Genomic DNA, 72,089 nt, shown 5'->3' with positions numbered 1-72,089 from the left:
AGAAGGGCTTCAAGAAAAACTAGATTGCCCGTATGGTACTGGTGCCCTCTTAGATGGTACCGATACCTCCCTTGATGGTACTGATACCCGTAGTCCATAACGGTCGAAATATTTGAATTTTACACTGCATGTACTGATACCCTATTGATAGGTATCGATACCCCCACACTCCTCAACTATTTTATTAATTGTTTTCACACAATAATGGCTCTATTGACTTCATCAATGATCCCCAACGTTCAGAAGAGATTCAAGGTGCATTTAAACAAGCTTATGAGCCATTGATCAAAAACAATCAACAAGAATTGAGAGAGAATCAAAGAGAAAGCATCAAACCTCAAGTTTGAGCATTTTCAAGTATATTTCATTTAATATTCATTTTCCTTTCAAGATTGTGCTCAATTATATTATTCTTGAGTGTTATTTCTTTGTTCTAGAAATTTGAAAACATCTCACCTTGTGAGGTTTTTCTGTAAGTTTACAAAATTTGTATTGTTCTCTTTGGGAGAGAGTGTTCTCAAGAATTTGGGGTATAATTCTTGAGGGATTTGTAAGATTACTCTTTGTCCTCAAAAGAAAGACAAATTAGTGAATTTGTGGAAAACCCTTAGTGTAGATAGCTAAGGTAGTAGAAGTAAACTTTGGTTAAGAAAGTCGAACCACTCTAAATCGCTGTGCAAATATTTTCTATTTTCTGCAAAAGCTTCCACCAAACTTTTTATTGCCAATTCACCCCCCTTTTGGTTGTTTCGTCGATCGATTAACTCAACAGTACTATATGTACCTTGTGTGCAAATCCACGAAATTCATCATGAGTATATGAATCACAGTACAGGCACTTCGTGTGCATATCCACAGAATTCATCATGAGTTGATGAATCACCGTACAGGCACTTCATGTACATATCCACAGAATTCATCATGAGTTGATGACTCACCGTACAGACACTTCGTGTGCATATTCACGGAATTCATCATGAGTTGATGAATCATTGTACAAGCACTATGTGCGCAGCCCTCGAAATTCATCATGGGTTAATGAATTCCCGCACTAATTGTGAATTCTAATAAATGAACATGAATAGAAATGGGGTAAAGGACCATAATAGCACTAATGGTGTAAAGTTATAAGGTTTACAATAAATTGTAAAGAATTACTAGATATTAGAATTGTTACCCTATATTATGTTTATAAGTTGCTTATGATTATGTATGCCTTACTAAGTAATACTTAACATGTGTTTATTTCACGCGTAGGTTGAATACCAACTGAGTAAAGAGTTCATCAGACATCAAGTCAGAGTCGTCTGATCAGTAACAGTATGGCATACCTGTCTACTTTTGATATATTTTAGTTTGCATGTAGTAGGTTTAGTAAAAACGCTTTGTAAAACCTTTTAATTGAACTATTGTAAAACGATAAAATGTGGAATATCTCTCTTTTTATGTGGATATGTAAGTTAATGCATGTTTTAATTATAAATAAATTCTAATGGTTTTATAAAATGAAACAAAAATTATACGAATTTTTAAATGGGAAACTGTTTTAAAAATAATGTGACATATGTAACTCTCGTATACGTAAAGGTATACGGGAGATGGGTGTTACATTTATTGGTATCAGAGCTATAGGTTTAGCCGATTCTCGGCCAAATCGAGTGTAAATTTTAAAGGTAAAAAGAGTTTGCATGCCACTAAGATGTCAAGGTTACTGATAGGGTATAGAATACATTTGATAAGATGTCTCTCCTTACTAACTTAAGTATTATCTTTATGAATGTTATGATAGATATTGGATTCTACAAATTCGAGAAGAGCGGCTGGTCGAGAGAGTAGAGATGAATCGAGTAGTGAAAGCTATGAAGTGAAACGAACATCCGATTCCATCTAAGAACGCCAGCGCACCGGCACCTCTGAGTATGCATGTTCTGGAGTTTGGAGTTTTTATGCAAGCTCTCGACGCTATTCTGACAATATTCCAACCTTCTTCGCCTCCCTCTGCTCCTCCAGTACTGCGAATGCTAATTCCAAAGGAGTTGAGAAGTTTGGAAGCTCCTAAGTTCAGAGGAGAAGAAGGTGAAGGTCTTATAGATACAGACTTATGGTTGAACGATGTGATGATGATGTTGGAAAGCCTTTAGTGCTTCGATCATGAGAAATTGGGAGGAGTTGTATCGTTACTCATAGGTTCGGCTCGGGTATAGTGGACAAACACGACAATGTATGCGGCGCCTAAGTAAGTGAACTGGCACTTCTTTCAAGAGGAGTTTAAAAACAAGTATATCGGGGAACAGTTCATGAGATCAATGTTGTTGAAGTTTCTCAACCTAAAACAAGGCGACCGAGCGATGTATGAATATGAAGTTGAATACAACAAGCTTAGCCCGTTACGTTACTGAGGTGGACCCTAATGAAAAATCTCGACGGGATTTGGTTTATTGAGGGACTGAGGCCAAATTTAAAAGAAATGGTGTTGGCCTTGAGTTTGCCTAGTTTACAGGAAGTGATAAATAGAGCTAAGGCGATTGAAAGAGCTCAAGAGGAGACATTGGCAGCAGAACAAAGTGTACAGTCAGGAAAAAGAATTGGGATGTCATCATCTACGTATCATGCTAAGAGAGACAAAGGCTCAGGTTCCCGATTTACTGATAGAGCAGATGCTGCTATAGCTGCACAGAAGTCTAAGCAGTCTCATTCTTCTGCTGCGAGCTCGGGTAGAGCTTTTGGAGAAAGAAATAATCAATGTCAGATATGTGGTAGATTCCATCGAGGAGCATGTAGAATTCTTTCTAGCGCTTGTTTTGTTTGTGGAGAAGCCAATCACTATGCTCGGAACTGTCCGCAAAAGTCTGAGGACAGATCAACACAAACCGAGAGATCAATAGCCGCATCAAGTAGAAGCAGAGGGAGAGAAAGATCAGGGGGTCAATATAGGTCTAGTTAGACACAAGAGACTTGAGGAGTGGCTCGAGTTTATAATATAAAGACTAATGAAGATAGGGATGATCCGAAAATCATAACAGGTACATTTTACCTTTTTGATGAGCTTGTTTTTGTTCTAGTTGACCTTGGTTCTTCACATTCATATATTAGTACCAAGCTAATTAGAAATAGAGGAATTCCTTTAGAATCAATTTCTAGTGAAATGATAGCGATAAATCCTATGGGTCAAAGTGCAAGGGTGACTAGGGTGTGTAGAAAATAACCAATTAAAATTCAATGAGTAATATTCTTAGCAAACTTGTTGAAGTTATCCTTTGATGAGTTTGAAATTATTTTGGGCATGGATTGGTTGTCTCCACATCATGGATGAGTAGATTTTCATCGGAAATGATTATTCCTAAAGGATGCTGAAGGCTCCAAAATTGTGGTAGTAGGTGAGAAGGCAAAATCTCTGTTCAATGTGAAATCGGCTTTGATCGCCAAGAGAATGATGTCAAAAGGATATGTAGCTTTTCTAGCTAATGTGATAGACTCTCGAAAGCAGGAAGCGAGATTACAGGATACCCCCACAGTAAGGGAGTTTCCAGAGGTTTTTCCTGAAGAGTTATCGGGTTTACCTCGAGATTGTGAACTAGAATTTAGAATTGAGGTTTACCCGGGTACTGAACATGTTTTTATGGCTCCGTATAGAATGGCTCCAACGAAGTTAAGGGAACTAAAAGCATAATTACAATAGCTGCTTGATAAAGGATTCATCCGACCCAGTGTTTCTCCTTGGGGAACACCTGTGTTATTAGTGAAAAAGAAGGATGGGTCTATGTGTTTATGTATTGACTATCGTCAATTAAACAAGGTAACGATAAAGAACATGTAACACCCCTAACCCGTATCCGACTCGAATATTAGTTTGAGGTGTCACATTGACTTTTCAAACTTTGACACTTAAAGAAAAATAGGGAAATTTTAAACTTTCATTAAAACAAAATATGTTATTTTACTTAAGAGAGACCACGAAATACAAAATCGATCAGAGCATTCATAATTAACAACTTATTACATGCCAACACTCTATGCATAACCCAAAATACCTACTTTGTGAATTACTTCTGATCTGATCTTTTAGTAGTGATGATGTTCTTGTCACTTCTAGTACTGCTCTTCTTGTTTCTTGGTACCTACGTGTAAATCACTTACACGCTAAGTCATAGACATAGTGAGGCAATAAATAAACATGTAACAATAGATTCATGAATATGCATTTTTACCATTTGATCATGACATTTCAATATGCATGTATATATTTCACTATAACATATATAATCATGTCATGCACATATGAAACTTACCTCTTGTATCACTTTCACTTTAATTTATCTTTCAATTGCCCATGTACATTATTGAGAACAAAGGTATGTGAGTACATTGAGGTTGTGCACTAACACTGTCACCACAGCTCGATAAATTACCCCTAGGGGCAGTGAATATTTGTCCCGAAGGACCATTACGTCCCTAAAGACCACTGGATATGTCCCGAAGGACCATTACGTCCCTAAAGACCCACTATATATATCCCGAATAACCACTGGATACGTCCCGAAAGACCATTGAATATGTCCCGAAGGACCATTATAAACCCTCGACTCTTGGCATGCCAGCTATACCTATAGCTCTCATATCATATAACATGGGCTTAAACATGAATACATTTCTCATTTCATATCTCTTTCATCACTTTTCATATAAACACATATAATCATTTCCATTATTCCACATACCTGTATTGTTTCTCTTGTAATGGCGTTCGTTCACATAATATCATATTAAAGTATAATAAATTATGCATGATATCACTATAACAATAATATATGTATGCATGTACATTAGTATAAAATCATAAATTCAACTATCTGAGATAGACTTACCACAAGTCTTGTCTCTATACACTTTAACTATAAAATACACTCATCTTAGCCTTGTTTTGATTCGATTCTAATCATTTGATTGTTCCGGAACAAGATTATGTTCTATATCTATATAATAATACATTGATACATATCATAATACTAATTGATATATTCTAAACTATTACTTCTTAGGCTAAAAAGGAAGTTATTTTCATATTTTAATGAAGGTATGCATCGATGCACTCTGCAGTGTATCGATGCATCCCTTAACGGGTGCATCGATGCACTACCTGTGCATCGATACCCAAATCCGATTCGATGTTTGAATATTAAGGGGTGCATCGATGCACTACTTGTGCATTGATACACTGATGGCATTCGATGTTTTTATTTTAAAGGAGTGCATCAATACAATTCATGTGCATCGATGCACCTTCAACAATTTCTGGAACTTTATCCTTAATGCATCGGTACACAATGGATGTGTATCGATGCACTCTGCCCAGAATTCACTTCTTGAACCCGAAAACTTATCCATTTTAGCTTAAATCCTTCATCTTTTATTCCCTTTTATATTCTTAATTCTAGTGCACATACTTAAACAATCCATACTCATTTATTTCATCTTAAACTTCAAATTCTTATCCTCCTCATGAAATTCAAGAATTATACCAACTTTGCAACATGATTTAATTCCACTTCTAACACTTAATATGTCTTAACTAGATTGATGACAAGTCAAATTTAACTTCCAATTCTAGATATGAACTATATTCCAAGATTTCATTCAAGAACCTCTAATCTTTAATCTCTTCTAACTTTATAATCATTTGATTTTAAGATAAATTAAGCTTTCCTTAAGCTTAGTTATCATCCAATAATCAAAACCCAATCTTAAATTTAACAAGAAACGCAATATTCAGAAAACTCACCTTTGTTTTGCTTTACTCTTACAGGGAAAAAAGAAGAAGAAAAGAACTCTGGAAGCCTTTGTGTTCTCCCCTTTTCAACCCACGTGGATTAATATATAACCCTTTCCTTTCTTATTTCCTTGTAAATAACCTCTTTGCCCTTCCATTCATTCTTCCTTTCAATTCAATTCTATACAATAATTTACAAATAAATCTTTATACTATTCAATCATTCTATTTTAATCACCAAATTATAAGACTTTAAAATTTAGTCACTAACCCGATATTGAGGATGTTACAAATCTTCCCCCCTTAAGAAAATTCATCCGCAAATTTTCATTACGCAAAGAGGTGGGGGTACTTAATCCTCACGTCCTCTTCACGCTCCCATGTTGCTTCCTCTACTTTGTGATTCCTCCACAAGACTTTAACTAATAGAATCTTCTTGTTCCTTAGTTGTTTAACCTCATGAGCTAAGATTTTAACTGGTTCCTCTTAATAAGTCAGATCTGGTTGAATATCTTTCTCTTATGGAGTCACAATGTGGGAAGGATCAGATCGATACTTCCGAAGCATTGAAACATGAAAGACATTGTGAATTTTCTCCATTTCAGATGGCAAAGCTAACTGATATGCTATTGGTCCTACTCTCTTAATAATCTCGTAGGGTCCAATGAACTGAGGACTCTATTTTCCTTTACGTCTAAACCTCATACCTTCTTCCAAGGAGAATCTTTAAGAAACACTTTGTATCCAACTTGATATTCTATTTCCTTTCTCTTTAAATCTGCATATGATCTCTGTCTATCAGCTGCTGTTTTGATGTTACTCTGAATCACTTGAACCTTTTCTTCCATTTCCTGAATCAACTCGGGATCAATAACTTCTCTATCATTAAGCTTAAACCAATTTAAGGGCATACGACATCTTCTCCCGTATAAAGCTTAATTGGGAGCCATTTTGATGCTTGATTGATAACTATTGTTATATGCAAATTCAGCAAGTGGCAAATACCTTTCCCACGATCCTTTGAATTCAATTACACAAGCTCTAAGCATATCCTCCAGAATTTTGATAGTTCGCTCGGATTGTGCATCGGTCTGAGGATGAAATGTTGTACTAAAGTTCAACCGATTTCCCAATGCTCCATGTAATGATTTCCAAAATCGCGATGTGAATCTAGGATCCCGATCAGAAATTATAGAAATAGGTATACCAAGCAAGCATATAATTTCTCTAACATATAGCTCGGCATACTTATCCATGGAGAAATCAGTTCACACCGGGATAAAATGGGCTGATTTAGTCAATTTATCTACAATCACCCAGATTGAATCCCTTTTGTTCGGAATTCAAGGCAACCCAGTCACAAAATCCATTGTTACATTCTCCCATTTCCACTGAGGAATTGATACTGATTGTAACAATCCCGACGGAACCTGATGCTCAGCTTTGACTTGTTGACAAGTCAAACACTTTGATACAAATACCGTAATGTCTTTCTTCATTCCAGGCCACCAATATCGACTTTTGAGGTTCATATACATTTTGTTTCCTCCTGGGTGCATCGTTAATGGACTACAATGAGCTTCCATTAATAAATCATTCTTTAACTCATCATCATTTGGAATCACCAATCTCCCTTGATAATATAAGTTCCCATCCAACTTGATTTCATAATCATTTAGCTCTTCATTCTTATATTGTTGAAATTTCTTCAAACACATTTCATCTTTTCTTTGTAATTCTTTAATTCAATCCAACCATGATGGCTTGATAGTCAATTCCGCACAAATTGCACCGTCTCCGCCAAATGATAGTTTGGCATCCAAAGCTCGTAAGGCTACAAACGTCTTTCTATTTAAGGCATCCGCTACCACATTTGCTTTTCCGGGATGGAAATCAATCACAACATCATTATCCCTGAGAAATTCCACCCATCTTCTCTGTCTTAAATTCAACTCTTTCTGAGTCATCAAGTACTTTAAACTCTTATGATATGTATACAAGTAGCACTTTTCACCATACAAATAGTGACGCCAAATCTTAAGAGCAAACACTACGGCCGCCATCTCCAGATCGTGTGTAGGATAATTCTTTTCGTCTGGTTTTAGTTGCCTCGAAGCATAGGACACTACTTTGCCCTCTTGCATTAATACGTATCCTAAACCGTTATGAGACGAATCACTGCACACTTCAAAGTTCTTGCCAGACTCAGGTTGGACTAACACTGAAGCTTCTGTCAAAATCTTCTTTAATTTTTCTAAACTCTGTTGGCATTCCTGGGTCCAAGCAAATTTTACTTCTTTTCTCAATAACTTAGTTAGAGGTAAATCTATTATCGAAAAGTTTTTAACGAACCTTCAATAATAACCAGCTAACCACAGAAAACTTTGAACTTCTGACACATTCTTTGGAACTTCCCACTCCAGAATAGCTTTAATCTTTTGAGGATCTACTTTAATTCCATATGCAGAAATTACATGTCCAAGGAATGCCACTTCATTCAACCAAAATTCACATTTAGAGAATTTAGCATAAAGCCTTTTGTCTCGTAAAATTTGCAAAACGATCTTTAAGTGTGAACTATGCTCTTCTTCTGACTTTGAATACCCTAAAATATCATCAATGAACACCACCACGAACTGATCCAAATAAGATTAGAATATTCTATTCATTAAATCCATGAAAACAGCTGGTGCATTCGTAACTCCAAATGACTTCACGATAAATTCATAGTGACCATACCTCGTTCTAAACGCCATCTTTGGAATGTCTTTATCTTGAATCTTCAATTGATGGTAACCCGAACGCAAATCAATCTTCGAGAAAATTGAAGCTCCCTTTAATTGATCAAATAAATTGTCAATTTGGGGGAGAGGATACTTGTTCTTGATGGTCACTTTATTGAGTTGTCTGAAGTCGATGTAGAAACGCATTGAACCATCTTTCTTCTTAACAAACAGAACTGGAGTTACCCAAGGTGATACATTTGGTCTAATAAACCCTTTGTCCAATAGCTCCTATAATTGAATCTTTAATTATTGCAACTCTTTTGGAGCCATTTTGTATGGTGCCATTGCAATGGGTGTTGTTCCCGGCATTATCTCAATCTAGAATTCTACCTCTCTGTCATGAGGTAAACCTGGCAACTCTGCAGGAAAAACATCGAAGAACTCTCTCACTATAGGAATTTCTTCAATCTCTTTGTCTTTGGCTCTTATATCCAGCTCATTAGTAATGAATCCTTGACATCCTTGTAGCAGTAACTTATTTGCAGTCATTACTGATATTACATTCACCAAAGGATTCCATCTTTCACTAAATACAATGACTTCTACTCATTCTGAACTTATTAACGTTACTCTTTTTAGTCTACAATCGACATTAGCATAATAATGATATAACCAATCCATTCCCAGTATCACTTCAAATTCGTCGAAGGGTAACTCTATCAGATTAGCAGGGAATTCAATTCACTGGATTCGTATGGGACACCCTCGACTCACCATATTTACCCGAGCACTGTGCCCTAACAGATTCGTCACTATCACCTCATTGCTAGTAGTTTCTAACTGAATATTCAATTCTCTCACTAACTTACTAGTAATGTATGAATATGTAGGCCCCGTATCAATCAATAACATAACTTATTTATCAAATAAAAAAAAGGTACATGTTATAATCTCTGGATTATCCCGATCCTCATTGGTCTTGTGATTGTACACTCGAGCAGTGGAACGTATCTCTTGTTGAGCAGAGGACTATGACTGATTTCTTCTTCTACCTCTACCCCTTTGACCTGTAGAAATAGACCTCTCCGGTAGTGCAGATTCACCGGCTCCCCTGGGACAATCCTGAACAAAATATCCGGTCTCCCCACATCTAAAACAAGCTCCGAAAATCATCCTACATATCCCTGAATGATTCTTTCCACACTATGGGCATTATCTGACTTGACTCTGATTAGATCTCCTAGCTCCATATTCCACTGACTGAGTTTTTTTACCTCTCATCGGATTTGATCCTCTTGCGGAGGATGCCGCTGACTCTGATCTAGCTTGAGCTTGAGAACCAACATCTTTGCTCCTTTTTTATGGTGCAGAACTCGAAGAAGCACCCGTTCTTTTGACTGTCTGAGCTCTTGAATTTTCAAATCTCTCATTTTGAGCTCTTTCCAAAGCTTTAGCACAATTGACTACCTCTTGAAACGAGGATAGATTCAATACAATCAGTATTTCCTTCAATCGAGGATGTAATCCTTCTACAAACCACTCACAAGCATCTTTCTCTGTAGGAACAAGCTCGACAGTAAAGCAGCTCAAGTTATTGAATTCACACTCGTACTCATATACAGTGTGATTCCATTGCTTCAAATTCATGAACTCTTGTTTCATCTGTCAAACAAATTGATCTCCGATGTACTTATGCTTGAATTCTTCTAAAAACAATGACCAAGTTACTTGATTACTAGACATCCTCAATGTAACATTGGTCCACCAAATCCTTGCTTGCCCTCTTAACAAGGAAATTACTCCATCTAGCTTCTCAGCATCGGAACAATGAAGTCCCTCAAGCTTAACTTTCACGTCATTAATCCAAAGGTCCGCAGTAACTGGACCTTCCTCAGCTTCCCCTCTAAACTCGGGAGATCCTAAACCTTTCAACTCTTTCGCAACATTTATTTTCGAAGTTGAAGTAGTATGAGGTTGGAAACGTGTCAATACCGCGTCTAACATTCTAAAGAATATATTTTGATCATTCACAGGCACTCCAGAGGGTATCTGATCTTCACTCTACCTGGCCAGGGCAGGTGAATTGCTACTTTCAGTGGGTCTATCATCTCCCGCTTCATTTCTAGAACTACCATGTGCGGACATCTATTAAAACATGATAATATCATTCTATTAGCAAAACAACATACTTAATATTCTATCATATCAGAAGTTTTCACTATTTTGTTGGCATGTATACATTATAAGACACTCTAGACTTCAGTTTATGCCGAGAATCGACTAAACCGTAGCTCTGATACCATTAAATGTAACACCCCTAACCCGTATCCAACCCGAATATGAGTCCGAGGTGTCACATTGACTTTTCAAACTTTGACACTTAAAGAAAAACAGGGAAATTTTAAACTTTCATTAAAACAAAATATGTTAATTTACATAAAAGAGGCCACGAAATACAAAATCAATCAGAGCATTCGTAATTAACAACTTATTACATGCCAATACTCTATGCATAACCCAAAAATATCTACTTTGTCAATTACTTCTGATCTGATCTTTTAGTAGTGATGTTGTTCTTGTCACTTCTAGTACTGCTCTTCTTGTTTCTTGGTACCTACATGTAAATCACTTACACGCTAAGTCATAGACTTAGTGAGGCAAAAATTAAACATGTAACAATAGATTCATGAATATGTATTTTTACCATTTGATCATAACATTTCAATATGCATTTATATATATTTCACTATAACATATATAATCATGTCATACACATATGAAACTTTCCTCTTGTATCACTTTCACTTTAATTTATCTTTCAATTGACCATGTACATTATTGAGAACAAATGTACGTAAGTACATTGAGGTTGTGCACTAACGCTGTCACCACAACTCGATAAATTCCCACTAGGGGCGGTGAATATTTTTCCCAAAGGACCATTACGTCTTTAAGGACCACTGATATATCCCGAAGGACCACTGGATACGTCCCGAATGACCACTAGATAAGTCCCGAATGACCACTAGATACGTCCCGAAGGACCACTGGATATGTCCCGAATGACCACTATAAATCCTCGACTCTTGGCATGCCAACTATACCTATAGCTCTCATATCATATAATATGGGCTTAAACATGAATACATTTCTCATTTCATATCTCTTTCACCACTTTTCATATAAAAACATATAATTATTTCCATTAATCCACATACCTGGATTGTTTCTCTTGTAATGACGTTCGTTCACATAATATCATATTAAAGCATAATAAATTATGCATTATATAACTATAACAATAATATATGTATGCATGTACATGAGTATAAAATCATGAATTCAACTATCTCAGATAGACTTATCACAAGTCTTGTCTCTATACACTTTAACTATAAAACACACTCACCTTAGCCTTGTTTTGATTCGATTCTAGTCCTTTGATTGTTCCAGAACAAGATTATGTTCTATATCTACATAGTAATACATTGATACATATCAGAATACTAATTGATATATTCTAAACTATTACTCCTTAGGCTAAAAAGGAAGTTATTTTCATCTTTTAATGAAGGTATGCATCGATGCACTCTACAGTGTATCGATGCATCCCTTAATGGGTGCATCGATACACTACCTGTGCATCGGTACACAAGTTCCATTCGATGTTTGAATATTAAGGGGTGCATCGATGCACTACTTGTGCATCGATCCACTGATGGCATTTGATGTTTTTATTTTAAAGGAGTGAATCGATGCACCTTCAACAATTTCTGGAATTTTATCATTGATCCATCAGTACACAATGGATGTGTATCGATGCACTCTGACCAGAATTCACTTCTTGAACCTGAAAACTTATCCATTTTAGCTTAAATCCTTTATCTTTCATTCCCTTTTATATTCTTAACTCCAGTACACATACTTAAACCAATCTATACTCATTTATTTATCTTAAACCTCAAAATCTTATCCTCCTCGTGAAATTCAAGAATTATACCAACTTTGCAACATGATTTAATTCCACTTCTAACACTTAATATGTCTTAACTAGATTGATGACAAGTCAAATTTAACTTCCAATTCTAGATATGAACTATATTCCAAGATTTCATTCAAGAACCTCTAATCTTTAATATCTTCTAACTTTATCATCCTTTGATTTTAAGATAACTTAAGGTTTCCTTAAGCTTAGTTATCATCTAATAATCAAAACCCAATCTTAAATTTAACAAGAAACTCAATAATCAGATAACTCATCTTTGTTTTGCTTTTTCTCGTACAAGGAAGAAAGAAGAAGAAAAGAACTCTGGAAGCCTTTGTGTTCTCCCCTCTTCAACCCACGTGGATTAATATATAACCCTTCCTTTCTTATTTCCTTATAAATGACCTCTTTGCCCTTCCATTCCTTATTCCTTTCAATTCAATTCTATACAATAATTTACAAATAAATCTTTATACTATTCAATCATTCTATTTTAATCACCAAATTATAAGACTTTACAATTTAGTCACTAACTCGGTATTGAGGACGTTACAGAACAAGTATCCTCTTCCGAGGATTGATGACCTGTTTGATCAGTTCAAAGGTGCAGTAGTATTCTTCTCTAAGATAGATCTGAGGTTAAGGTACCATCAGTTAAGGATTGATAAGGAGGATATTTCCAAGACGGCTTTTCGGACTCGATACGAACATTATGAATTTGTGGTAATGCCATTTGGATTAACAAATGCTCCTGCATCATTTATGGATTTGATGAATAGAGTATTTCAACTGTACTTGGATCAGTTTGTGGTAGTGTTTATAGATGATATTCTGGTATATTCTAAGTCAATGGAGAAACATGATGCTCATCTTCGGGTGGTGCTTCAGATACTTCGTGAAAAGAAGTTATACGCGAAACTGTCCAAATACGAATTTTGGTTAGCAGAGATTGCTTTCCTCGGTTTTATAGTCTCTACATAAGGCATAAGAGTGGATCCTAAAAAGATTCAAGCTATAGTGGATTGGCAACCCCCAAAGAATATTTCTTAAGTTCAAAGTTTCTTGGGGCTCGCTAGTTATTATAGGCATTTTGTGAAAAAAAATCGATGTTAGCTCTGTCACAAACTCAGTTGTTGCGGAAAGATATGTCTTTTATTTGGACAAAAAGATGCCAGGAAAGTTTTGAGATGCTCAAAAGAATAGTAATTGAAGCTCCAGTGCTCGTGCAACCTAAGTCGGGTAAAGAACATGTTGTTTACAGTGATGCATCTCATAACGGATTGGGATGTGTACTGATGAAAGAGGGTAAAGTCGTGGCCTATGCTTCAAGACAGCTAAAGAATCATGAGAGAAATTACCAAACTCATGATTTGGAATTAGCGACAGTAATGTTTGCTTTAAAAATCTAACGTCATTATCTATACGGTGAACGTTGTCATGATTACACGGACCATAAAAGTCTAAAGTATTTGTTGACTCATAAAGATCTGAAGTTAAGACAGAGAAGATGGATTGACTCCTAAAGGATTATGATTTGGTCATTTATTATCATCCGAGAAAGGCTAATGTGGTAGCCGGTGCGCTCAGTCGAAAGACTTTTGTAACCTTAAGGGCTTTAGATGCACGTATGTATTTAAAAGAAGATGGTGCTTTGATTGCCGAATTAAAGTTAAGGCCGATGTTTTCGGATCAGGTTATAGAGCAGCAAAATAAAGATAAGAAGTGTTTAATGAGATTGGCGCAAGTGGAAAAAAAAAGAGGCCAGGGATTTCGAAATTAGGGATAATGGATGTTTATATTATCGAGGAAGACTTTGCATTCCTGATGATGATGTACTGAGGAAAGATATTCTTGGTGAAGAACATTATAGACCTTTGACGATGCACCCAGGTGGAAATAAGATGTATCAAGATTTGAAAAGTCGTTACTGGAGGCCCGGCATGAAAAGAGCTATTATAGAGTTTGTTGCAAAATGTTTGACATGTCAGCAAGTGAAAGCTGAACATTAAGTGTCATCCGGATTACTGCTGCCAATATCCATTCCTGAGTGGAAGTATTGACCAAGATGGCTCATTTCATTCCAGTTCGAGTAGACTACCCAATGAATAAGTATGCAGAGCTGTATATAAAAGAGATAGTCAGACTGCACGGAGTTTCGATATCGATAGTGTCCGATCGAGACCTCAGGTTTACTTCAAGATTTTGGAAGTCTTTCCATGAGGCATTGGGTACTCAATTGAACTTTAGTACAACTTTTCATCCCCAGACAGATGGGCAGCCAGAGCGAGCTATTCAGATTCTGAATTATATGCTTAGGGCATGTGTGATTAAATTTATGGGATCGTGGGAAAGGTATTTTCCTTTAGCAGAATTTGTGTATAATAATAGTTATCAATCCAGTATTAAGATGGACCCTTATGAAGCTCTATATGGGAGAAAATGCATAACACCATTAAATTGGTTTGAATTTAAATATCGGGAATCGGTTGGTCCATATTTGATAAAAGATATGGAGAATAAAGTAAAGATTATTCAGAGCAATCTAAAGATAGCCTTAGATCGACAGAAGTCCTATACGGATTTGAAAAGAAAAGAAATAGAATAGCAGGAGAGAGACAAAGTATTTTTTGAGAGTATCATATTGGAAAAATGTGTTACGATTTGGGCGAAAAGGAAAGTTGAGTTTGAGGTTCATTAGACTGTATGAGATTTTAAAAAGGGTTGACTCGTAGCCTATCAGTTAGCTTTGCCTCCAGACATGGACAAGATCCACAATGTTTTTCATATATCGATGCTTATGAGGTACATATCAGATCCCTCGCATGTTATCACTCCTGAAGAAATAGAGATCCGACTAGATTTGACTTATGAGGAAGAACCAATATGGATTTTGGCTAAGGAAACCAAAGAATTGCGTAACAAACGGATTCCATTAGATAAAGTGTTTTGGCAGAATCATAAGGTTGAAGAGGCTACTTGGGAAAGAGAGAATGATATGATAAAGTACTTTCCACATCTCTTTGCTTCAGGTACTTCTTTAAATTCGAGGACGACTTTTATTAAGGGGGAGAATTGTAATACCCCACTTATTGAATTAAGGACTTTATTGAAAAGATTTAAGATTTGAGAATTTATTTGATTAATTTATAAAAGATAAGAATAAATTTGGAAGAATAATTTAAAACTAAATTGTAGTAATGGAGGATTAAAAGGATATTTTAGTCAATTGGATTTAGATGAATTTAATATTCATTTCTTTTAAGGTATTAAAGTATAGAGTAAGGGAAAAGGGGAGTAAAATTTGGTCAACTCCTTTCCTTCTTCTTTTTCTCGTGCATATTCTCCTTCATAGCTCAAAAGTGATTTTTCAATTTAGTAGTTTATTCCTTTGTTTTTGTTGAGTTTTGAAGCATTGAGTATGTTAGAATATTAAGGAAGGATTTAATGGATTAAAACTAAGTTATGGATGAGATATTATAGATTGAAGAAAATGGGATTTTGAGTGATATGTTAAAATATGAGTGTTTATGGATGTTTGTTAGTAGATTTGACTTGCCAAAGAGATGTATAAGATATTAGAATCCTTGGATTGGATTAAGAACAAATTAGAAAAAGTAGTTTGATTCTTAGAATCGAATGTTCTTGAATGATTTTAGATGTTCTAAGAGGCTAAATGAAGGAATGTTAGTATGAATATTTAAGGAAGAGTTTAATAATATTGTATGGGGTAAATATAACTAGAATTGAGCACATTGGGATGAAAATCGAGTTGAAAACTGGAAATTCTGGGCAAGGGTATCGGTACTGCTAAGAATAGTATCGTACTATAGGCTAAAATGAGATAAATTAGATGGGTAGTATCAATACTGATTCAATCAGTATTGATACCGATGAGGTAGTATCGATACCATGATAAGGGGTATCGATACCAAGTAACTTCAAATCTAATTTTGGTATTGATACCGGTCGGGGATATCGATAACATAGTAGGGTAGTATCGATACCATGGTAAGGGTATCGATACCAGACAACATCGAACCTATTTTTGGTATCGATACCCAAAGGGGGTATCGATACCAGGGTAGTAGTATATCGATACAATATAGATAGAAATATTAAAAATAGGCTGATATTGGTATAGAAAATTAATGATATGTTCTTTTGAGTATTGTTTAAGTATAATGGTTAGAAAATATTCTAACATTGGGTATGGTATATGTTTTTATGGATGCTTGAGTAGATCAGAACCAAGCTCACGAAACAAGCAAAACTAAGGGTCAAAACAAAGTACCAGAGTAATCAACCTTAGCTTTTGGATACATAGCAAGGATAGTCAGGTGACTGCATTTATTTTGTACAGTAAGTGTTATAGTGATATGTTGTTAAAATATATATTGCATCGATATATCATTACTATGTGTACTACAGGCACCTTGTGTGTAAATTCACGGAATTCATCATGAGTTGATGAATCACCATACAGGCACTTCGTGTGCAAATTCACGGAATTCATCATGAGTTGATGAATCACCGTACATGCACTTAGTGTGCATATCCAGGAATTCATCATGAGTTGATGAATCACCGTACAGGCACTTCGTGTGCATATCCACGGAATTCATCATGAGTTGATAAATCACTGTACAGGCACTTCGTGTGCATATTCACGGAATTCATCATGAGTTGATGAATCACTGTACATGCACTATGTGTGCAGCCCACGGAATTCATCATGGGTTGATGAATTCCTGTATAGGCACTAATTGTGCATTCTAATAAATGAACATGAATAGAAAAAGTGTAAAGGACCATAATAGCACCAATGGTGCAAAGTTATAAGGTTTACAATAAATTGTAAAGAATTACTAGATATTAGAATTGTTACCCTATTTTATGTTTATAAGTTGCTTATGATTATGTATGCCTCACTAAGTAATACTTAAAGTGTGTTCATTTCACGTGTAGGTTGAATACTAGCTGAGTAAGGAGATCATCAGATATCAAGTCAGAGTCACTTGATCAGTAACAGTATGACATAACTGTCTACTTTTGATATATTTTAGTTGGCATGTAGTAGGTTTAATAAAAACGCTTTGTAAAACCTTTGAATTGAACTACTGTAAAACGGTAAAATGTGAAATATCTCTTTTTATGTGGATATGTAAGTTAATGCATGTTTTAATTATAAATAAATTCTAATGGTTTTATAAAATAAAACAAAAATTGTACAGATTTTCAAATGGGAAACTGTTTTAAAAATGATGTGATATATGTAACTCGTTTACGTAAAGGTATACGGGAGATGGGTGTTACACGAACACAAATGAACAAATGTAAACGAACAAAATTTCTTGTCCCTGTTCGTTCATTAAGAAATTTAGCTTGTTTATGTTCGGTCAGGTTCGTTCGCTTAAATGGTAAACGAACACAAACGAACGAACATAAAATTAATTGAGTTTATATTTGAAAAGAGTTTTTATATTTTCAAATAATTTTAGGATTTATATTTTCTTTAATTGATTTGAGTATTTTTTATTTGGGTTTAAAATAAATTGAATTTAAAAATATTAATGAGTTTAAGATTAAAATTTATTAAGTCTTTATATTTCAAACGAGTCTGGAGAACATAAACGAACATAAACGAATGAACATAAACGAACAAGCATGAACGAACGGTTTATCGAATGTTCACGAACTTAAATGAATGAACGAGCCTTTTATTCGCGTTCGTTCATTTAATTAAACGAACATTAAATCTTGTTCATTATCGTTCGTTTAATAAATAAACAAACATAAATGAACTTCTCGCCAAACAGTTTACGAATGATTCGCTTAACGTTTGATTCATATACAGATAATCTCATTAAACTGCTTGTCCGGTGTTTTGTTTTGTTTTTTATGTGTAATGGATCAGTAAATGTCTCTTTATGGTATTTTGATGTTGCTGGTGTTGTGGTGATTTAATCGAGTAAATGAACATGTTATACGTACATACATAAGTGTACTGACTCCGAGTCCTAATATTTACACATCCTTCACAATTGGGACAGAAGGGAGATGGGCATTAGAACGTTCAAAACCAAACCTGCAGGCTTTAATTCGTCCCCCCTCAAATTATCTGTTTAAAGATAATCCTTAACAATTTTAAAGATAATCCTTAATAATTTTATATTAAATGCTCACATCTTGATATTCATGGCTTTTGGACCTAGATCCTAAAATAATAACAATAATTCCTTTACCAGGAAAGTATTATAAATATAATCAGTTTTCAGCTTAACAATCTGGGTTGTATACGTACAAAGCCAAAAACTCATAATCTACTTATTATCTCAAATAGACAGCTGCTGTTCTTGTTCCGTTATGGGCATCAGTTTATTTTTGACTTTAGAGCCTTGTCAAATTATACTTATTTTATACGACGTATTTAATCCTATGGACGAATTGATGATTAAAATATATTTAAATAAATTATACATGATAAAATGTATAAATAAAAATAAAAAATTTTACATACGGTATTTTAAATCTTAAAGTTTTTATAACCTCAACTTTATCAACAATGAAGGTCTCATTGATTAATTTTAGATAATTTTTAATAATATAAACGAGTCAAACCAGAATTCAAAGAAAACTCATCTGAGTTGTTTGTTGTGAGATGTGTTGCATTTTTCATTTGTTGATAAATCCTTTAAAATAAGGTTAGGTGGGAAAGAGGAGCAGGAAACACCCATTAGTTAATTACCTGTCATGAGACATCTCCCCCACCAGTAGTACCAAGCCTTTAATATGATTCAATACCTCTTACAATTCTTTTATAAAATAAATCTAACTCTAAAATATATCTAGGGTAAATTACGAATTTTTTCATTTTAATTCATCGTCGTTAAAAATTAACGGGTGATTTACATATGGAACCTTTCTATGGTTAAATTGCACCATTCATCATTCAACTTTATTCTCACTCCTATTTTGGTCACTAGAGTTTATTTTTTTAATTTAATTACTTAATTTTCAAATTACTCTTAATTTAATCACTTTGACTTTCAAATTTATTTATTCATTATATATTAATAAAATAATAATAAAAATGTCATGTCACAAAAATTATTAATAAAATAAATTAGAGTGATTAAAATAGGAACAATTTGAAAGTTTAGTCAAATTGAATTTTTTAAACTTTAGTACCAAAATAAGAGTGAGAAGATAGTTGAGTGATGAGTGATGTAATTTACTCATAAAAATGTAGTTTTTTTAACGGCGGATACTAAAATGAAATAAAAACTAAACATTAGGATTGAAAGTTTAAATATTAAACGAAACAAAAACTGATAGTTTAGGTAAACGTAATTACCCAAATATCTATTTATTCCTTCTGTTTAAAGAAAATGTTATATATCCCTTCAAATTTATTTATTAGGTATTTTTTAATAAAAATATAATTAAATTATTATTATTTAATATGATTCTTTATTTATTTTATTCATTTACTTTGTTTTTATTTGAAAATAAGAAAAACTTTTAGTTAGTTTAACATTATATGAAAATACTATAAAATTAAATTTTAATTAATTGGATTTTACTTTAAGTGAAGATTAAGTATTTCAAACTTATGTTGAATTTTATTATATATTCAATTTAAAATGAATTTATTTAATTATTTTCATTCGATTTGAAAAATTAAAAGATTTTGTTTCATCTTTTTGCAAGTACATATGGAAGATAGGGGATAATTTGGTACTATCGACAACGCTAAAGGAATTGTATAGTAACGCTGGAGAGCAGTGATGAGAGAAGCAAGCATTTAAGAAGGGTAATAAAAACGATCAACAGTGGCATCAAGGAATAAAGAAAGAAGCCATCTTCTTCTAAACCAGCAATGGAAAGATATCCTTTGTATTTACCAACTTGTTTCCATGGAGTGTTAAGGGCTGTTCTCAGGTGCTTGGGACTGGGAAGTACTGAAGTCCACCGAGACCCTATTTCATGCCCCAATAAACAAGACCACCACCAGCAAGCGGAAGGTTCAACAACAGATGACTATTCAGATCCACCACCTCGTCCTCCTTCCACCACCGTAAGACTTTTAACGGAGACCTTATTTGAGTGGTGTCCTTAATTAAGACGCATAGTTGAGTCAGGTCTTGTTTTTTTGTTGTATGCAGGGAGACGACGGCGTTCCGGTGATTTCTTTCTCTACTCCTAAAAGGCCAGGGTCAGGCGGCGGCGGAGGACCACAGATTAATTAACTTCAGCTTTCCAGATCAGAAACAAGCTTTGACAATGGAAATGATGTTGAAGAGGAGTTGCTAAGATCGAGGGTGCTTGATTCATTTATGGAGGTAAAGCCAATAGAAATGTTTCTGAAACTGTTGCAAGTTCATCCATCGTCTTTGTTACTAATTGGAACTACCAAAAGTTGCTTGTAAGGTTCCATTTGTCCATAGCTCTTCACCTTTTCTACTTAACGCTTTCACCTTGTCATGTCCTCTTCTACTTGTTCCAATATCAGTCCTTGAACAAAATAATAATAAGAAGAAGAAGGGTTCGTAGACTCGGTTAATACAGGTTTTGGACAACGTCTTTCTTAATTCCAACCTGCTCTGCTAATTTCCATAATGTTAGTTTTTACCTTTTTACAATAATCGGTATAAATAGAGTTATATTATAAAATTTATGAAACCTTGACATTTTTGTCTTTTGTACAAAAAAATAAAATTTTAAAGAATTTCTAGAATGGATGTAGCACGAAACAGGCCACTAATGTAACACTTTGATGCACATAACTAATTAAAATATTTTTATTAAATAAATATAAAAAAATAATATAATCACCTGTTTACAAGTAGGGATGACCAAAAAACCCGAATCCGACAGAGAAAATCGAAAACTGAATTAAATAGGTTGTGTTCGGGGATGATAAACGGGGACAGGGACGGGGAAAAACTATTTATGCTAAATGGGGATGGGGACGGGGACGGTAATCCCCGGTCTGATACACAGCCCGATAAATATTAAAAATAATTATTTTATATATATATAATATTAATAAATTTAATTTAAATTAATATATATTATATTTATATTTAATATAAATATATATATCCGACCCGATAACCGTTTAAATAACCGTTTATGCTAAACAGGGATACATGTTTCCCCATGGTTTTTCTCGATTACCCGATGGGGATCCCCGTTTAAATCCCTGCGGTTTTTTAAGCGGGGACGGGTACGGATTTTTTAAACGGGGACGGGGGACAATACCCGGCCCGTTGCCATCCCTATTCACAAAAAACCATTTATTATTATTTAGTTTAGATTATATTTTTTTATTAAAATTATAATTATTTTAGAAACTTTTATTTGTTTAGGATTGGAACAATTAACTTGTTTAAATTTACAAAATCATCCTAGAGCAACCAGCAAAACCACCACCGGCCACCATATCAATCACCGGAAAATTGTATTCTTCAATCTACAATGCCACCATCAAGAGAAACTAGTCTTTATCTTCATCAAACGTCGCAAACATGCAGGTGAAGTTCCGACGTAGTTGGGGAAATCGGAATCATTGGTCAAGTGAATATCTCTCACAATCATTTAACCGACGCTTTGCCTTCAATCGGAGCCTTTCTAGTCATAAAAGAAAGTGCAGTTATCTGCAATGATCTTTGCAACGGCGGTTTGCCGCCATGCAAGAAGCTTAAGAACTGAGCTTGGTGGGTTCTTATTGCTTGCCCTTTCGCTGCTTTATTGTTCCTTGTCGTTGTTGTGTTTGGGTTTTTTTTCATCAATGGAAGAAACTATCTGGGGCTGAAAAGAATCGAAAATGAAGATGGATCAATCTGGGAATTGCAGTTCTTTGATTCCATGGCTTCGAAATCAATAACAATCCATCATATTACACTTTCTGCAAAAGATTAAGTCATTTCATTCAAAGCGAAGTCATCGGTTTCAAATGATTTTCAATTCGTTGTCAACTCAATTCCGTCGAGTTTTTGGCTTGAAATCACCGAAATCGACAAGCTTCGAAACCCAATTATCGTTAAATTGATCAGAAAATATTGGTCGAAGAAGAGTGCGTATTTGATTTAGAGTACATAAAAGGGAAACTTTTAAGTGAAATCCTTCACAATTTAAGCTGGGAGAGATTAAATAATTGCTATCGGAATCGCGAAAGCTCTACTGTTTCAGCATTCTTATTGTTCGTTGGGCATACTCGTCAGAGACATGTTTCCGGAGAGAATTATCGTCGATGCAAAACATGAACCTTGGCTACAATTTACCTATAATTTTAATATAAAAAAACATAATCTAATCATATATCTATTAAAATTTAAACTAAAATAATAATAAAAGATTAATTATAAATAAATTATTATATTTTTTCCATATATATTTAATAATAATAATTTAATTATTAGTGTCAATCTATGTATCACATTAATGATAAAGTTAAAAGTGATACGTTTATGCCTTTAACACCTCACTCGAGAATCGAGATACATTAAAGTGTGTTTGGTTCACATAATGTAAAATTATCAATCAAAATAAAATATTAACAGAGAATATGATTACTGAGAATGTTGTATTTTGTGTTTGGTTGATTTAGCAGGAATGTAAGATTACCGTATTTGTTAAAGGAATAAAAGATTATTAGAATGTATATTTAACCAAATTGTCCTTATTATATATTTATTTTTTAACAAGTTGGAAAATATTTATATATTTTCTTTAAAAAAATTAAATTCATAAAATTTATATAATTTTTTTACAAAATTGAAAATATAAAAAGGTTTAATGCAATGTTAAAATTTTATTTTAACCGTTGAACTTCATATAAAATTTTAATTATAGACTTTTTTGTAAATCTAAAATAGTTTAAGGATAAATTTGTAATTTAACCTTCGTAGAATTTTTATTATTCAATGACAGAAGAAATATATTTTTGGAAAAAAAATTAAGGGTGTTTTAGTCCAAAACACCGGTAATCCAACAATACCTAAGGGAATGGGGTAATGACATTTTCGGGTAATATACCCAAAATATCTACTATTGGTAATAAAACATTACCGCCAATGATGTAAGGCTAACCAGGCTTCTTCAATAATGGAGAAGTTGGCAACCTTGTTGTTTCCCGATCTAGGAGAGACACCAAATGCTACACTTTGAATTGATAAGTATTCTGCAAAAAATTAAAAGAAAGAAATTGATAAGTATGCTACACTTCGACCTCCAATGGTGGTAATTAAGTATGCCTTGTTAATGAATGAAGGATGATTTAATGATGAAGGGATGGTAATGGAAGGATGATGATATGGGCGTGAATTGTGATGGAGGATTGTGATGGAAAGATGGTGATGGAAATAGTATCTTATAAAACTAAGAAGGAACCAATGTTATAAAGAACAAAGACCCGTTTCTTATAAGTCTTATAAGGGATTGTAGCAAGGACTTTGACCCACTAGTTATATGAACTAGGAACCAGAAGTATCAAGGGGAAGGAATGACGCCACAAACTTAAGAAATAAGCTTGCTTAATCGATATAGTTCTAAAAGGAACTTGAAGAGAGAATAATCTCACAAGGATTTTATATTATCAAAGGGTTGTCTTACAATGTAAATAGCCTAGCCTGTTTATAGTTTTCAAAGGGTTTAGGTCGAATAAACCCTTGATGGTTCGGCCAAGGTTCAATCCCCTTTTAAAATACATGATTTAAATGAAGATACATGCTCTTGGTCGAATGGTTATGTGTTGGTTCGGACCTAAGGATGATTTGAATGCATTTGGAAGTTATTTGGGCGCCAAAATGAAGAGGAAAGAGTCTTTGGCCGAATAGGAAGCATCCCTTGGTGTTTTGGCGCCAATTTGATGTCACATGGAGTGCACATGCTTGAATGATGCACATAGCAGCCTACTTGAATGCACATGGGTCTTCTTGCAATGATTTGGTGAGGTAACAACCATATGATGATGTCTTGAAGTCCATGGAATGGAGATAGGAAGCAACTAGGATTGACTTGGCATCTAGGTGACATGGCATCAATGGGGCAGCAACTAATTATGAAATGGCACATTTGTGTGAAGCAACCTTTCATCATTTGAGCTACTTCCCATGGGTTTTGAGCTAAAGATGAGCTGGTCATAGATGATGTATATGAAGATGAGTCTTTGGTCAGCTCCTTGTGAAAGGCACCTCTTGGAATGGCAACTCTTCGCGAAAAGGTACGAATCCACAAAAATTAACCTAGACCATATTTGTAATGCTCTTTGTGGTGGTGATGATGGTGCAACTCTCCACTTGAAATGAGACCTCTAGCTAGCTCAAAAGTCCAGATCAAGTTAGCTATGAGCTCGGGGGTCAGCTGGCAACTTTGTCCAAAAATGATCATGAGCAGTCCCTAAGTTATCCTAGTAAAGTTTCCATAGCTCTTGGACTCCAATGCTAGCTTTAAGTTAGCTCCCATCATGTGGCTGCCTATGTACCTACAAAAGAAAGCATAATATAAGCTAAGTATTTAAATTAAATAACTTATAATATAAAGATGTAGACTATAGGTTATAATAATAACTCATGCATCATATGTTAATGAATGAATATTATTATTATAACTATAGATTATATTCTTGAATATCAATCAATGATACAAATCATATAACGAATGAATGCACATGTTATGATAATTCAAGTATAGTCTAGTCTGTAAATGTATGCTTATAATAATATATAGTGCATAAATAAGTAAATATAAGATAAAGTAAGGTAGAACTCCCTTAGAACCAGATTTAAATAACATCCATGGTGTGATCAAGTCATGGAGAAAATTGGAGCTAGACATGATCACATCACCCTCCCCTTCTTTTGGGAGATTTGTCCTCAAATCGAATGGTGACTTCTCCTTAGTGTCCTCCCATCCGATAGATGCAACAGGGATCTTTATGAAAAGATTCTTTTCATAAGTCATGTCCTTTGAATAAGTGCTTTGAATGTACATGACCTGAAAAGAAAGATAACTCTCATAAGTAAAGACACGATTGAATACAAATAAAGGAAAATTGTACTTCTTGTTGGTGTTTGATGGTTGGTTAAAAATCATGTATGTTGAAGACATGTTGCTTTGAATGATCATGTCCCTTGGCATCCCAAAAGTCATGTCCATTGGATCATGAAAATTCACAATTTTATGCTCTTGAAGGGTCACGTCTGTTAAGCCTTTATGATTCACGTCTCTTGGCTCTTTCCCTTGACAAATTATATCCTTTAAATCGTCATTTCCATCACAAATTGATAAAATAATGCCACATACATGAATCGAATTGCTGCAAAATAAATCAAAATAAGTAAATGAAAAACTATTGACAAGATGAATAGACATATCAAACCAGGGTGGATGTTTAATGGGAGTTGGTTGTTGAATTCTTTTCATAATTGACAATGCACTTAGAATGGCAACGGACACAACTCTTGGCACTTCAAGTGACGTTTCTCTTGGAACTTCAAATGACATTATGTTTGAAACATCAAGAGATATGTTTCGTTGATCATCAAAAGTAACAACTATTTGTTCTTCAAAAGTCACATATTTTAGTCCTCCAAAAGCCATGATTCTTGAATCATCACCTTGAAAAGATACGTCTCTGAAATTGCCCTGCAAAACATAAGGAAGGATAGGAGAAGAAATGTTAGATAAAATTTGTTCTTCACTCTCCTCTTTTTCTCCAAATTCATCTTTCTTATTTTCAACTCCAACGTTTTCTTCATCTACACTTTGATTCTCATTATTTTCAACGTTTTAACGTTTTTGAATGATTCCATTATTTTCTTCAAATGGTGGTGGTCTTCATTTACTTTACTAGGAGAAAGTGGTGTCAAAGTGAATTTCTTGTCATTACAGGTTATAGAAAATCTGTTTGTAAACCCATCATGAATTGCTCGTCTGTCGAATTGTCACGGTCTTCCCAAAAGTATATGTCCAGCATCCATTGGTACAACATCACAAAGAACTTCATCTTGATATTTTCCAATTGAAAACGGGATGACAACTTGCTTTGTGACTTCTAACTCTTCATTTAATCCTTGCAAAACATATGGGCTGGGATGTTTGAATGTTGTATGTCTCAACTTCGTGACCATGGATGTGCTTGCAAGATTTGCACAACTTCCTCCGTCAATAGCTACAAGACACACTTTACTATCTACAAGGCAACGAGTGTGAAATGCATTCATTCTTTGTTGTTCATACTTCATTGAAAAGATGAAAAATTGTCAGTGAAATAAAGAATGAAAATGTGTAAAAGGACCTTACCAAGAACACTCCTATAAAACCTCACAGTAACACTCCAAAGAAATTAAAATGTCACTCCACTCACACTCGTGTTTGTACTCGGGGATATGTTCTTGGCTTTTTCTGATCCCCCTTTTGATCTCACCCTCTCGTTTGCCTTTTACCGCTCAATTCTCTCTTGTGTGTCCTTTTTAAGAACTAACTCAAGATTGAGCAAGTCTCTTTAGTTTGTGCGTCGACTTATAAATGGATAGAAATGGTTATTATATAGGGTATGATAGAAAAAGGGTTAAGAAAATGATAAGGTAATGGAATAAGAATAGATGAAAGAAAATGAAATGAAATAAAGAGAAAATGAAGATAACTTACAACTCAAGTTGCAACAATTACTATCTTCCTTCACAAGAAACAACAAGGATACCTCATTCTAGTTTGTTGTTGGGGCATATTGTAATGTGCTTATCTTTGAGTGTGTTTCGCAACTTTTTCTTCTCTTCTCTTTTGCTTTTGATTCTTCTTTTTCTTTTCTTTCTTTTGCACTCCAAATTTGTTGTAGGAGTCTTTTTATTTCTTTTTTTTTCTTTCTTTTTCTTCTTGTTGCTTTTGTTGCAACACTTGATTGTCAATCCAACAAAGCTCTGATTACCGCTAGATGTAAGGCTAACCAGGCTTCTTCAGTAATGGAGAAGTTGGCAACCTTGTTATTTCCCGATCTAGGAGAGACACCAAATGCTACACTTTGAATTGATAAGTATTCTGCAAAAAAATTAAAAGAAAGAAATGATTAAAATGGAAATATAGAAGAAGAAATGAAATGATAAGAAAGGAAATGGCAAGAAATGATATCAAAGTAGGCTGCGAAAATGTTGAATAAATCTCCTTCAAGTGATGTTGACTTCGGCCTTCAATGGTGGTAATGAAGTATGCCTTGTTGATGAATGAAGGATGATTTAATGATGAAGAGATTGTAATGGAAGGATGATGATATGGGCGTGAATGGTGATGGAGGATGGTGATGGAAAGATGGTGATGGAAATAGTATCTTATAAAACTAAGAAGGAACCAATGCTATAAAAAACAAAGACCTGTTTCTTATAAGTCTTATAAGGGATGGTAGCAAGGACTTTGACCCACTAGTTATATGAACTAGGAACCAGAAGTATCAAGGGGAAGGAATGACGCCACAAACTTAAGAAATAAGCTTGCTTAATCGATATAGTTCTAAAAAGAACTTGAAGAGAGAATAATCTCACAAGGATTTTATATTATCAAAGGGTTGTCTTAATATGTAAATAGCCTAGCCTAATTATAGTTTTCAAAGGGTTTAGGCCGAATAAACACTTAATGGTTCGACCAAGGTTCCAACCCCTTTGAAAAATACATGATTTTTGATTAAAATACATGATTTAAATGAAGATACATGCTCTTGGCCGAATGGTTATGTGTTGGTTCGGCCCTAAGGATGATTTGAATGCATTTGGAAGTTATTTGGGAGCCAAAATGAAGAGGAAAGAGTCTTTGGCCGAATAAGAAGCATCCCTTGGTGTTTTGGCGCCAATTTGATGTCACATGGAGTGCACATGCTTGAATGATGCACATGGCAGCCTACTTGAATGCACATGGGTCTTCTTGCAATGCTTTGGTGAGGTTGCAACCATAGGATGATGTCTTGAAGTCCATGGAATGGAGATAGGCAGCAACTAGGCGTGACTTGGCATCCAACTTGCATCTAGGTGACATGGCATCAATGGGGCAGCAACTAATTATGAAATGGCACATTTGTGTGAAGCAACCTTCATCATTTGAGCTACTTCCCATGGGTTTGAGCTGAAAATGAGCTGGCCATAGATGAAGTACATGAAGATGAGTTTTTGGTCAGCTCCTTATGAAAAGACACCTCTTAGAATGGCAACTCTTCGCGAAAAGGTACGAATCCACAAAAATTGACCTAGACCATATTTGTAGTGCTCTTTGTGGTGGTGGTGATGGTGTAACTCTCCAGCTGAAATGAGACCTCTAGCTAGCTCAAAAGTCCAGCTCAAGTTAGCTATGAGCTCGGGGGTCAGCTGACAACTTTGTCCAAAAATGATCATGAGCAGTCCCTGAGTTGTCCTAGTAAAGTTTCCATAGCTCTTGGACTCCAATGCTAGCTTTAAGTTAGCTCCCATCATGTGGCCGCCTATGTATGTATAAAAGAAAGCATAATATAAGCTAAGTAATTAAATTAAATAACTTATAATATAAAGATGTGACTATAGGTTATAATAATAAATTATGCATCATATGTTAATGAATGAATATTTATTATTATAACTATAGATTATATGCTTGAATATCAATCAATGATGCAAACCTTATAATGAATGAATACACATATTATGATAATTCAAGTATAGTCTAGTCTGCAAATGTATGCTTATAATGATATATAGTGCATAAATAAGTAAATATAATATAAAGTAAGGTAGAACTCCCTTAGAACCAGATTTGAATAACATCCATGGTGTGATCAAGTCATGGAGAAAATTGGAGCTAGACAGGATCATATCAGCCAACCAAACGTGGGAATGTGGATTCCATTCCCATGGAAATCCCACATTCCCTCAACCAAACAGACCCTAATAGTAAAGTTTTTTTTCTTTTGAAAAACAATGTCATTTCACCATTATATTACAGTAGATTAAGATAGTTTGTGAGGAAAAAAATGTATTACATCTGTTGAGTTAATTGATTGACTGAATCGGCCAAGAGGGGGGTGAATTGGCAATAAAAAATTTGGTGGAAGCTTTTGCAGAAAATTGAAAGAAATTGCACAGCGATTTAGAGTGGTTCAACTTTATCAACCAAAGTCTACGTCCACTACCTTAGCTATCCAAACTAAGGATTTTCCAACAAATTCACTAATTTGTTCTTTCTTTTGAGGCCAAAGAGATAACCTTACAACTCTCTCAAGAATATACCCCAATTCTTGAGAACACTCTTTTGTCAAAGAGAAATACAAATTTGCAAACTTACAAGAAAAACCTAACAAGGCAAATATGTTTGCACAATTCTAGAACAAAGAAAGAACACTCAAGAATAAATACAATTGAGCACAATAAGTGTTCTTGAAAGCAAAATGAATATTGAATGAAAAATAGGCTTGAAATGCTCAAACTTGAGGTTTGATGCTTTCTCTTTGATTCTCTCTCTTGATTCTAATTGCTTGATGTTTCTTGTTGTTGATCAATGGCTTCTAAACTTGTTTAAATACTCCTTGAATCAATTCTGAACGTTGGTGATAATTAGTAGAGTCAATAGAGCCGTTATTGTGTGAAAACAATTAATTTTCTAGGTGGGAGCGTCTCATGCATCGATGCATGACCATTATGCATCGGTGCATTAGTGTAAAATTTCAAATATTTTGACCGTTGGACTCCTAGTGCATCGATGCACTAAGAGTGCACGATGCATGAAGTGCATTCAATGTTTGAAAAATAGCCTGGTGCATCGATGCATGGATTGTGCATTGGTGCATCAAATGCATTCGATGTTTTAATTAAATCAGAGTGCATCGATGCATGGAGAGTGCATCGGTGCATGGAATGCATTCGATGTTTCAATTTATTCATTGATGCATCGATGCATGGTATTGATGCATCGGTGCATGCCTTTGAAAAATTGATTTAAGGCTTGATTTTGGTTTAAAATACTTTGAAAAATTGTTTCAAAAATAGTTTAAGTACAAATCACAATTTTACACATTTAGTAAGGATTAAAATTGATCTTCAAAGACTTGGAGTAATAATTTGATATTTGATAAATTGAATCGAATATAAATTGTAAAATCATTTGTAAAAATCTTAAAATTCATTTAACTTAATTTGTTATATCGAAATATCAAAATGTTTTTAACAATCTCCCCCTTTTTGATATAACAAAACACTTGGGAAATTTTAAGATTTAGAAAATTATTTTTGAAATCAGCTTTTGAAAAATTACTCCCCCTTACTATGACACACATCTTCTCCCCCTTTTTGTTAAATCAAAAAGACTCTATAAAACGTTTTATACAAGAATGTTTTGAAAAACTTAAGCCAATTGATTTATTAATTATAAGCTGCTAAGATCACAATCAAAAGAGAGGTTAGCCATTAGTTCATAAATCAATATTCATATACATGCAATGGATAATTGGTCATATATGTCTAATGATGCAAAAATAAGAAAATTTAACCAAACCAATATATATTAAGTTCAAGCATCCATAAATATAAAATAAGTCCAAACATTCAACAACCAATCAAAGTAAAAGTATCCAAAAACAAACAAACCAGAAATATCAAAATCAATCCAAGTTTTAAATTTAAGAAAGCATGACAAGAAATACAAATCTACTCCATCAGAGGATCGTGAAGAGAAGGATAATGAGCTCGAACTTCAAGAGTCAGAGCATCCATACGATCACGCATCTCCCTCTGAAACTCAGTAATCTGAGACTCCATGGAAGCAAATCGTAGATCAAATGCCTTTAAAAAAGATCAGAAACAAGGTGGTGTTTGATCTTCTTGCCGAGCGGGTTTCGGTGCATTAGCTGGATCGTCAATATCTTGAAATATCCCTTGAAGCTCGGGATCAACATTCGCAGCCGGAGGAGGAGGAGGAGCACGAGAAGAACTAGCTCCCAGAGTTTGTTTATTTGGTCGGAAGACCCAAAAACCGGTGCGTTCATCTTGAACCCAATCCGCTTTCTTTAAAGAAGTGAGATTGATTTGATTTTGGAGAGGAATGAGAGTGTCGAGAGAAACGTCTAGACCAAATTTGATAAACATGTTACTAAGTAGACATCCGTAGGCTAATGTTTCAACATGTTTAGAAGGAACAATGTTTACGATGTCTACTAGTTGACTAAAACTGACCTGTGGAAGATTTATTTTCCCTAGCACGTAGAGTGGAGTACCTACCAGCAGAAGGACGAAACCACCAAGAAATAATAAAATGAAGGAACACGTCGTGATGGGTTCGAAGGGTACTGACACTAGCATTAGGAGTATAGGGATAAGCCACAGATTCTTTTTCGTCAAACACACCATCATCATCTAACCCGAAATGAGAAGCAATAGTTGCGGAATCAACAACAATGTACTGTCCTAGAAGATAGGATCTAATTCCGATGGTTCCACATTGGGTTTGATTTTGAATACAGACCGCATTGGAATAGAAAATGCGGACTAATTGGTGGAAAATGTTAGGTTGAAGAAAAAAAAGTTTATCAAACTTCCATTGTTTAAGAATTGGGAGGTATTCGAAATTGATGTCAACCATAGCTTGAAGCGAAGGAATACGCTCTTCACGAATTCTATAAGTTTGGAAAGAATTTCTGTACCTAGAGTACAGTTCGTCTCTACGACGCTCAGGCATGTTAAGACAAGAACCTAATAGACTAGTGGGTGGTGGAGGAACGGGATTTGGCGGTTGGTTTGAACGAGAACGACTAGACGAAGTTCTAGGACGTTTTGGATTAGACATGATTAAAGGAAACGGAATAAGGAATATTACCTGCAATTTGAAAACATATGTATGCACAATCAATCCCAAAACTCAATTGAGTCCTCAATATTTCAAGGTTCTCTAAATCAATCCTAATGGGCATGTTTTGAAAACTATTAAAAAATTGATAATCATAATAATATAGTTTTCATGAAAACAAAAACAAATTAAATCAAAAATCTTACTATTTTTTTTTTAATTTTTGAAATCCAATAAATTTTTTTTTGAAAAATTGTTTGTTTTGGAAGAAATTGGCAGTAAAATCTTGTTTAAAACCAACAAACAATCAATGCCCGATATAATGTACATCCTAGAACTAATTAAAACTAGTTCTAAAATCATAAATTTGTAAAATAGAGGTTTTTAGAAAAATACCTTGAAAATTTGGATTGAGAGAGATAAGGAGTTGTTTTGCACGATTTAATGATTGAAGCAGGTTTGGGAGTTGAAAAGCTTGAAAATTCCGTCGAAAAATCGTTGATTTTGAGCAAGAATGGAGATTTTAGAGAGAGAGAGACGAACGGATTTGAGAGAGGGGTTTTAGGTTTTGAGAAAATGAAGAAAATGAGGAATTTTAACCCAAAACCCGACCGATGCATCGATGCATGATCTTGTGCATCGATGCACATTCAAGGCATGCATCGGTGCATCATGCGGATGCATCGATGCACATTCAAAGGGATGCATCGATGCATTGTTAAGTGCATCAGTGCATTAAGCACAAAAATGTCAAAAATCCATTTTAAACACTTAAAATGCTAAATTATTTAGCTTTAGTGGTTTTGGCAACTCATATATTAAAAATTAACCATGTTCAATCAATCAAGTTAATCTCTTAAAAAATATTTGAACATAAAATTAATTTTCACCAAATAACATAAACTCCCCCTAACTAATGGCAATGAATGCAATCAAAAATTACTATTATAAGCATTTTTCATTTATTCTTAAAAGTGCTAAAAATTATTTTAAACACTAAGTGAAGATAGGTTGGCTAAACCTAATTCTCTCCTAAGTGTCCAAAATCTTTCTTTGTCTAAAGGTTTTGTAAAGATATCCGCTAATTAGTGCAAAGTATCAACAAATTCTAGAACTACATCTTCCTTAGTGACATGGTCTCTAATGAAGTGATGTCTTATTTCAATGTGCTTAGTTCTAGAGTGTTGGATGGGATTTTTAGTGAGACAAATAGCACTAGTATTGTCACACTTGATAGGAATGGTACCAACTTCAATTCCATAATCAAAAAGTTGTTGTTTCATCCATAAAACTTGTGCACAACAACTACCAGCTGAAATGTATTCGGCTTCAGTAGTAGATAATGCAACACAATTTTGTTTCTTTGAAAACCAAGAAATCAGCATATTTCCAAGGAATTGGCAAGTATCGAAGGTGCTTTTCCTATCTAATTTGCATCCTCCATAATCCATATCAGAAAAAGCATGCAAGCTAAAGCTAGAGTCTTTAGGATACCAAAGTCCTAAACTAAGAGTGTCTTTAAGGTATCTAAAGATTCTCTTAACAACTAGTAAATGTGATTCCTTAGGGCATGATTGAAATCTAGCATATAAGCAAACACTAAACATAATGTCTGGTCTACTTGCAGTTAGATAGAGTAGAGATCCAATCATTGACCTATATAATTTAACATCTACACATTTACCTCCTTCATCTAAGTCAAGCTTTGTTGAAGAGCTCATTGGAGTGTCATGAGGTTTCCCATTTTCCAGTCCAAACTTCTTGAGCATATCTTTGACGTACTTAGCTTGATTGATGAAGATGCCATCTTTTCTTTGCTTGATTTGGAGTCCCAAGAAAAATGAGAGCTCCCCCATCATGCTCATCTCAAACTCACTTTGCATTAGCTTAGAAAATTCTTGGCAAAGAACATCATTAGTAGAACCAAATATTATATCATCAACATAAATTTGAACTACTAAAAAATCTTTACCTTTATGCTTCAAAAACAATGTAGTGTCAACATTCCCTTTTGAAAAACCTTTTTCAATTAAAAAATTTGACAATCTTTCATACCAAGCTCTAGGAGCTTGCTTTAAACCATAAAGAGCTTTTGTCAATTTTAAAACATGATCTGGAAAATTTGAATCTTCAAAACCTGGAGGTTGTTCCACATACACTTCTTCTTTTATAAAACCATTTAAAAATACACTTTTAGCATCCATTTGATATAATTTAAATTCATTGAAACATGCAAATGCTAATAACATTCTAATTGCTTCCATCCTAGCTACGGGAGCGTATGTTTCATCATAGTCTATGCCCTCTTCTTGAGTATACCCTTGAGCAACAAGTCTAGCATTGTTTCTCACTATATTACCACTCTCATCAAGCTTATTCCTAAATATCCATCTAGTACCTACAGTAGATTTATTACTAGGCCTTTCAACTAATGTCCATACTTTACTTCTCTCAAATTGATTTAACTCTTCTTGCATAGCCATAATCCAATGTTCATCATTTAATGCTTCTTTAATATTCTTAGGCTCTATGCATGAGATAAATGCAACATAATTACAAATATTTCTAAGAGAAGATCGAGTTGTTACCCCTTTTGATGGATCACCTATAATTTCACCATTCTTGACATAGTTATACTCTCTTGGATAAGATACTTTCCTTTCTTCAATGGTTGGATTCTCAAGAGGATCGTGAGTTTCCTCATTTTTCGTTTCTTCCTTTGATGATGGTTCTCCAACGTCATGTCTAACATCATTTGTATTTATAACACCTACATCATCATTCACACAAGAATCCTTCCTCGGAAGGGGATTATCATCGAAAATAACATGTATAGACTCTTCTACAACTAAAGTTCTTTTATTAAATACACGATAGGCTTTAGAATTTAAGGAATAACCTAGAAAAATTCCTTCATCACTTTTAGCATCAAATTTGCCAAGGTTTTCTTTACCGTTGTTTAAAACAAAACATTTACATCCAAAAGGATGAAAATAACTAATGTTAGGCTTTTTATTTTTGAAAATTTCATATGGAGTTTTCTTTAAAATTGGCCTAATCATTACTCGATTTACAACATAACAAGCGGTATTTGTGGCTTCCGCTCAAAAATATTTTGGCAAATTATTTTCACAAAGCATGGTTCTAGCCATTTCTTCTAAAGTTCGATTTTTCCTCTCAACAACTCCATTTTTTTGAGGGGTTCTAGGTGCTGAAAAATTATGGCTAATACCGTTAGAGTTACAAAATTCAGTAAATCCAAGATTTTCAAATTCAGTTCCATGATCACTCCTAACACTAGTTATAGAGTAACCTTTTTCATTTTGGATTACTTTTAAAAACGTGATGAATTATTCTAATGCTTCATCTTTAGTATTTAAAAATAGAACCCAAGTATATCTAGAATAGTCATCTACCAAGACAAATGCATATTGTTTTCCACCCAAGCTAGTAGTTCTAGTTGGCCCAAAGAGATCTAAATGGATCAATTGTAAAACTCTACTAGTTGATACATCATTAATGGATTTAAAAGAAACTCGCTTTTGTTTTCCTTTAGCACAAGCATCACAGATTTTATCATTATCAAATTTAAGCTTAGGCAACCCTCTTACTAGGTCTCCTTGAATTAACCGTTGCAAAACACTCATACTAGCATGTCCTAGTCTCCTATGCCATAACCAACTATCATGTTCATCCTTAGCAACTAGGCATAAATTAGTCATATCAAAAGAATCTAAATACACCATGTATATGTTTCATATTCAATGACCAACAAGCATAATCCGATTAGATGCAATGTCAATGACTTTACAACCATTAATTTCAAATAAGACATTGAATCCTTTATCACATAATTGACTAATACTCAATAGATTATGCTTTAATCCATTCACATATAAAACATTTTTAATTTGTATGGAAGAGGTATTACCTATTGTACCAATACCTTCAATGTGACATTTTGAATTGTCTCCAAAAGTCATTTCTCCTCCATTTTTGGCGTTAAGCTCAATGAACCGGCTTTTGTCTCCGGTCATGTGTCTTGAGCATCCACTATCAAGGTACCATGAATTTGAATTTGTTTCCCGTGCCTTATAGCAATGCTCCTTTCCCTACAAACATAGATTAATTTTTTATTTTTGGTACCCAAATTCTTTTGGGTCCATATTCATTAGTTTCCAAAATCCTAGTCCCCTTAGGTATCCATTTGTATAGGATATTTTTATCTTTAGTAGTAATGAGTTCTTTAGGAACCCACATACTTCTAACGATTTTTCCATTAAAGGTTCTTTGGGGACCTCTATGATTGTAGTTTCTAAAACTTTTTCTAACAAAGTTGGATTTTGAATTTCCACCTTTTTCAAAATGTTTTGTTCCAACTTTATCAAAAGAAGTTTTAAGATCATCAATTTTCTTTTGATGATCATCATTGATCTTTGAAAGTAAATTTTGCAAATCTAAATTTTTCTTTTCAAACTCTTCTAGTTTGATTTGCAAATCTTTGATTTTACTTTCAAGATCGTTGTTGGTTTTGGATATGAGTTTGTTTTCATTTTTCAATTTTGAAACATCATTTTTATATTTTAAAAATAATTTCTCATAATCCGAAGCCAACCCATTATATTCCCTTAATAACTCATCATAGGATAAATCATCAAAATCGGATGAGTTAGAGGTTACCTTAGAATCTTCCCCAAATGTCATCAAGCACAAGTTAGCTACTTCTTGTTCCTCTTCATCGGAACTTTCTTCATCGCTCCATGTAGCCACATGAGCCTTGTGCTTATTCTTTGATTGACCCTTTTTCTTCAATTGTGGGCAATCATATTTGACATGCCCTGGCTTTTTGCATTCGTAGCAAATGATTGGGTCCTTCTCTTTCGGTTCATTTTTTAGGCCTTCATTTCGTTTGAATTTTCTTCCTCGATAAGGTCTCATCATTTTTCTGAACCGTTTGGCAAACAATACCATTTCCTCGTCATCGTCATCGTTATTCGAATCACTCTCATCTTTTGTGGATTTGAGAGCAACTCCAATGTTTTTCTTCTTCTCCTTCTCTTTTGGTGTCTCGTCAATCTTGTCGAGGTCCACCTCATCTTCGAGCATCATTTCATGAGTGAGGAGTGACCCAATTAGCTCTTCAAGAGTTAAGGATGTTAAGTCCTTAGACTTGATGATTGCCGTCTTCTTTGATTGCCACGATTTTGGGAGGGAGTAGACTAACTTCCTCACAAGCTTTTCATTTGAAATGATCTCTCCATATGATTTGAGACCATTGAAAATCGTTGAAAATCTATCTGTCATAGCTTTGATATCTTCATTTGGTTTCATCCTGAAATTTTCATAGCTATGCGTTAGAATACTAATTTTAGATTTCTTTACCTCATCGGTACCTTCATGAGTGACTTGAAGTTTGTCCCATATTTCTTTGGCGGTTGTACACGATGAAACTCTTCCGTATTCATCCGGTCCAAGAGCACAAAAAATGATATGGATGGCTTTGGAGTTGAGCTGGAACATTCTTGTCTCTCCTTCACTCCACAACCTTGGATGAGTGAGAGGTTTGATGTATCCTTCTTCTACAGCATTCCATGCTCCCATGTCACTTGCTTGAATGAAGTACATCATTCTATTCTTCCAATAGGCATAGTTAGCTCCATTGAAGAAATGAGGCTTGTTGACGGGCATCGAGTCGAGACCGGAGTCGAAGTTTGAAGCGGAGGCCATTGATGACTTTGATTATCGATATAACTATTCCCGAATCGACTCAAGAGGCGATTAAACCTTCAAATGAGTTAGGCTCTGATACCAATTGTTGAGTTAATCGATTGACTGAATCGGCCAAGAGGGGGGTGAATTGGCAATAAAAAAATTGGTGAAAACTTTTGCAGAAAATTGAAAGAAATTGCACAGCAATTTAGAGTGGTTCGATTTTATCAACCAAAGTCTACGTCCACTACCTTAGCTATCCACACTAAGGATTTTCCAACAAATTCACTAATTTGTTCTTTCTTTTTAGGCCAAAGATATAACCTTACAACTCCCTCAAGAATATACCCCAATTCTTGAGAATACTCTTTTCTCAAAGAGAAATACAAATTTGCAAACTTACAAGAAAAATCTCACAAGGAAAATATGTTTGCACAATTCTAGAACAAAGAAAGAACACTCAAGAATAAATAAAATTTAGCACAATAAGTGTTCTTGAAAGCAAAATGAATATTGAATGAAAAATAGGCTTGAAATGCTCAAACTTGAGGTTTGATGCTTTCTCTTTGATTCTCTCTTGATTCTAATTGCTTGATGTTTCTTGTTGTTGATCAATGGCTTCTAAACTTGTTTAAATACTCCTTGAATCAATTCTGAACGTTGGTGATAATTAGTGGAGTCAATAGAGCCGTTATTGTGTGAAAACAATTAATTTTCTGGGTGGGAGCGTCTCATGCATCGATGCATGACCATTATGCATCGGTGCAATAGTGTAAAATTTCAAATATTTTGACCGTTGGAATCCTAGTGCATCGGTGCACTAAGAGTGCATCGATGCATGAAGTGCATTCGATGTTTGAAAAATAGCCTGGTGCATCGATGCATGGATTGTGCATCGATGCATCAAATGCATTCGATATTTTAATTAAATCAGAGTGCATCGATGCATGGAGAGTGCATCGGTGCATGGAATGCATTCGATGTTTCAATTTATTCATTGATGCATCGATGCATGGTATTGATGCATCGGTGCATGCCTTTGAAAAATTGATTTAAGGCTTGATTTTGGTTTAAAATACTTTGAAAAATTGCTTCAAAAATAGTTTAAGTACAAATCACAATTTTACACATTTAGTAAGGATTAAAATTGATCTTCAAAGACTTGGAGTAATAATTTGATATTCGATAAATTGAATCGAATATAAATTGTAAAATCATTTGTAAAAATCTTAAAATTCATTTAACTTAATTTGTTATATCGAAATATCAAAAATGTTTTAACAACATCGAATAATTATTTTTATAATATTTTAATCTTTGAAAATTAATAACATGATTCCAATGTCTTAAAACTAAAATATTTATGATGGAAAATTTTTACGAAAGAATGTTCACACATCAAAACATGTAATTAACTAACACATTAAACACATCACTAAATAAATTGTCTTTATTAAGCAAATATTAAGAAATTTAGTTATCATTTTATGATTAATTTATTTTAAGAATGTAATTGTAATTGTATTTAGAATATAATTATTAATTGTATCATTGAGCTAAGCTAATCATTTAGGTTATTTGCATTATATTTTGTATTTAACTTATATAATAGCATCACCACAAAATAAATATTTTTCAATGATTATAAGATTCAAATATCTGACACTTTAAATTAATGAACAAAAGCTTAGCCATTCAACAATACTACAAATCCTTTTTATACTGAATTTAATACTTAAATCATTATTAAATTAAAAATTAATTTTTTACTTTATTTAGCAATAAAAATAATTAAATAATTTATATATTTTTATAAATTTTATATTAAATTATTCTAAAAAATATATCTATAATACTATAAAAATATTTCAAAATATTTGCTTAATTTTTAAAATCATATTATTTTAAATAATATTAATTAATTATTTAAAATAATATTAATTTAAATTATAATTTTTAAATTTAAATAATATTGTATGAAACTAAATATATAATTTAAAAATAATATTATTTCTAATAAATAATATAATTTTAAAAATTAAATAAAAATTTTATAATACTATAAATATACATTTTAGAATGATTTAATATAAATTATAAAAATATATAAATAATTTAATTATTTTTATTTTAAAATAAAGTAAAAAATTAGTCTTTAATTTAAAAATGATGTAAGTATTAAGTTTGGCTTAATAAAAATATATTCACAGTATAGTTGAATACCTAAACTATTGGTCATTAATTTAATGTGTCACATATTCGAATTTTATAATCATTGAAAAATATTTATTTTATTGTGATATCATTATATAAGTTAATACGAAATGTGGCGAAATTAAATCAAATGATTTGTCTAACTTAGTGTATGTGTCTCTTGCATCTCATGCAAGTGGTCGAAGTTTAATTCATGTTGGGAGCAAAAATTAAGATTTTATTCATTTTATCCTCATAAGTGGTGACTTGTGGTACTACCTAATTGATTGAATAAGATTAATTAAAAAATTTGATGAAGAAAGTGAAATGTGACGTGAAAATTTAAGTACTAAAACATAATAAAAGTAATAATTTAGGTGCTAATCATATAATTTACATAAAATTGAGAATTTAATAATATTTAAACTACAATTAAAATTAAAATTTTGAAATAAATTATGATCATTGGTTTTTTTTTTATATTTACTTAATAAGAACAATGAGTGATGTGTTTTGATATGTCGCATATATATTTTAATGTGCTAAACATCAGAGTGTTTTTTTTTTATCTCCGTGGTTAAAATAAGAACTTACATAATTTGAATATGTGATGTTAAATTGACTCAAACAATTGGCCACTTATAATAGAAACGAAGGCGTCTCTCACTCGAGAGTTGTGACTACTGCTTTGGCTGCTTCTCATCTCCCTCGTTCTTGGCCGCTGCTTTAATCTCATCGGTTCCATCATCCTAATTATTGAAATATTATCGTTATTAAATTCGATAAATAAATGGGAGAAGGAGTTTATTTAAAACTAAATCCACCTGCAGATCGGAGGTCCAGAGAGTGAGATTGTCACGGAGGAGTTGCATAATGAGATTGCTGTCTTTGTATGATTCTTCGCCTAAAGTATCCAATTCTGCTATTGCTTCATCAAATGCCTATAACCAATCAAAATCCAACACGTCAATCAAAAAGTAGGATTATATTACAACTTTATTTTTAGATTAAACGAAAAACAATGGTGAATTTGTAAGCTACCTTTTTCGCGAGGTTGCAAGCGCGATCAGGAGAATTCAGAATCTCGTAGTAGAAAACAGAGAAATTAAGTGCCAGTCCGAGTAGGATTGGGTGAGTTGGGGGCAACTCGGCGGTTGCAATGTCCTGAGAAACGGAAAAAAGTTAGCAAAAACAAAACTCTTAAGGATTATCGAAGAAAATAAGGGAAGAATTTACTTGAGCAGATTTGTAAGCATTGAGAGTACTCTCAGCATCTTCCTTGCGTTCGGCTCCAGTCTTGAACTCGGCCAAATACCTATGATAATCTCCCTTCATCTTAAGATAAAAGACCTTGGAATCTCCAGAGGAAGCCGAGGGGATGAGCCTTTTGTCAAGAAGCTTCAAGATGCCGTCACAGATTGAGCAGATTTCCGATTCGATCTTGGATCGATACTCACGGATTTTAGCGACGTGATCCTCGTTACCGCGACTCTCCTCTTTCTGCTCGACGGAAGAGATGATCCGCCAGGAAGCACGGCGAGAGCCGATCACGTTCTTGTAAGCAACGGACAGTAGGTTGCGTTCCTCGACGCTGAGTTGCTCGTTATCGGCGTAAGCCGATACTTTCTCCATGAACTGGACCATTTCATCGTAGCGTTCGGATTGCTCGGCGAGCTTTGCCAGGTAGACGTGTTCCCCGCGAGTAGAAGGAGTCTTGGTCGCCAATGTGGAAATTTCGAATCAATGCAAGGGAAAATTTGCTTTCTTTCTTGTTTTTGAAAATTTGTAAGTGAGATTTGTTAGGGGTGGGAGAAACTAGGGGATTGCGTTGGAGGAAGGGAGGGGAGGAAAAGGTGGGATCAAATGTCGACCGTTAGAGTTTGGAGGAAAAAAACACTATTATGGTCAGCTCAAACCCCAGTCTTCTGCGTTTCTGAGCCAATGGATGAAGGCAAAAAGCTTCACTGTTGGGTAACAAATTGTTTTTTATTTAAATAACATTAAATTGTAGATTTTATTGTAAAATAATTAGTGCGTTTTTTAATTAGAGAAAATTAATAGATAATATTTTATTTAATATTATAATTAAAATTTCATTTTAATATTTTTAAATAATAATTTTAAAACTTACAAATAATTTTTAATATAAGAATTTTTTTCTAAAATTAAAAAAAATATTCAAATTATAATTTTGAAAAAATATTTTATAAATAAAAAAATTATTTTTATTTTATTTGGTTCTTAAGTTCTATTTCTTAAAAAAAATTCAAGTTAAAATTATTTTTTATTAAATTTGAATCACATTATATTCAACAACTTTAAAATACATGACAAAAATGAAGAGTTATATTATATTGAGCTTGAACCAAGCCAAAAATATATATATTTAAGATTATAATAGTAATTCAATTTTAAATGCGTTAATAAATAATAATTCTAAAAAAATATTATTTTAAAATTTTAAATAATTAAATTATTTTTTAAGGAGAAAATATTTCAACATTTCATATTCCAAATCAATGAAATGCCACATATTTCATCAATAATCGACACTTATTTTTATCAATAAATAATTGTACAAATAAATTGAATTAAACCCAGAGTTGGATTGTTGTTATTGTATCAATGACAATTGTATGTCAGGAGTATGTTCATGTTAGACCATTGACAAAACTCATATTATTCAAATGTAAGTATCAAATTTGAATTTAAGAGTGAAAAAAGGTGGACAATGAAGAGCAATAAACTCATCAAGATTGTACAATTTTGAATGTTTCATTTGGCAGGGGTAACTGTTGTTCCCTTTTAGGTTTTTGGGCTTTCAGATGTAATGGCAGTGGCACCTCCTTCTGTTTCTGTGGTGGTTTGCTGTTCGGTATGTGAATCTGCAACTAAAATTAGTTATTAAAAAAGTTTGATAATAACAATTTAAGGCTACCATGTTTCAATTCTTTAATTTCTTATGAAGTATTTGTGTGCAACGAGTGTAAAGATACCATCTTCTAAATACATAAAAGTCTTTGAATATATGATCTTCTAAAAGATGATGATAAATATGGGGATCTCCATGTTTGCATATATATATATATATATATATATAAGCAATGATAGTGCATAACATGGCTAGTGGGGCTCTCCATATTTGCAGGAATGAGTCATTATCCCAGCTATATACCGAAACCACACTATGCTCCTCCGTCATTACTTTCTATGGATCAATCATTTGGGCCAATGTCAACAACTCTGTAAAAATCACATAGTTCATTCACAGGTTCGAGCTTATTCGTATTTATGTTATTCGAACTCTGATGTGAATGTCTTATACGAGTATATATCCCAGTGGTTGCGAATGTAACAAATACTAATGTGATGAATTGCAGTAAATTTTTGAGGAATAATATCGGAAGAAAGATTTACCTGTGGAGGAAGGAAAGAGACGGGTAGTGAGATGAAAGGGAGGATATGAGGGGGAGGAACCCTCCATGGGAGAAGGGTAGTAAAGGTAGGAAGGTCCAAGGAAACGTTGAGCCTGTGGTGCAGAAAATGTTCCCCTTGGAGCTTGCAGAGAATACCCATAATAATATGGGGACCCCATTGGTGATGATGATGATGATGGCCCATTCAGCTGATGATAGTATTGTGGCTGCCGAATTTTTGGATTATAGAGCGTCTGCAATGTCACCACTATTCATTAACAATACGGCTTAACATTGAAGAAAAAAGAAACATAGGAATGCTTTTTTCCCCCTGAGAAAATTGGTAGAGAAAGAGGTTCGATCACTTACTTGGTGATACCCATATTCAGCACTGTAAGTTGGGTACCTGTCAAGGCATTCATCAAAAACTCCATACATACAAACAAACACTTATGATCGAATGTGTTTGACGTAAGTGAAAGGTACTGTAAAGCCAATGAAGAGGTGCTGGTCTATTCTTGTATTGGATCTTTAATTAAATTGGTCCGTACACAATGAAAATGACAACTGTAAATGAGCTGGATCATTATTTCAAGTTCTCTTGGCAGATGAAGACAATGATCAACAATTTAATCACTATAACCTCTATTTTCATATCTTAATATCCATATATGAAATATAGTATATAAATATTTCAGATAAAAAGAAGAGTCAGAACATATTCTTTTAAATTACAATAAACAAATAGAAAGTAGACAACTCACGACATAGTAATTAACAGGCTAAGAATGGGTCCCTCCGTATAAACTCATATATGTAACATCAGTTGGGGGCCATTTTGATAATACAAATTTGAGCACTATAAAAGCATAGCGATACTTTCTCTTCATCTTTCAGGATTTCATAAATGATTAACTCACTATATTCTCGTTTACCGTATAAGAATTGAACTAGATTATAAAGATGGCTTAATATACATTATTAATATGTAGAAGCAAAAAGATGAACTAATTCCTTCAGTGAAAACAATAATCGAGCACTCACCCATATAGCGGATAAAAAGACAGTAGGGGGCGGCGGCGGCACTGGTGCTGCAACTCCACTATAAGACGGTGCACCTTGCTGTACAACACCCTGATAAGGGTTAGTACCTTGAATTCTTCCTGCATATCAATCCACCATTTCCGATTCATTATCGTCATCGTCTAGTTACTCGAATTCGGTTGTGAACGTATACAACACCCGTATTCGAGTATGTTACCGGAGCAATATAGATTTGGGGAGTACCTCGTGGCGGTGAAGGTCTAGGCCTTCCGAGTGACGCAATGTTACAATTGGCTTTTCTTCCATCGATTACAGGATTTGGATCAACGCAAGCCTTCCTAGCTGATTCAGGATCACGAAAAGTGACCTACGAAAAAACATCCATCCTATTCAGATACATAGGTACATATACATATGAGGAAGATATAAGAGAAAACGTACAAAGCCATATCCTTTAGATTTGCCAGTGTTTTTATCACTGATGATAACAGCTTCAAGAATCTCTCCGAACTGTTGAAAGTAACAGCGCATTTTCTCAGCTGGGGTCTCCCAAGCCAATCCCCCAACAAACACTTTCGTCAACGTTGTGTCACCGAAAGGTGATCGATAAAATGGATAAACCATTGCATCTAAACAAACAAAACAACAAACATGTAACTTCCCTTTTGCATTAAACTACACTTTCTTTTTCGGATTATGTTTTACAGTCGACGAGATCCAAGTGAGTTGAATCCTCTGCGATTCCAGTCCATGATCTTCATCATCCCCTTTGCTCTCTGCTCCACAATACTCTTCTTTTCATACATTTCCAAGGGCACACCTATCCAATTTTATTGCAAGGAAAGAAACATTTGGAAATGGTATGAGAATGAGAGGAAGGCGAGTTTAAAGATGTTATGGGAAGTTAATTGACTGTTGTCATTATTGCAAAAGGGAGTGAGAGAAAGGAGAGACCAGACAGCTGCTAACGTTAATTTGTTGTCTATATGAGATATCGAGAGAGGGGAAGTAGGGATGCAAACGGGTACAGTTTCGTGGATTCTGTACCGTATTCGCTTCAATTGGAGCGGGGATGGGTATAATTTTAGCGGGTAGTAGGCGGGTGTGAATTTATAAAGTGGTACCCGTCGTGGGTGGTGGGCGGGTAATGGGTTTGAGACATTACCTGCCCCGCATCCGCCCGTCCAGCTAAATATCTATTAAATTTTGAACCATTATGAATTTAGGTGTAATTTTAGAGACTAATTTATAAATTTTAATATTGTATAATATATAACATATAATTTAACCAAATATTAAGGATATTTAGTCTTTAATTTGGTCTTTAATTAGGGAAATATTCGGTTATTTGATTAAACCCATAATCCCACTAACCACGTCATTTTCCATGTTCTTTAGCCCATGCTGCCCATCCAAACACAAATTAGCCGTACTATATGCATTAACATCAAAAGCAGCAGTTTCTATGTTCTTTAGTCCCTCAAAATCCATATTAGGCGCACTATGAGCATTAACATTGAAAGCAACTCAACAATCCAGCTCTGTGACTACATGCTCCCTACAATCTGTCTCCATAACATTCGTAGAGCCACTCCTCTGACAAATTGAAGCATGCGTTGCTACCCCATCACGAACTGTCTGGGAACCAACTCCAACATCCCATTAGTTTGCTGTCAGGCGAGTCTAGATGGGTATGTCGCTAGTTGGTAGTGGATGTGTGGATGGATTTGAAAATATACTTGCGTGGGTGGGTGTGAATTTGAAAATTTGTACTCATCATGAGTGGTGGGCGGGTGGTGAATTGAAAAATATTAGGTGGGTATGAGGATGGGAGAGAGGGTATCCGCACCCGACCCGCCCGTTTGTCATCCCTAATGGGAAGAAGGGAATGGGGTTGGGGTCATAAAATAAGAATGACAGCTCCGTCACCCAATGTACTTATTACTGTCTTTGAAATTTAATTTTTTTTTTGTTATAATATATGAGTAATTTGAATCAATATTAATTAAAGTATTTTCAGATAATATTAATAGTAAGAACAACTTTGATTTCTGGTCCATATTTCCTTGGGACAATATAAGAAACAGACTTGCACGCACTGGCGGAGCCTCTAGTAATCAAAATAATCATCATTGAATTTGGAAGCACCTCTTATATAATATAAGTACCACATAAAATACGATAAAGAAATATAAAACAAAATAAATGTATAAATATTTCAAATCATGTGTGGTACGGGTTATTAATGTATCATATTTTTTTTAAAAGATGATCAATTAATAACAATTATAGTATATGAATATTTAGGTCTCCAATAGACCCACTTCTTCCACTAAATAGATTGAAATTACAACTTCGTGTTCAAGCAATAAGAGTATATATATAATATAAGCTTTTATCTATGAATGATAAGTGATTTATTTAGTTAATATTTTGTGTCTAAAATGCATTTAAAGGGTATAATTCTACATTTTTTTATTTTTTGAATCAAAGTTGAATTAGTGGGCATGACTTTGGACATAACACATCTAACGTGACATGATGTCAGCACCTCCGGAAGGTCCAGTCAACGCTTCTAAAATGACGAATGGATCAACACCCGTTTTAAAGTTCGAATTGAAGATTATCCCAAGTTTTTAGGATTTTAGTTTAATTAATTCAAGAATTATTTTTAAGATTATTTTATTATTATTCAATGTTTATTTTAAGAGTTTTAGTTTAAGAATTATCTTTAGGATTTATCTCTTTATTTTAGGAATTATCTTTTCCTTGTTTTTAGGATTTTGAAGGCTATAAATACCCTATCAGGGTATGCCTAAAGACACATCTCTACAACTCATATTTAAATCTTTTTATTGCTTCTGGTTTTATAAAGTTCTTCTTTATTTTGAAAGTTCACGTTTTTATTTTGTTTCAAGTTTTATTTTTAAAATATGATAAGTATGATTTTTGTCATGCTTAGCTAATTTTCTTTTAAGCCGAAGGCTAAAGTGATGACTCAATTCCAAATGTGAGAATTGTAAGACACTTAAATTGTTTCAGATATCTCTCTCTGTTTTCTGGGCTTATTTTCAAATCAAAACAATTTTCATAACCAAAAAGACGACGTTGGTCTGGTTGTTGTTATGATTAATGTGGGAGGAATGATCAACTTATTGAAGCACATTCAACTTCCTAAGAACACACTTAGCAAAATTGTTTGCTAAGAGGAAATTGCACTTTAAGATCTACAACAATGATGTTGCTTAGATCAATCCACAAACTGATATTTAAGATTCCACTTGGGTATTCGGTATACAAAGCATAGTCATGAGAATTTATCTTTGTAGACAAGTAATCGGCGTGAATCCTGAAGTAAAAATCTATTTCAATGATCTGAGGAAACTGAGTCAAAGCTGAAAGTCTTAGGCTGCTTTTTACAATAAGTCTTCTTTTCAAACTCTAATTATTATTTTATTCTATTTATTTTTTATTTTCCTTTATCTTAACTTCAAACAGTTTTTCAAAACCCCCTATTTATCTTATTCTTATCTCACATTACATTTTTATATATATTTTTATCTTAAATTTCATCCCCATCCAAACTCTACCATTCAGACACAAAAAGATAACTAAATCAGAAATTACAGAGTCTCTGTGGGACCTACCCTTACTTTCCACTTGCTATATTTTCTTTATATTTTTTTGGTATTAATGAATTATTTTGACACGAAAACAACATACGTGAATGAAATTTTATCCACAAATAAGAAAGGTTATGTATAAGTGAAGCATATTTTGTACTATATAGATTTTAACATATTTTTATCTATGTATTTAACGTTATGAGATTTATGAATATATTATCCCCACTGTAGACACTAAATTGTTGTCTCTTTATTATTATTATTATTATTATTATTATTATTATTATTATTATTATTATTATTATTATTATAAATATTATTATTATTATTATTATTATTATTATTATAGGCCCAATTGCATCAAATTCGGAGGCCCGGAACAGATTCAGACCTGATCCTAGGCCCAGATCCCGGTTGACCCGACACCTGACCTGGTCCAACAATAACCCTAAACCCAACTAGGGTTTCATCATCTCAACTCCAGCAGCCAGTGAGTGTAGCCGTTGGATCTAGGGAGATCCAACGGTATTAATGCTTCCATCCAGAAAACCCTAGGGTATCACAACCCTAGGGCCACGGGTCGCTACCTCTGTTGCCACCAATCGCTGCAGACGCCCCGTTGCCATAACGTCTCACCGAAGACTCCAGAAGCCGCAACTGCCCCTTCATGTTAAAGCCCTAAGGTGAGCCACCACTATAGTTTGGTGACTCATCGAAAAATCCCTCCTTTACCCGGTTCAAGAGAGACACTGTGGTGGCTATAAAAACCACCGATCCTGCAGAGAAGGAAAAAAATAGAAACAACAAGGAAGAGACGAACCAAAACAGTGAGCAAAACACGAAGACATACATAGAGAGCAATCATCGAGCAACCAAGGAAAAAATATCAGAAAAATAAAGAAATGAAGAGAAGACTTACCTGCAACCGTTAGTCTTCAAACCGTCACTAGAGACATTTCAATCGAGGTAAAAGCTTCTGTTTTCTTTAGATCTAGGGTGATCTAAAGGTTCTTAGGGGAAAAGACTGTCGGATTCGGCTTTAGAGAGAAAAAGGCTTCGATTTGATATAGTTGGGTGAACTCCGGCCACCGTGGATGGTGGTCGGTGGTGGATGTCGGTGGTGGTTCACAGCAGTCGGTCGATGATCGCCGTCCCTCCGGTGGAGGATTTTAGAGAGAAGAAAAAGAGAGTTCTCTTTTTAGAAAAAGAACAAAAATGAAAAAAATGAGGAAGATGGCTCTTTAGGGCCGGTTTAAAGGGTATTTATACCCTCACCAAAACGATACTGTTTTGGTGAGGGGTGTCCGTTTAATTTTCCTCATGGGAAAATCATGTGCGCAGTCCTCTTAGTTTGTAAACTTTCCATTTTAGTCACTAAATCAAGTCTATGAATATTCTGATTCGGTCTTTGAATTTTATTTATTTATAATTTAGTCATTAGTCTTAGTATTAATAAATATTTAGGGTAAATACCATTTTAATCCCTTATAATTTAATTAATTTTTATTTTAATCCCTATTAATTAATTATCGATAAATTACACTGTTAGACTCAGATTTTATGATATTTCGAATTAGGGTCTTTACGTTTTACATTTTAATCACTAATTTTTATAATTTTCATTTTGACCATGAATTTTATATATTTTGTAATTTAATTCTATATTTTTAATTTCTTTTATTTTAGTCATTATTTAATTGCAATTTTATTTTATTTTTATAATTGTCCTTTATTTTTCAATACTTTAAATATAGTACTTTAATTATTATTTTTTTATTTTTTTATGTTTTAGTCACTAATATTTACATGAAATACAATATAATTTGAACAATTTCATAATTTGATTAAATAATAATATTTATTTATTTTTAAATACTCAAAAAGGGGTTGTCTTAAAGTAATTAGATGTCATTTTCATATATTTTTAAATAAATAAATACCCTATTTACTTTAATTTTATAAAAATTATTTTAATATATGAAATAATAGGATCATAAATTCAATTCATATTCGAGTTCTTAAATTTCACTAATAGAGACGATTTATAATCAATGGGTACCAATTTTGGGCGTTGTGGGGGGGGCTAATCCTTCCCCAAACGTAACCGACCACGAATCCTTTTTATCACTAAAAAGAATGAATTTCTAGTTATGCGCAGACTGGTTTATCCTTTAAAATGGTGTTTTCTTAAAAAAAACTATTTTAAAAGATGATTTTTAGGTATTCGACCTACCTAACCCTAAAGGTCGATGATGACTCCAAAACATTTCTTTAAAAAAGCCATTTATTTATTCACATTACTTTTCCGCCAATGAAATTCGTGCCCGGGTGAAAACCGGTTACGACAGCTTGGTGACTCCGCTGGGGACCCTGGTCAAACCTAAATCGATTATATATTGTCTCTATAGTAGGAAATTGAGAATTAAATTTTATTTAATTTATGATTCTTTTGATTTCTTTCAATTTATTTTATACTCTTGTATATTAATATTTAACTGATTTTTAGATATTAATTTTTGTGTGAAAATTTATCTTCACACACAACGCGTGCATTGCATAACATAATCTTTTATACTCGAGTTTTTCCCTTTTAAGTGGGAGTGAAAGCGATGTATTCGTGAGAATTTATTCTCTGTGTCAGACCTAGCAAGTAGCTTTCAGGGTTCATATGCTTTATATCTTTGTGAGAATTTATTCTCCGAGTCATGCATAGGAAAATATGTCCCATCGAATTAAACCCGATCCACTTTAGTCTGTAATGAACTAGGATTGAGGGTTTGGCAGCCCAAGGGGCACCAACAAGGACATATCGAGTACCTTTACTCGTAGAACCGAAACCCTGCATATAATAAACCCTAGAAATTCACCTGATCTAAGACAATGTTGAAACTCTGTATGTAGGTGTACACAAAGGATAAATAAGCTCTAGATTTTAATTAATTTGATTTTTTTGAATAAATGCATGAGAACTAGAAATCATGCGACTAGGTTAATTTTTCCCAACAAAGCATGTAACTAGAAAGCATGAGGTTAAGATTTATATATAGATACCATGATAGATAGGATTTTTTCCATTAATTGGTACTAACCATTTTAATTTTTCCTTTCTCATGTTTATTTTTCATACATTTTATTTTGTTTTAACTTGTTTATATTGATTTTTTTGCTTGCATTACATGATCATGTTATAAGGAGAAGGTGTTGATTCGAGAGTGGACATCAAATTGAAAAGTTTTTCATATATGGACAAAAAGTTTTATGATCAAGCAAACTATGACGCAGCCGAGGAATGGCATCCTGAGGGAACTCCGAGGATATAAGAGAGCTATGCACACAAAGATCTTGTTAGATTGATACCAAAAGTATTCAACGGTAAGAGTATTAGTATGGGCATTCAGAATAAAAGAGGTTTTTATGAAGCTCAAGCATGTTATTTGAAGGATGAAAACAAGAAATTAAATACAAAGATGAAAACTATGTGTGAGGATTTCCAAAAGATCAGTCAAACCTTTCAAAATGCTGGCATAAGAAACACCCCAAAAGAGTGGATAACATAGGTCACCAAACTGAAAAAGAGCTGCAACATACATGAAGATCTTGTCCAAGAACTCCGTAACCATAAATATTCCCTCACAAAGGAGAATAAGCAACATTGCCTACAACTTCGAAAGTTGACACAGAAGATGAAGAAAAAAGACAATGTCATGGAAGAAGCTGTTATCCAGACAAGCAATATGGCTCATAAGTTGATAGACTTAGCTGACTTTAGAAGGAATTGAAGAAGATTGATAACTCAACTTTTGAGCATGAATGGAAACTAACTTAGCTTTAGAGAAGTTAGGAGTGAAAGTTATCCCCTATATGTAAATATTTGTTGAAGTTAGGAGTGAAAGCTATCCTTATATGTAAAGTTTTGTTTGATGTACCGAAACTTTTGTGTTTAATGAAGGCTGTTTTAAGATGATCATTCTTGAGTAACACCTTTTTCATACATACATTTGCATTTTCATTTTACATCTACATTCTTACATTTTCATTTACATTCGTATCCTTGCTTAATTACATTTGTAGTTTCAATGTTATATCATGCATTCGCATTTTGTTAGTTTCAAACTATATTATATGCATTTAATCATGAAAATATGAGAATAATTCGTGGAGGATTCCATGATAAAATTTTTGAAATCAAATTGGAGCTAACTTGGTCTTCCTAGAGAAAGATAAGAGCCATGAATGAGATTTTAGCAAGGGTTGGTAAAATCGAGAAACTCCAAGAGCAACTTATCAAGACTCAACAAGAGAAGATTTATCAAGCAAACTAGTTCCAGGCTGATTCAAAAGAACATATAACCAAATTAATGGACATGATGAATAATATGATCCATGGAGAGAAACCCTTATAGGATCATGTTGTAACAAATTTGAATCGAATTATTAATGTTAGTGGTGTAGCTGATGCGATGAAAACATATGACCAGGAACTTGTCAGGGAATGTGGAAATCCAATAAGTCTCCAAAAATCGGGTATGATCTCGGAAAATGCAACAAAGATTAAGTTGAAGAGAAGCATTGAAGAAGTTCAAGTGCCATTGAAGAAAGCTAAACAAAGCAAAAATCTAGACGATCTTTCACAAGGTTTTCAAGATGATGACAAGGAAAAAATTAGGTTAAAAGAATTTCTACCCAATTTTCCTTCAGTTTTGTGCAGCAAGTTATATTACAAGTTGCTCCAAGCCCAGATTATTACTCCATGTCAGGCTAAGCCTTTGTTACTTCTTTACCCAAGTTGGTATAATGAGAAAGTTTCTTGTGAATATCATGTTGGATCCTAAGGATACTCCATCAAGAATTGTGGTAACTTCAAACGACAAGTTTAAGACCTTGTGGTTCAGGGAATCATAGAAGTGGATGTTAATAATCTGTCTATTTTGGTCAGACAATTGAGAGTCAATCCCCAAAATGGAGTTGATAGTGTCAAAACAAGTAAAGTATGTATGGCATATTCAACTCCCGATACTTCTCTGATACTAAAGAATGAGAATAAGATGAGAAATGAATAAATGAAAGGAAAGGTAATTCGAGATTGGCCCATAGGTCTAAGAAGGAATGGGGCAGATGTAACCTAGAAGACACCTCAGACACATATATCAGATTTTCTGAAAACAAGTGAGGCATAGGGCAATTTAAGGAGTCTGGTGAAAACTACCACAATTGTAGCTACAATGAGTATTCAGAACCAAGACAAAACTATCATCACCAAGGAAATTTGTTCTGGATCTAAAATTGAGCCCAATTTCCAATCGTGGAAGAAAAAGATGATGATGAGATTTTACCAAGAAACTGCTCAGGAAAAAAGAGATATTTGTTCATCTGAAAGTTTATCCAAAAAAGTAGACACGATCAAGAAATGGGGGGCAAATAAGGACAAGGATCTGGTTCGATTACACACCCAACATTATAGGAAATGATGGGGCATGCTAAATAAACAAGTGGAAGTTGTTATCTACCACTGTAGTACCTTTCTATTTTCAGCATCCTGTTTGAACTTGTTTTTTTGTTCCTTTCTCTGCCTTTTGTGCAATAAATAAATTTGTGTTGCTTTTAAGGTTATGAGCATTGAATTAATTTTGCAATCTTGCAGTTCTTTGAATATCAACGAGATTAAAAAACTCTTCATGATTAGAATTATAATCTTTGGCAAAATATCAAGATTGAAAACTGGAAAAACAATGACCCTTGACCTTACCTCAGAAGAAATATACCCAAACATTATCCTATTACAAATATGAGATAGTCTTCTCCTATTGAAAGGAATTGCAAAAAAGCTTGGTATTTATATATAGGATCGTACAACATGGGGCATCATTTGTTTATTACATTACAAAACCGACTAGACTCATTTTCTATTGATGACGTTTGATGACGAACGTAATCTTCACAAATAGATAAATCCAGTTTAAGTCAGTTGCTTAAGAATTGAATTTTAACGAAGAGATTTTCTGATTTCCACCCAAAACACTTAGACTATAACAGGTTCTTCTTAACAAGCTTAAGAAGTTGGAGCCTTATACTCATATTATATTATATATACAATAAATCTTCAGTTGTCCCTCTAAAGCAATTGGTTAATTGCCCTGGCTTTATGGATAATATTCAGCTAGCCTGTTATAATATTATATGCAATAAAATTGTCCCTCTAGAGCAATTGGTTAATTGCCCTGACTTTATGGATAATTTTCAAATAGCAAATAAAAAAAGAAAAGAAGAAAAAGAAAAAAAGAAAAAGAAAGAGAAGAAAGAGAAGAAGTTGCTAAGGGAGTTAAGGAACACCTATTATAGTCAACCTCACACGAGCACTTAGAAATTTCATTTTTAGATTGATATTTTCGCACTGCATTTGCTAGAGTTTACAAAGGTAACACAAATGGAAGATTCCAGAGAACTGAAATAGAGGTATTCTAGATAGTCTAAGTAATTGGTTATACTAGTTGCGTCATTTTGTACTTATCCGTTTAAAATACCAAGTCCTTAAAGTGAGGCATGTGGAAAAGTTCACAAAGAGCGAGAGAGAAGTGACATCTTAAATAGATGTAACCATAGAAAATAAGAAAGCCATCCTGAAACCAAACCAAATTTTGATACTTGTCAAAGAGCTATAATTCTCAAACATTAAAAAGTTGTTGATTCTTTTGATATTCTTTGAATTCATGCTTATGATTTAATTCTATTGTGAACCTGTAAGAAGCAATATTTTATAAAACTCTTTCATTCTTCAATAAAGAAAAGAGGAATAACATTTTCAAATAGGACAGTTTCAAATGAGGAAGGTCCTTGAAGCAAGTTGATGCCTATTCTACCTCTATTGGAGAAAAAAATAAACGAGGCCAGAATGATGAATCATTTCACATTCTTGAAAGCAAGTGGTTCAATAAGTCAGAAAGTCTGGAGAATTGCACTTGTAAACGCTCTTTTGTGACATTATCAACAACTCATCAAGAATGATTAGTTTGTTCTAAAAGGGCATGGTGAAAGCCCATTTCAACTATAAATGATCCATGTGGGTTATTTTGAAAGCTCACATTTATATGAAAACTTGGGGCATTTTGAAGGCCCATTTCAGACAGAAATGACCCATGTGGGGCATTTTGAAGGCTCACATCAGCAATAAACAATTTTGAATGCATTTTGAACATTCATATCAGCAAATACTAGAGCATGTTGAAGGCCCACATCATCTTGTGTTAAGATCATTTATTTGAGTAAATATTTCCAAAGAGACAGAAAGCTATGAAGAATGAAAATGGTGAAATAGTGACAGTGGAACTGATTATACATATTTACTTTGTTCATCATACAGTTGCATTATTCTAATCATTTGATGTTGGCATGCCAAAGCGTCCCATTTGTATTCCCACTGAGTGTGGTCTTGTGACATCATACAAAAGCTCTGACCACTATGCAAAGAGCTTCACTGGCGAACATCTGTGCATAAGCCACAGGAAAGGATGAATGTGTTGTCAAATGTTTTGCGAACATCTATGCAAAAGCCACAAGAAATGATGAATGTGTTGTCAAATGTTTTGTGAACATCTGTGCAGAAGCCACAAGAAATGATGAATGTGTTGTCAAATGTTTTATGAACCAGTGATTATAGTGTTGAACCAATGTTGCGATCATATGGTGTTTTCATTTATGAACCCAAGATGAAGTTTGTTTTCTTCAACCCCCAAGTTTAGAAGCGATATATGATGAAGATTTCTTTCCACAAAAGGGGAGCTAAAATTTCAACAACAAGAAACTAGTGAAACCAACTAAGAAGACACAAAGATACAAAGAAGACAAAATAGGGGCATCAAGGCCATAATTCTGATTACGGCAAGAGTTCTATAAATGAAACATTTCTTCTGAGACTTTAACGAAACAAAGAAGACACAAAGATACAAGTTGATCAAATGGTTCTTCAGAAATGAAAGCTTGATAGCATAAGTTGCTACACTGATATTCGAAGTAAACCCTGGAAAGGAATGATCAAGTGGAAGAAGATCAAATTCGCCACTTTGAAATCAAATGAAGATTGCATCAAAATTCATACATTCATAAGAACATCATTTGCATAATAGAAAATGCATTATATTGATACATTTGATTGCATTCAAACATGAAGTTTTACAGGTTTTCATATGAAAAAAAAATCATGATAACAAAATACCTTACAAGAAGAATGTATAATTCAAACCTCAAATGCAGGAATCACTCAAACATCTGAAGAATAGATGGACGCAATCCACAGAAGAAACATTATTTTGAAATGGGGCATATTACCCAATCAACAAGTTATTTTGAAAAATGAGAAAACGATTTCCAAAGTTTCTCATTTAATCTTTTCTGAAAACTGAAATTGTTGAATAGTAAGAAAACAATTTCCAAAGTTTCTTACATAGTAAACTATTTCCTGAAGATGATAAGACATTCAGGCCATTCATAAGACCTCCGGGCAGGATGTTTTCAAATGAGATTTTGGAAACTAAGCCTTTCAGGGGTTTCTTAATTATCTTAAAAGAGTTGTTAAAGGAAACTAAGCCTTTTAAGGGGTTCCTTGATAACCAAGAAACTAAGCTTGATTTTCAAGGGTTTCTTGATGTTTAAATCCTCCGGGTCATTTGTAAGCCTTCCGAGCAAGATGATAAGACCTCTGGGCCATCCATAAGACCTCCGAGCAGGATGTTTTCAAATGATATTTTAGAAATCAAACCTTCGGGGGTTTACTAATTATCTCAAAAGAGCTGTTAAAGGAAGCTAAGCCTAACAAAGGAGTTCCTTGACAACTAAGAAACTAAGCCTCCGAGGGTATCTTGATTTATAAGTCCTACGGGCCATCCATAAGACATTCAGTGCAGGATGTTTTCAAATGAGATTTTAGAAACCAATCCTTCGGGGGTTTACTAATTATCTCAAAAGAGTTGTTAAAGGAAGCTAAGCCTAACAAAGGGGTTCCTTGACAACAAAAAAACTAAGCCTTCGAGAGTTTCTTGATTTGTAAGTCTTGCGGGCCGTCCATAAGACCTTCAGTGCAGGATGTTTTCAATTAAATTTTATCTCACTTGAGATAGTTCCTCTTCAAATAAATTTCTTTGCATTCATTTCACATTTTTATTCATATATGAATATTTGACAGGAATTCCAAAGATCAGCAAAAAATTACCATATTATACAAGTTTTGAAAATATGGATTTCAGCAAAGATTCGAATCCATCACTTGATGGTTCAACAATTCTGTCTTAATCAAGAGAAGTCAAATGGATAAAAATTTATTATCTTTTCGTCTTTGTCCTATTCTTTTTAACACAAGAATGAGCAAAGAGGGGCAGCTGTAGACATTAAATTTTTGTCTCTTTATTATTATTATTATTATTATTATTATTATAAATAAATATTATTATTATTATTATTAAATATTATTATTAATATTACAAACCCAATTACATCAAACCCGAAGGCCCAGAATCGATTCAAACCTGATCCCAGGCCCAGATTCGGGTTGACCCAACACCGACCTGGTCTAACAATAACCCTAAACCCAACTAAGGTTTCATCATCTCAGCTACAACCGCCAGTGAGTGCAGTCGTTGGATCTGGAGCGATCCAACGGTCATAATGCTTCCAGCCAAAAAACCCTAGGGCCACGCGACCGCTGCCTCTGCTGCCACTAACCACTGCCGACGCCCCGCTACCACGACGTCTCGCCGAAGACTCTAAAAGCAACAGCTGCCCCTCCACGTTGAAGCCCTAAGATGAGCCACCACTATAGTTTGGTGACTCATCGAAAAATCCCTCCTTTACCCGGTTCAAGAGAGACACTGTGGTGGTTATAAAAGCCACCGATTTTCCAAAGAAGAAAAAACAGAGACAACAAGGAAGAGACGAACCAAAATGGCGAGAAAAACATGAAGACACACACAGAGAGCAACCATCGAGCAACTAAGGAAAAAAATATCAGAAAAATAGAGAAAGGAAGAGAAGACTTACCTACAACCGTTGGTCTTCAAACCATCGCCAGAGACGTTTCAACCGAGGTAAAAGCTTCGATTTTCTTTAGATCTAGGGTGATCTAAAGGTTTTTAGGGGAAAATATTATCGGATTCGACTTTAGAGAGAAAAAGGCTTCGATTTGATATAGTTGGGTGAACTCTGGCCACCGTGGATGGTGGCCGACGGTGGATGTCGGTGGTGGTTCACGGCGGTCGGCCGATGATTGCCATCCCTCCGGTGGAGGATTTTAGAGAGAATGAAGAGAGAGTTCTCTCTTTAGAGAGAGAACAAAAATGAAAAAATGAGGAAGATGACTCTTTAAGGCCGGTTTAAAGGGTATCAACGTTTTGGTGAGGGGTGTCTGTGTAATTTCTCTCATGGGAAATCATGTGCGTAGTCCTCTTAGTTTGTAAATTTTCCATTTTAGTCACTAAATCAAGTTTATGAATATTCTGATTCAGTCTTCGAATTTTATTTATTTATAATTTAGTCATTAGTCTTAGTATTAATAAATATTTAGGGTAAATACCATTTTAGTCCCTTATAATTTAATTAATTTTATTTTAATCCCGATTAATTAATTATGGATAAATTACACTGTTAGCACTCAGATTTTGTGATAGTTTGAATTAGGGCCTTTAGGTTTTATATTTTACATTTTAATCACTGATTTTTATAATTTTCATTTTTAACCATGAATTTTATATATTTTGCAATTTAATTCTATAGTTTTAATTTCTTTAATTTTGGTCATTATTTAATTTCAATTTTATTTTATTTTTATTATTGTCCTTTATTTTTCAATACTTTAAATATAGTAATTTAATTATTTATTTATTTTTATTTATTTATGTTTTAGTCACTAATATTTACATGAAATACAATATAATTTGAACAATTTCATAATTTGATTAAATAATAATATTTATTTATTTTTAAATACTCAGAAAGGGGTTATCTTAAAGTAACTAGATATCATTCTCCGATATTTTTAAATAAATAAATACCCTATTTACTTTAATTTTGTAAAAATTATTTTAATATCTGAAATAATAGGATCATAAATTAAATTCATATTCGAGTTCTTAAATTTCACTAATAGAGACAATTTATAATCAATGGTACCAATTTTGGGCGTGTTGGAGATGTTAATCCTTCCTCAAACGTAACCGACCACAAATCACTTTTATCACTAAAAAGAATGAATTTTTAGTTATGCGCAGACTGGTTTATCCTTTAAAATGGTGTTTTCTTAATAACTATTTTAAAAGATGAGTTTTAGGTATTCGACCATACCTAACCCTAAAGGTCGATGGCGACTCCAAAATATTTTCTTAAAAAAGTCATTTATTTATTCACATTACTTTTCCGCCAATAAAATTCGTTCCCGGACGAAAATCGGTTACAACACCCACATGACGGCATGTTCTTGGACTTCACTAACCATAAGCTGTTATATGAGGAAATTCTGAAACACTGAAAGCAAAGAAAATATCAGTTAGGATCGCGCAATAATTTAATTCAAAAAGTGGTCTCAAGTAGGGGTGGATGAGAGTTTATGTTAGGAGGATAAATTTTTTAAATTTTAGAGTTAATTTATAAATTTTAAAATAAAGGATATATTATCAATAAAAAATACAAAAAATAATTATATATATATATAATAATCTAAGACTCTAAAATGAGCTCGATATATGTAAACGATAGTGAAATTGGGCGGCGGAGTTGAAAACAAAATCTAAAAGGTATTTGTAAAATTTATTGACCATTTCATGGAAAAGCAAGATCATTATGTCAATCATAATAAACAAATTTGGGGAAATTAAGCATATTGTTTTAGCTGTCAGTGGATGACCATTATAATTTATAAATTATAAATTATTAATATATTATAATTTATATGAAATATAACAACTACAATAATAATATTAAAATTTTCATATCAGTATCTAAAATGATGAGTTTTGACTTTAAAGTTGTTTCCAAAACTTTAAAGTTAAATTTATGTTTAAAATAATTAAAACTAAAATTAAATATGAAAATTAAATTTTATTTCATCTCTATATTGCTGCCACTTGGCAGCATTGAACAATTTAACAGCTGTCAGAAATGTGGGTTTGATGAAAACTTTACAACTTGAACTGCCAATTCTCCCACGTGAGGTCGAATCACTATTTCAGAACAATGAGCTGGATGGATTTCATCTTTCTTTTCCAAAAAATAAATATATTTTTATATCTAATTTTAATTTTAAAGTTTATTTTTTTAATTAATTTTACAGTTCTATTTAATATATATTTTTTCTATTTTAATTAAATATATAAATTTATTTCTTTTCTCCTTTATCTTTAATAATTAGGATTGAAAAATAACTTAAACATTAATATGACATATAAAGTAACTATGGAATAGATTATTCTTATTAATTAGGTGTATAATAGGAATATATTTTGAATAATTTAATGGTTTAGAGTAAAAATAAGTACTTAAATTATGTTTTTTTGCTTTAGGTACTTTAATTATTTTTGGTCAAATTAGGTACATAAATTATTATATTTAAATATTTTAAATCCTTATAATTTTTCAGTTAGAAATTATTTTTCAATCAATAACATATTGACATGCCATACAAAATTAGGTACTTGTTTTGACTAAAAAAATATTTTAGGGGCTTAAAGTAAAAAAGAGTATAGAGACTTATTTTAACCAAAAAATAATTATGGTACTTTAAGTGGTTACATATAATAATTTAAATACCTAGTTTGACAAAAAAATAATTTAAGTATCTAAAGCAAGAAAATAGCATAGTTTAAGTATTTGTTTTAGTTTAAGTGTATTCTCTTTTATTAATCTATGATAATTCCAAGACAATATTTGTATAAAGATAACTCTCAACCATTTGACATTGAACGTTCACGCTTCCGACATTTCAGGTGCTCGAATCCGAGATATCAAAGAATAACAACGATTTCTTTACCATTGAAATCACTTGATTTGTGTATTAATTTAAGCCTAATTTAATCCATCATGATTTGGTCCAATTTCATAATTTATAGGATTTTCCCATTGTTTTATGTAATTTGTGTATCTATATTTATTTTAGTTAAATCTCATCCATGAAATCGCAATGTTGGGTGACCCAATTCTTCAACATTTCACGAATTAGAAGTGTTAGATAAAATTAGTTACAACAATAGAATTCATTGCAGTTGGTCTGTAAAAAGCATGTTGGTTTTGTTTCTAAAGCTGCATTTTAGATCAATTGAAAAGGGCATTTGTCTGAAAACCCAATATAGGTCAAAATTATTTTTACTTGTACGTGACTACCGACCAGTATTTAGACATTGTTTTATAGTAATTGAATAACGTCTTAATTTAATTAATTTAAATTTTATTATACATACAACGTAGAAGAAAGCTAATTTTTATATGAAAAGATATATACATTTTTTTGTTTTATTTTAGTAGGATCGTGGGAATTATATTTAAACTTTTACTAAATATGGATTAAAACAATAAATTTAGTTTTTTATTTACAGATGATATAATAAAAGTATGATAATATGGATATATTTTCATAATAATATCAAATATCATTTAAAGTGAGAGCGTTAAGCTTCCTATTATCCAAAATCTATATTTTTATTAGTCTTGGGTGATTGCAAAATAATATATGTAAAAATAACAATCATTCATTTAACTATTGATTTCCTTTTGGTTTGTGCAAATTCTGTTTATTTAAAATAGGCAAAAGGGTAATTTTGCTCATATAGTATGATAAATTTATCACTTTCGCCCCTATCATATTTGTCGGAACCGTCTCTCGGTTCGTCCGGAATTGGGCTTCGACTTGAATAATATGGATTGGAGTCGCCACCGATCATTTATTTGAAACAAAATGGGTTGATCGGATACCTTATTTCTTACATGATCAGCGTCTTACCAGAGATGTGTCGGATTCGGGAGTCGGTTACAGTCAAGGAAGGGTTAGCACCCTTGAACTGCCCTTTCGGTAATATATAATTTCCAGTTATCTTTAGTTAAGAAAATTGTAATTTTTAATTAAAAGGTAAAATGACGACCCGAATAACTTACCTTTAACCGTTTTTGAAAACGTACCCTTAAAGCATCAAGAAAAGTGTTAGAGATGAAAAAGTGAAGATAAAGAAAATGAGATAAAAAATGATAAAAATGAACAAATAAATAAATCAATACAATAAAAAGTTCACAAAATAAAATGAAATAAAATATATAAAATATATACTACTACTAATAATAATAAAACATAAATAAACAATAAACAAAAAATGAGTAACAATGCAACAAAAAGAAATAAGTATATGATATAATAGTAATAAATTGCAAAACTAAAAAAATATATACATATATAAAGTAGAAAAAGATAACTAAATATGTACATAGACAATAATAATAAAGATGAAACTAAATAAAATATATATATACACGTTAATGATAATAAATAATAATAATAAATAAACAGTATATTTATATAAAAAAAGTATAATAAGATACTAAAAAGTATAATAAATACAAAAAAAACGGAAAGGATAAAAAGAAAAAAAATAATAATAAATAATAAGCGATATACATATAACAAGGACTAAAATGCAAAAAGAAAGAAAGTTGTGAGCGAATTTAAAGAGTGTTCGGGATTTACAGTCAAATGTGGGGGGATCGAATTGAAAGGAAAATCGAATTAAATGACCAAATTAAGAGAGAATCAGGGCTTAAATTAGGATTTAGGGTCAAAATAAATGGATTAAATCTGCGAGGGACCAAAAATGGGATTGCTCCATTTGCGTTTTAAAAACACGCGGGTCTGAGGGAACACGCGGATCGGGTCACGGTCCAAACGGGTCGAATGGACTTAATATATAAGCCAAATGTTTTTCTAATTCTCTCATTTTCCATCTCAAAACCAAATCATCTCTTCTCCTCAAAGCAAATGCTCTCTTATGTTCTTCATTATGAAGAACCGGCCATCGCCTGGGTTCATGGAAACCCAGAACACGACCAATGTCGCCTCGCCGACCGCCGTTCATCGGCGGCAATACTCGAAAAAATTGATTTTTAAAAAGGTCTTCGTACCCTCAGTTTAAAAACGTGTTTTGTTTTTGCAAAAAAGCCTTTGGGGAGCGTAGATCTGAAGTCAAATCTTCGAAATCTCCCCCTTGGTCATTGGCTCAAAACAGTTTTTTGGAGTTACTCTTGAATCAAAACACAGAAATGGCACAAAAATAACATGCAAAGGTACGATTTTACCTTTATTTTTTCGAAATATAAGTGCTTCGGAATGGCTATGATTTGCTTGTAATTTCTGCTCTTTATTGCTTATCCACCGTGTAAAAAATTACATTAGGGATTACATGCTATTTATAATATTCAAGCCACCCTATTTTTGGGAGTTTTACTCCGAATGAAACTCTAACTGAGTTATTGGTTTGTTGTGGGTGTTGGCCTCATGTGCTTTCCTTGTGCCGGAGAACTTGGATCGTTGGAGAGGCGTGCGTGGCGAGGAGTCCTCGGCTGAATGGGTTTGCGGTGCTAGATGATACGAACGAATGAGGGTTCTAAAAACCCTAATCTCCTATACTTTGGGTCATTGTTACGTGTTTTGGGTCAGAATACTCTGTTGGGTCACATATGTTGGATCTGTAAAAAAAAATTATAATTTATACTATTATATAAAAATATATTATAATTTGGACGGAATTAAGTGTCTTCAGCTGCCCCTCTTTGCTCATTATCGTGTAACGAAAATAGAGAAAAGATTGAAAGACACAAATTTCGCCTATATCGAATGTCCTCTATCGTAGAGTTGAAATCTGATGTTACAAATGGTATATCAATTCGAATTGAAATATGAGATGACTCCCTCGTCGTGAGGTTGAGTTGAACTAGAAGCTTCTGAGCATGATATCATTCGTCGTGAAGTTGAAATCGAACTCAAAGCTCTTGACAAGTAGCCTCTGAATCGTCTCCTGGCCCAAGATACTTCGTCGTAAAGTCGAAATTGACTCTGAAACTGGAAAGTTTATTGACAGACACTCCTTCTTTGAGTTGGATATCCTTCGTCATGAAGTTGAAATCCAATCTAGAGATGGATGTTGCTTGTGTGCACGATTCCCTTTGTTATGAAGTTGAAACCGTGGGTGGCCCATTCGTTGTGAAGTTGAGCCTGAGAATTGGATATCCTTCGTCGTGTTATGAAGTTGAAACCGTGGGTGGCCCATTCGTTGTGAAGTTGAGCCTGAGAATTGGATATCCTTCGTCGTGAAGTTAAAATCCAAGTAAGTTGTATTGCTCCAAGTCCAATATCATTCGTCGTGAAGTTGAAATTAGTTCTGGAACTGGAAAATTATTTGTTGACAGTCAGCCGCCCCATCGCCTTGAAGTTGAGCTTGTGCTGTCTTGGGTCCAATATCCTTCGCTGTGAAGTTGAAATTGGATCTGAAATTGGGGAATCGTTTGTTGACAGTCAGCCGCCCCTTCACCATGAAGTTAAGCTTGTGCTGTCTTGAGTCCAATATCCTTCGTTGTGAAGTTGAAATTAACTCTGAAAGTTGTTTGTTGACAATCAACCGCCCCTTCGTCGTGAAGTTGAGCTTGTGTTGTCTTGGGTCCAATATCCTTCGCTGTGAAGTTGAAATTGGTTATGAAATTGGGAAGCCCCTTCGCCGTGAAGTTGAGCCCCGAATGGCATGATATCCTCCATCGTGGAATTGAAATCGTGGATGTGTGGGTACGATATCCTCTGTCATAGAGTTGAAATCGTTGATGGCCCCTTCGTTGTGAAGTTGAGCCTTGACTTGAATATCCTTCGCCGTGAAGTTGAAATCCAAGTATTGTATGTTACGGGTGGACACGATTCCCTTGGCCGTGAAGTTGAAATCGTGGATGACCCCTTTATTTTGAAGTTTGGCTTCGAGCTAGATATCCTTCGTTGCGAAGTTGAAATCTACTCTCGAGCAAATAGTGTCGTTTCGAGTCCAATATCCTTATTTGCGAAGTTGAAAATTGACTCTAGCTAAAACCTGAAAAAGTTATGCATATATGTGATGCTATGGATGCAATGCTCTTAGGTATGCCTAAAATGCATATGCAACAGGTGTTATCTTGGGCTCTGAAGAGAAATCTCGATCTCTAGTGGCCTGTCGTTGTTGACTCTTGGTTTTGAGATCTTGAAGTTATGATCCTTGATATTTGAATTCTTTAAATGTTTCAATATGATGTGCACATTCTATTTACTTCTTGATTTGGGAAATACTTCTCGACCATCTCAAGTATGTGCATGAGCCTTAATCGGCTTCGGGTACATGTACTTTTCAATGAATCTTTGTACAGTAATATGCGATTATCTTTTGCCTAAGTAAATAAATCATTAAGTTTAAGCTCAATCCAAGATGCTCAAAAGGAATTGGTTTAGACAAAAAGATTGTCTTTTATTTATGAGAAAAAAGAACAAATAATATATGACAAACATTATGAAAAATGAATACATAATGAGGTGAAAATGAATGTCTTAGATCTCAATAATGTAGACACTTCTGAGCTGAAAAACCGTTTGGTGACCTTGAATGCAACCTTTGCTAAAGGACCTTTGAAAATGCGACAACGTTCAGGAGAGTGCAATATTCCTCTGATTTGTTGAGTTTGTAGAAGATTCATATGCCGAGATGCTTCCACCGTCTGGATTTCTTGAACTGATATCCAAATCGCCCTTTCGGGTTTTCAACTTGGACCCATCCTAAAAAATATCAGAAAAATAGAGAAAGGAAGAGAAGACTACATACAACCGTGGTCTTCAAAACCATCGCCAGAGACGTTTCAACCGAGGTAAAAGCTTCGATTTTCTTTAGATCTAGGGTGATCTAAAGGTTTTTAGGGGAAAATATTATCGGATTCGACTTTAGAGAGAAAAAGGCTTTGATTTGATATAGTTGGGTGAACTCTGGCCACCGTGGATGTTGGCCGACGGTGGATGTCGGTGGTGGTTCACGGCGGTCGACCGATGATTGACATCCCTCTGTGGAGGATTTTAGAGAAGAAGAAGAGAGTTCTCTCTTTAGAGAGAGAACAAAAATGAAAAAATGAGGAAGATGACTCTTAAGGCCGGTTTAAGGGTATTTATACCCTTACCAAAACGGTGTCTGTGTAATTTCTCTCATGGGAAATCATGTGCATAGTCCTCTTAGTTTGTAATTTTCCATTTTAGTCACTAAATCAAGTTTATGAATATTCTGATTCGGTCTTCGAATTTATTTATTTATATTTAGTCATTAGTCTTAGTATTAAATATTTAGGTAAATACCATTTTAGTCCCTTATAATTTAATTTTTATTTTAATCCCGATTAATTAATTATGAATAAATTACACGTTAGCACTCAGTTTTGTGATTTTGAATTAGGGCCTTTAGGTTTTATATTTACATTTTAATCACTGATTTTTATAATTTTCATTTTGACCATGAATTTTATATATTTGTAATTTAATTCTATAGTTTTAATTTCTTTTATTTTAGTCATTATTTAATTGCAATTTTATTTTATTTTTATTATTGTCCTTTATTTTTCAGTACTTTAATTATTATTTTTTATTTATTTATGTTTTAGTCACTAATATTTACATGAAAATACAATATAATTTGAACAATTTCATAATTTGATTAAATAATAATATTTATTTATTTTTAAATACTCAGAAAGGGTTATCTTAAAGTAACTAGATATCATCTCCGATATTTTTAAATAAATAAATACACTGTTTACTTTAATTTTGTAATTATTTTAATATCTGAAATAATAGGATCATAAATTAAATTCATATTCGAGTTCTTAAATTTCACTAATTGAGACAATTTATAATCAATGGTACCAATTTTGGGCGTGTTGGGGGTGTTAATCCTTCCTCAACGTAACCGACACAAATCACTTTTATCACTAAAAAATGAATTTTAGTTATGCGCAAACGGTTTATCCTTTAAATGTGTTTTCTTAATAACTATTTTAAAAGATGATTTTTAGGTATTCGACATACCTAACCCTAAAGGTCGATGGCGACTCCAAAACATTTTCTTAAAAATTATTTATTTATTCACATACTTTTCCGCCAATAAAATTCGTTCCCAGACAAAAATCAGTGTCCCCGCCAGCCTTGAATGCGGCTGCCAAGGTAGCTAAAGCGTCAGCCATTTGATTTTCTTCTCTTGGCACATAGTGGAAGGTGACTTCGTCGAACTCTTCGAGCAGATTCGTACTAGTTTCAGTACTCTAACAACTTTACATCCTTGGTTTCCCACTCTCCGTGGAGCTGATAGATTACTAATGTTGAATCTCCATATATCTGTAAGGTCTTTATGCTTTGCCCCAGTGCAACTCGGATTCCCAAGACACATGTTTCATACTCCGCCATGTTATTGGTGCAATCAAAGTTGAGTCTGCTAGTAAATGGGTAATGACTCCCTTCTGGAGAAATTAGGATTGCCCCGATGCCATGTCCTGATCCATTTGACGCACCATCGAAATGCATTCTCCAGGAACTGTCCGTTGAAGTCCCTACTTCTTCTAAGAGATAGCCATCAAGTCTTCATCTGGGAAGTCAAAGTCCAAAGGCTCGTAAACTCTCATCGGTTCTACTGGCCAAGAACTCTGATATGGCACTTCCTTTGATTGCTTTCTGGCTCACGTATTCGATGTCAAATTCAGACAAGAGCATCTGTCGAGCTAACCTTCCAGATAGGCAGGTACACCCATCATGTACTTCAGGGGATATAACTTGGAAATCAGCTAAGTAGTGTGGTACAACATGTATTGTAGGGGTCTTTTTGTAGCCCAGACTAAAGTACAACAGACCTTCTTGATAGGAGGATACCTGACCTCGCAATTGGTGAACTTCTTGCTTAAATAGTAGATGGCTCTTTCTTTCTTTCCGGATTCATCATGTTGACCTATGACCACCCCCATGGAGTTCTCGAATATAGAGAGAAATACTTCTTTACTTTCTCGAATGTAATATGACATTTTCATCCCATGCTCCTGGATTATTCTTTCGGAGAAGACGGAAGATTGGTCACACTTGTCGGTTAACTGGGATATGAACCGTGCTATGTAGTTCAATCTACCAGAAAACCTCAGACCTCCTTTGTGTTCGAGGTGGAGGTAGGTTCTGGATAGCCTTAACTTTGTCATGATCAACCTCAATGCATTTTCTGCTGACCACGAAGCCTAACAGTTTCCCGGATGTCACCTCGAATGTACACTTGCTAGGGTTCAGTCGTAGCTGGAACTTCCTCAACCTCTGGAAGAGCTTTCTCAGATTCTTGATATGTTCATTCTCGGTTTGTGCCTTGACAATCATGTCGTCGACATAAACTCTATCTCTTTATGCATCATGTCGTGGAACAGGGTCACCATAGCTCTATGATATGTTACCCCAGTATCTTTAGTCCGAAGGGCATCACCTTGTAGCAGAAGGTTCCCCACATTGTGACGAACGTGGTTTTCTCCATGTCTTCAGAATGCATCTTGATCTGGTTATATCCCGAAATCCATCCATAACGAAAAGAAAGCATTCCGACTGTATTGTCTACTAATGTGTCAATGTGAGGCAGAGGAAAATTATCTTTAGGATCACCTTGTTAAGGTCCCGGGAATCGATGCACATATGAACCTTCCCGTCTTTCTTCGGAACTGACACATATTTGCCACCCATTCTGGGTACTTGGCCACTTGAAGGAAACCAGCATCGAATTGCTTTTTACTTCTTCTTTAATTTTAAGGAGCATCTCAGGTCGCATCCTTCTTAGTTTATGTTGCACGGGTTTGCACTCTGGCTTAATTGGCAGTTTATGAACTACCATATCTGTGTCCAGTCCCGGCATGTCTTGATATGACCAGGCGAACACATCTCTATACTCCTGGAGTAAGACTATTAGGTTTTATCTTACTTCAGCCGAGAGAGTTGTGCCGATTTTAACCTCTTTTCTGTCATCTTCAGTGCCCAAATTCAAGATTTCTATCTTCTCATGTGGTAGAATTTTCTTTTCTTCTCTTTCTATCATCATCAACAATTCGGTATGCAAGTTACACTCCTCTTCAGTGTCGCATTCATCAAATTCCCCGAGGCAAATGGCTGATTCAAAATCCACTTTCGGATCAAGATCATCAATGCCTACATTATCGTTATCTGGGGTCATGAAGGAACAAAGAAGGTATAGGTGTGAGAGGAAATATCCCACACGAAACAATCAAGAATTAAATTTGAAAGATAAATGGAAATGAAGTGCGAAATGAAGAAAATAGACAATGAATTCAAAAAGAAATAAAAGAAAATTTGTTTCCATGGATATAGAAAAAAAATGCATCATTTATTGAAATTAAACCAAATGTTTATTTACCCTTAGAAAAGATCACGTATTGCCCTTGGTATAGGAAAATAGGGATAGTTAGAATATTACTCTGAAATACTCTTGTAAACCACAGGTAGTTCTTCCACGACCACTGCTAGGCACGAACCCAGGTGGCAGAGGGCATATCCCAGATCTATCTCCGTTGTCAACATCTTCTGTGGTCACAACATTGATATTTAGATCTTCCGGAGTCGCTTCTAAACTCGGATATGGTGGTTTCAAACACATAACCACCTGACTTGAATGTTTTGTAAGAGGCGGGAATGTCATAGGCTTCCATTGGAATTCACTTCCAGTCAACCTTGCTAATCTCCTCTCCCAACTCTTTTGGATCTCTTTTCCCTTTTCCTGATAACTGGGCTGAAAAAACCGAGCCCAAACTGATCGAGCTTTGAAATGGGAAGAACTGATTAATCCTCCCTTGTAGCTGTTCCCAAACCCTCTTCTGATTTTAGCACCTCGGCCTAAGGTTTGCTTGATCTCTATCTTTGTCTTTGGAGAATCGGGTTTAGGAATCTTCTTTCCCTATGCCACGAACGTGGCATTCACAAATTCAAGGAGCAGAATGAGCACTCCACCGTTTCCTCATCTACTTCGATGTATGGGGCCTCCGTGGTCACACTTGCCACGATATCTTCTTCAGCGTTGATAATTACCAAGGCCCCATCGATAACAAATTTAACTTTTTGATGCAGCGTGAAGGGTACTGCACCTGCTTGATGAATCCATGGCCTTCCTAAAAGACAGCTATAGGAGGGCATGATATCCAACAAGAAATTCAACATCATAGGTGGCTGGTCCGATGGTCAACGGTACCTCGATCTTGCCAATAACCTCTCTTTTAGTCCCATCAAATGCTCGGACCACATTTTGGCAGGCTCTCATATGTGAGGTATCTATTGGTAGCCTTTTCAGTGTCACCAAAGGCATCACATTCAAGGTTGAGCCGTTATCGATCAACACACTCGGTAAGGCATGCCCTTTACAATAGGTAGTGATGTGTAATGCCTTAGTTCGGCCTCTTCATCTGGATGGAATCTCATCTGAAAACGAGATGAGATTATCAGCTTGAATATTGTTCACTAGTCGGTCCATCTTGCTGACTGGTATGTCTTGTGGCACGAACGTTTGATTAAAGACTTTCAACAGTACTTCTCGGTGTGCCTCCACATTTAAAATAATGATAGCATTGAAGAACGCATAGGTAAGCTGTGGAGTTATTCTACGATTTTACTCGTTGTGCTTCAAGATCTTGAGGAACTCTTTGGCTTCTTCCTCCTTTATAGGTTCATTGACAGCTAGTATATCCTCTTTGAAAGGTTCAAATGGTCTCTGCCCCACTTTGCCATCACATCCTTAGAAGTACTCACTTGGCATTGGTACTTCCATGGCACTTATCAATTGTCCTTGTATTAAAAAGGTCGAGGTGCTGTGATCACCACCTTGTCTGGTGTTGTTACTGTCATCTTTGCTTTAGGGGTAATTATCAAAAGACTACCCTGCCGTATTTCTTGTCAGATGATTCTCCGGTAGCACAAACATCTGCTTCCAAAGAATCTTGATTTTCTTCGTAAAATTACAGTTCTTTCTGGTCCATCATTAGCTGGACAAATGACTTGAATTATGGGCAATCTTGTACCTTATGTCCTCATTCGTTGTGGTAACAGCAATGGTTACCATCTTCAATCCTTGTTGCACACGATTGGGGTGTAAGAAGCCCGCCTTTACCATTTGGCTCCATACCCAAGCCAAAGGAGTTTTAACTTCTGAAACACGAGTTTTGATTTTCTTACCATTCTCGGTGGTGATTGCGTTGATTTCTGTCTCCTGATGATTAGGCAAGGGATTCTGGGTGACGTTCAATGCTCGGAGTTGAAATGAATCCAATTTTTATTCCGCATTCGTTGTACCATTGGGTAGGGTGATACTACGTGAGTGTCGAAGAGTTGTTGATATAACTTTATATGTCATGGGAATGGGATCGAACTGCTCCCTTTCCCTCATTGGTTCTCTCTGAGATTGGTTAGAAGTACCAGATGGTACAGCTGCAGTTGTTTTTAAACTTGAGATCGTAACACCTTTGCTAGCGTTGTAGGTGTTGACATTGTTGATCTCGCGGTCCTTGTTCTTCAAGGGAGGCTTTCTACTAGAGTCACCTCCTTCAATCTTTCCTTGTTTTATTGCCAGTTCAACCATCTCACCAGCCATGACTAAATCTGAGAAACTTCCGACGTGATTGCTACCAAATGCCCGAAGTAAGGTACCTTCAGGGTTTGTACAAACAATTTCTAGTTTCCTTTTCATCCAAGGGTGGATGAACTTGCACGGATAAATCCCTCCATCTCTTACTTACTGTCAGAAACTTTCGTCA

General features: G+C 34.1%; 2 protein-coding genes across 3 annotated transcripts; both read right to left on the bottom strand.

Annotated features, from left to right (window-relative positions):
• Positions 1 to 40,854: 40,854 nt before the first annotated feature.
• Positions 40,855 to 41,911, bottom strand: LOC120154471 (14-3-3-like protein; the record flags this gene model as incomplete). The annotated part of the gene is made up of 4 exons (XM_039166218.1): positions 40,855 to 40,923; positions 40,999 to 41,115; positions 41,216 to 41,338; positions 41,411 to 41,911. Coding segments are annotated over 4 exons (810 nt in total), but the record flags the coding sequence as incomplete, so codon positions are not given.
• A 2,027-nt stretch (positions 41,912 to 43,938) lies between these two features.
• LOC120154520 (probable RNA-binding protein ARP1) lies at positions 43,939 to 45,295 on the bottom strand. 2 transcript variants are annotated; one of them, XM_039166239.1, is made up of 4 exons: positions 45,076 to 45,295; positions 44,878 to 45,001; positions 44,635 to 44,753; positions 43,939 to 43,996 (listed from the first exon to the last, which is right to left on the bottom strand). In XM_039166239.1, the coding sequence occupies exons 1-4, from the start codon at positions 45,256 to 45,258 to the stop codon at positions 43,976 to 43,978; spliced, it is 447 nt and encodes a 148-aa protein (XP_039022170.1). In that variant the 5' UTR covers positions 45,259 to 45,295; the 3' UTR covers positions 43,939 to 43,975. The 2 variants fall into 2 exon arrangements, with proteins under 2 accessions (XP_039022170.1, XP_039022169.1); XM_039166238.1 differs by having other exon boundaries at positions 44,635 to 44,758; positions 44,883 to 45,001.
• Positions 45,296 to 72,089: the final 26,794 nt, after the last annotated feature.

Source organism: Hibiscus syriacus, unplaced genomic scaffold (genome assembly GCF_006381635.1).
Source record: "Hibiscus syriacus cultivar Baekdansim isolate YM2019G1 unplaced genomic scaffold, ASM638163v2 tig00111131_pilon, whole genome shotgun sequence".
In the NCBI taxonomy this organism is placed as follows: Eukaryota; Viridiplantae; Streptophyta; class Magnoliopsida; order Malvales; family Malvaceae; genus Hibiscus; species Hibiscus syriacus.
Note: the sequence above shows the minus strand (reverse complement) of the source record. Positions and strands in the feature narration are given on the sequence as shown.

Excerpts from the sequence above, each read along its gene's own strand:
- LOC120154520 (XM_039166239.1), bottom strand. The coding sequence starts at position 45,258 with ATGGTTTATCCATTTTATCGATCACCTTTCGGTGACACAACGTTGACG. Across the intron at positions 45,002-45,075 it reads AATCTAAAGGATATGGCTTT|GTCACTTTTCGTGATCCTGA; the intron begins GTACGTTTTCTC and ends GTTTTTTCGTAG. Across the intron at positions 44,754-44,877 it reads TAGACCTTCACCGCCACGAG|GAAGAATTCAAGGTACTAAC; the intron begins GTACTCCCCAAA and ends ATTGATATGCAG.